Source organism: Pezoporus occidentalis, unplaced genomic scaffold, assembly GCF_034315485.1.
Source record: "Pezoporus occidentalis ecotype Australia unplaced genomic scaffold, CSIRO_AGI_Poc_V1 ctg6, whole genome shotgun sequence".
NCBI classification, from domain to species: domain Eukaryota; kingdom Metazoa; phylum Chordata; class Aves; order Psittaciformes; family Psittacidae; genus Pezoporus; species Pezoporus occidentalis.
In genome coordinates this window covers 1,545,683-1,617,771 of record NW_026915943.1, presented here as the reverse complement: position 1 = coordinate 1,617,771, position 72,089 = coordinate 1,545,683, and the positions used below count along the sequence as shown (strand labels likewise).

At 44.5% G+C, this 72,089-nt stretch overlaps 1 protein-coding gene across 1 annotated transcript; it reads left to right on the top strand.

The window, feature by feature from the left end:
- Positions 1 to 24,076: 24,076 nt before the first annotated feature.
- Positions 24,077 to 69,024, top strand: GUCY2F (guanylate cyclase 2F, retinal). The gene is made up of 18 exons (XM_062639253.1): positions 24,077 to 25,182; positions 27,250 to 27,551; positions 29,076 to 29,430; positions 34,887 to 34,971; positions 38,367 to 38,463; positions 39,236 to 39,370; positions 40,390 to 40,470; positions 41,618 to 41,794; positions 42,717 to 42,873; positions 44,230 to 44,379; positions 46,484 to 46,632; positions 47,834 to 47,997; positions 48,276 to 48,468; positions 48,571 to 48,745; positions 54,319 to 54,417; positions 56,701 to 56,795; positions 57,932 to 58,017; positions 67,398 to 69,024. The coding sequence occupies exons 1-18, from the start codon at positions 24,450 to 24,452 to the stop codon at positions 67,534 to 67,536; spliced, it is 3,372 nt and encodes a 1,123-aa protein (XP_062495237.1). The 5' UTR covers positions 24,077 to 24,449; the 3' UTR covers positions 67,537 to 69,024.
- Positions 69,025 to 72,089: the final 3,065 nt, after the last annotated feature.

The window sequence follows — 72,089 nt, the reverse complement described above, 5'->3', positions numbered from 1 at the left end:
AATGGGCTCTCACCAAGACCACAAAGCAAGAACAGGAGTCAATAGAATCATAGAATCATAGAATAGTTTGGGTTTGAAAAGACCTTAAGATCACCCAGCTCCAAATCCCTGCCATGGGCAGGGACACCAGAGTCAAACCGAAGATTTCATCCTTGTGTTCCCTGCTTGGATCATCCCTATGTTATTCCCGCCTTCTTTACTGCTGTTTTCCATGTGTTGCTGTGGTTTTACAGAAACAAGGAATAAAGGTGTGTTGTGTGGGGTGTTTTAAATTCTGTTATACAAATACACTGTGTTAACTTCGTACTTGCAGACAGGTCCCATTTGTGGCCCTGCCATTTCCAGAGACAGGATATCTATCATTCCTGGAGATCCATGCTAGCTGACATTTCCTGTTAGACCAAACTATTATGAGATTTGCACACACCAAGCACAAGGTTATTGACCATGAAACCAAATAGAATGAACAGGGAAGAAAATCTGGGAGACACACCTATCCAAGGACCAACAGATACAAAACCCTGCATGATAGATGGGCTGACACTATGATATCAGGGTGAGTATCCTGTCTGATTGAACCTACTTCATCAAACATCATCAAGGACAGAATGTCCCCTTTGCCCATAGCTGGATGCAGGATGAGTAAGAAAGAAATATGACTTCTAACACATTGATGAGTTACTCTGTGTCCTCTACATATTGTGGGAAGCCATCACAAAGCACCCCTGTACTCTGGGCACCAAATCAGTTTCCAAGTACTCCAGTTTTAGGGATGCTAATTTGTTAGGTATTGCCTCAAACTGGAAAATGTCAATGTAAGATCTCCTTTCCAGTCTGCTGTTCTGCCTGCCAGAGTATTGAGGTCATGCTAAGTGCTGGGAGTGCTTAGAGTCCCTGCTCTTACACATCCTTGAAGCCACATACTCATCTCTATCTTTGTGTTTTCATGTTTAGTGTTTGTATAGGCAATACACTCGGTTTCCCTGGAAGTCTCAGGTTGGGTCTGTGACCATTGATACTGCACCCTCAGCATGGTCCCACGGGGAGGCTTAGCCTGGGGTAAAGCAGCTCACAGACACATCTCCTGCCAGTGAAAACAAGGAAAAATGACCTCAAATCAGTTCGGATACAGGGAGAGAACATGAGTTATAAAAATCTGTCAGAAACTGACCCAGGACTTTGCTAGAACATGGGGAGCTGTTGGAGCGAGCCCAGAGGAGGCCATGGAGCTGCTGTGAGGGCTGGAGCAGCTCTGCTCTGGAGCCAGGCTGAGAGAGCTGGGCTGGGTCAGCCTGGAGAAGAGAAGGCTCCTGAAGGGGAGACCTGAGAGCAGCTCCAGTGCCTGAAGGGGCTGCAGGAAAGCTGGAGAGGGGCTTGGGACAAGGGCCTGCAGGGCCAGGCCAAGGGGAATGGCTTTAACCTGCCAGAGGGGAGACTGAGATGAGCTCTTGGGCAGAAGCTCTTCCCTGGGAGGGTGCTGAGGCGCTGGCACAGGGTGCCCAGAGAAGCTGTGGCTGCCCCATCCCTGGCAGTGTTCAAGGCCAGGTTGGACACAGGGGCTTGGAGCAAGCTGCTCTAGTGGAAGGGGTCCCTGCCTGTGGTGTAAGGGTTGGAACTGGATGAGCTTTAAGGTCCCTTCCAACCCAAACTGTGCATTGATTCTATGATTTTAACGCTCCTGGGTAGCCAGAAAGAAGGATCTCTTTCTGCCTGCGACTTGGTGACTGACAGAGGCTACATCTGTATTCATTGTGTATTGGACGAGATGAACTGGCAGGTAAATTGGAAGTATTGTTTGAGACAATAATTCAATTTCCCTCATCAGATCAGTTAATGGCTTTCATTTAAAGGGTTCATGGAGGATCATTACTCTCCATTAAGCTGCCATAGGTAGACACAGACAGATGGCAGCCCGGTTTCCTCAAAGGGCTCTACTGAAGCTGCCTACCTGGAGACAAATCCTTGAGCTTGGCTGTCAAAGGAACCTGTCAGGCACATAGATGAGGGCTTGGGATAGTCCCAGGATCTGGCTCCGGTGAGCTCTGATCCTGGTGGGCCTGCGGGAGGTCTGCAGGGTGCATTGGCTGTAGGGGACTGCTCAGGGACTGCACATAAGTGTATGTATGTATGCACTGCAGTGTAAGGGTGGACAGAAATTCAACTGAAGAAGCTCTGCTCTTCTGCTGCAGGGAATTGTGAGCCTGAAAATCCCCTGATGCTGAGTCAGTGTGGCTGCAGGGAGCAGGAGAGCCCTCTCTGTGGGACAATACCATCACCCTTCTATGCCCCAGGAGGTGGTCAAGAGCCTTTTAATGCAGGATGTTCTTCTGGTCCATGTTGTGGGTGTTGAAACAACCTCAGAAAATCAGCTCTATGGACCAGAGTCCATGGAGTTTCTTAGAGCAATGATGTGGAATGGGCAAGAAATGTGGGTTTGAAACACCTGCGTCCCCACTTTCTTTCTGCTATAGGGTGAACACATCTGCTTTGCACGAAGGATGGGTGAAGTACAGCTCACCTCTGCTCCTTTGCTTTGGCGTGCTGGAGATGGCCTGGGGCTAATTACACTGAGTCAGCATGGCATAGAAAAAGGGTCACAGCTTCGGCTTTTGTGACTGGTCCCTTGGCTTCCCTCCTGCAGTTCCCTCACCATAGCCCAGGGCTAATACAGGCTGTGTGGCTGAGGACTCAGGTACCACACGTTAGCATTTTCCTAGAAAGGATGTCTTAGGAGATTGCTTGGGAGATGAGAAAAGTTTTATCCAAGCTCTTCAGAACTGTCAGGAAAGGAAAATTAAAAAGGCTGATGTCAAACCCTCACCCTCACGTTGAACAAGGCTTCCTTGGGGGGCAATGTTGTGTCCTCTTTGATTTTCTATGAGTTGTTTTGCCATATCCTACTTAGTGAAATTGCATCAAGCACTTCATAACAACCCCTCCTTTTCCAGTGTGCAATCGTATCTCCTGGGTGGGACTTGTCCTTGCTGAGTTATCCTGGAAGAGGAACATGTCAAAGGGCTTCAGAAGGCCTTGTGAGCGTGTATTGGGGAGGTTGTATCAACACACCACTTAACGCCTTGTGTGGGCAGGCAAAGCCCAAGACAGAAGTATGCCAGGCCTAATGAAGGAGGATTCAGGCTGGTATTGCAGATGAAAGCACTAGAATGGCTCTCTTCAGATGCCTCACAACTCTTTGGAGCTTACAGCTGGTTGGAGGGGTGTCACAAAAAGATCTTGGATATTCCTAAGGAATGAGAGATGCTGCGAGGACACAAAGAAAGGGCTATGCAAGGAGCTGGACTGGGCTGTGGGGTCACAGAGCAGGCAGTAGCCATGACAAGAGGGTCTCCTATGCACGATGGGTGCTCCAAGAGGGCTTAAAGGACTGCTGTTAGAAAACAACCCTTGGACACCCTTCTGGCCTATGTCCTTATGGATATCCTTCTGCCGCATGATGCACTTCTTCTGTCCATGACCTGATGCATGGGGTAAGGAAAACAGCAACACAATACTCTCAAGAGTAAGATGTAATAGGAAGATCCACCTTTAGAAGTTCACACACTCCCCACAAATGGCTCATTGAGAGTAAAACTCACCACTGTCCCTGAAGGCTGGAGTTAGTCAAGACATCACAGTTAGGTAGACATTAACTTGCTCAATGGAAGTCAACCCAAAGCCTCAAAGTGCATTATAACCAACCTGCTTCTTGCTGGCTAGGGCAGCTCCAAGCTAATATATTCTTTCCCTGTAGTATTCACCTCTTCCCTTTTGCCCAAAGCCTAGGTTGTCAGTTCTCTTTTTCTACCACACTTCTCTCAGGATGGCAGGGTTTGTTCCAACTACCACAACAGTGATAACAAGCAATGGGCAAAGGTCCTCCACACACCTCCAACTCCAGCTTTGGCTGCTGTCTAATGCCTTACACATCAGTATAAAAGAGGCCCTTAACCAAAATGGACAAGTGTGTCTGCAAATGGCTGAGTATTGTATGAAGTGAGTTAACTTAAAAATACCATTTTCCCAGTGGAGACAAATCCCCCTGTACTTCTTTCCCTCATCCACATTCATTGCAGTAGTAGGTCACTCTAACATGTGGGCTCAGAGCAATGGGATTACCCTAACCTGCCTTTCTAAAGGTCCATGTCTTATGGTTGATTCCCTAGTGACTCGTAAGAGTTGAAGTTTTGCTATAGACTTTCCCTCTGGACAACCAGTAAAGGTTTTCTCCATTGACTATGAGTAGAAACCCTTTGGGTATAGAATACCTCCAGGGTCTCCACTTTTCTGCCAAAAGTGATTGAAATTGGGCAGCACGTTCAAAACTCCCTGGGGAAAAAAGAAGACTGAATGGTTGGGCAGGTAAAGACACAGGGAGGCAACAGCAAAGGTAGCATCATTGCACAGTACTCATTTCCCTAGGAAACAAGGGCGAACAACATTTTTATTGCTTTTAATTATAACCTGCTGTGCATTGCCATCTTCAGTCTGCAAACATGAAAGAGCCACCGCTGTAGTAACCACATATGACATCTGATGCTGAACAGGAGGAGATGAAATCCCCAGTAACAGGGGACCTATTTCTACCTAAACTTCCCAGATAATAATGCTAGAGAATTGTCTTATGAAACACACAAAATAATGAGAAGCTGAGATATCATTTCCCAAATATTCATTTTCAATCTCCTCTAACAATTGACATCAAATCTTGACATTTTGCTCTCACTTCAGTTCAAAACAAAATAAGCATTAAATAAGGTCTGTATTATGGTCTGAGTGAATCTCAAAGTGTTTGCATTGGGACTTCTACCTTCACAGGGTGAAACCACAGGATCATGGCCTAAAAAATAAGACTGGGCAGATGAGGTAACCAGCAAATGGTTGATTTCACAACATTGCCTCACATCAGTTCCAGGAATCACTGTGCAACGTGGCAACTTGGCAGCTCACAAGATGCTAAGCAGCGCTGAGCATGCTAAAAGGGATGCCAAGGTGCCAGAAGTGATACAATGGAGAGTCCTTCCTTGGAAAGAAGGTATGTTATAGAGGGATATATTCTGGCTCTGTTACATGCCCGTTTGCTTGTCACAAACATCTGTGCAATAAACTATCTAGTCCTATATCTTCCTTGGCCAGCACCAGGAAACAAATCACTCCTTACCTACAGAACTGAATAAACATTTTCTTTGAGTGCCACATTAACAGGAAGAACCGACTCTCTCAGCCTGTCTGCATAACGGAGGTGCTCCAGCCCCCTGAGCATCTTCGTGGCCTCCTCTGGACATGTTCCAACAGGTCCACATTCTTATGTTGAGGGCCCAGTTTTGACCAGCTTTGAGCTTTGTACATTCAGGTACTTGGGACAGCCTTCTCATAAGAGCAACATGTGTAAGGATCCTTCCTCCGTCAGCTAAGGCACCAGTAGCTGAGATAGATGAGAATGCCTAAAATAGACACCACCCTTGTTGATACACTGAGAACTAAGCCTGGTGTCTTCAGAAAACACAGGATCTGTCACAGAGCAAGCCAAAGCATCACCGACTCACTTATAGGTTAGGGCTGGAGAAGATCCCCTTCAGTAAGACACAGGTTGAGGCAAGTAGCCCACATCCATCATGTGCAAACAAAACCATTTGAGACAGCAGCAAAGCCTTGAAACAAACAGAGCAACTCCCAGCGGTGCCCACAGCAGCAATTCTGGTTTAGAAACATGCTCAGCTTTGGTTAACTGTCTATTGCTGCACATTGATTATCTGGGGCAGCAGTGGGGTAGGTGTCAATAGCCTGGCAAGAGCACCCATGGATGCTCTGGGCTAAAGGGAACACCGTGTTCTAACCATAGCAGCCTTGGGTACCACCAGGCCCTGAATACCCTGTGGCCATTTTACTGCAGAGAATATGATTTATTTCCTGGCTTTGCTGCTGTAAACATATGGCCATCATTAATAATAATCACTGATTATGCCCATTTCTAATTGAACACAAGACACAGTGTGCACAATAGGATAAGAACATGTTGGCAGACAATCTAAAAAGGCAAAAGTAAAGATTATGTGGGTTCATTTGGGGATGTGATGATCTAGAAGAGTGAGCCAGAACCTGGTTTTACTAGCCATTCACACCAAGATGCCATTTCTGATTGCAAGTGAAGACGTGCCTGCTCCCTGTTCCTTTCCCACCATGTCAGCCCTACTCATTTCAAAGTATAAAATGCAGACTCATAAAGGAAGCTAATAATTACCAAAATCATTGCTACATCTGTTAGCTGCAGTTTCATCTTCCCATGTCTTGGCAATTCCCTATCAGGGTCAAATCTTTCCACCCTGTTTCATTTTGGCAGAGTTCTCAGACATAACTGCTGTGACACAGAATGACACATGCCGGCTGGAATGACAGCTCTTAGGACATTGTATTCATCAGACACAAGCTCATATCCCAGAAAAATGGGTTTAAATTCTTACAGTAGTGATGTGGACAAAAAAGATCTGTGATTTAATAAAATTTAAATGCTTAAAGAAGTTTTTTTCTGAGCTAAACAGTGTCTAGTCTCTGATGTATCTGGTTAAGAACCTGTAGAAAAAGGTGTAATGGATGAAGATAAAGAGAATCTTTCCTAACAGACATCCTAAGCTTTTAATAGCAAGAGATTTAGAGACCTGCTGAGCTAGAGCTTGGCTATGGGCTATACTTGAGGAGCAGCTACCATGGACATTTCTTTTTTGGGTGGTATAGAATCATAGAATCACAGAATGGTTTTATTGGAAAGGATCTTCAGATCATCCAGTTCCAACCCCCTGCCATGGGCAGGGACACCTCACATTAGGCCGTGTCACCCGAGGCTCTGTCCAACCTGACCTTTAACACTACCAGGGATGGAGCATTCACCACGTCTCTGGGCACCCTGTGCCAGTGCCTCACCGCTCTCACAGTAAAGAACTTCCTCCTTATATCCAATCTAACCTTCCCCTGTTTCAGTTTGAACCCATCACCCTTTGTCCTATCACTACAGTCCCTGATGGAGAGTCCCTCTGCAACATCCTTGTAGCCCCTTCAGACACTGGAAGCTGCTCTGAGGTCTCCATGCAGCTTCTCTTCTCCATGCACCAAGTCAAAAAGAAACAAATGCAAAAAGAAATGCAATTCCTGTTTGCTTTAAACATGACAGCAGGAACGTCTTCATCACCAAAGAGCAAATAATCCTCCCTTTCCCTCCACTGCTCATGGTTGCACGGATCATGATCTAAAAGCAGCCCAGGTAGGTAAATCCACCTGCATGTTACCTAACTGGGATTTTGTAACTCTCTTCCCCTCCAAATGATTGTTGCTACTTACATTTTGATTGTGGTTTCAAATCAGCTTCATCTGACTTGGCAAAAGCTTCTGCTGTGCTTTGTTTCCAAGGAAATATTTGGGTCAAACATAGCAACTAAAAGCTGCTGCTATTATTTAGCAAATAGCCCGAACCCTTGCTCTCCATCCAAGCAACCCTCAGGCTCCGAAGAGCTGGGAAATCTAATCCCACACTGAAGCTTTGCAAACAACCCCTCTGTTTATAATGGACCAAGCCACAAAGCCAAATCCAATCACGCCGAACCTTTGTGTTGCTCAATACTTGCTGTGAGCTCCATTTGCTGCCCTCTTTCCATCTCTGTTATTCGTTAACTGCTGTTATGCTGTACCTCCTTCTCCCTGTATCTGTAGGAAAATGCATCAGACCAAAACTGATGAAGCATTCTAATAATGCTGATGGTGTTAATGTAGAACTGTGTCCATTAGGTGCCTTATGGCTTATTAGAAGCATCTGGAAAGTTATCCATCAAGGGACAGAACCTCAGGCAATATGGTCTGGTATGAGCCATCCCTGCCCATGGCAGGGGGGTTGGAAATGGATGATCTTAAGGTGCTTTCTAACCCAAACCATTCTATGATTCTATGGTAAGGGTGTTGACAAAGACCTCTGAGATTTCACCTTTTTCCTCTCAAACAAAGCTCTTTCAATTTTCTTTTGGGTAAACAGCTCCAAAGCGCCTCCGCTTCATCTCCAGTCAAAATAGCACACGGGAGGTAAGCATATCCCATTTATAGTCTAAATCTTGCTTTGCTAGCTTGGGTTTGGTTTGGGTTTTTTCCCTCCAGAATTGCACAATCAAAATTTAATGATCCCCTGCATATATTCTAGACATATATGGAGATTACACTGCTTCAAAGGTAAGCATAAGTGTTCACTTCACAGCAAATTGCTGCTGCCTGTAAAGCAGCTCTTGGCATGGAGCAATGATAGCCAGGAGATGGCATTTATGCCTTGCTCTTTAGAGATGTGACCCACTTTAACCAACATTAAATGGAAATCCAGCCATTGATAAAGGCAATGGGATGAGTTAAAAACCATAATCAGTGCCTGGTACCCGCATATATGCATGTCCTTCATTCTTTCTGCCTTCTAGCTATATGGCTTTCTAGTTCTTGTGGCTTTTGGCCATTTCTGCTAAAGGTTTTGAGTTTTCTATAGGTTTCTGGGAAGGTGGTGGTTTTCCATGAACCTCTCTGGACTATGTGGCTTCATCTTTTCTGCTAGTGAATACTCCCTAGCTCTGGGGTCAAATAATGTTGCTCAGACTGTGTCACACAACTTGTATCTCTCATTCCAGAACTGAGTGGTCCCCTTCAGGCTGCTTCATTGGCCTGTGCTGTCCTCCAGACTTCTTGGGCATTGCCTCATCTGTTCACTGGCATGAAAAACAATTCAGATTTAGATTGGACATTAGGCAGAAGCTCTTCCCTGTGAGGGTGCTGAGGCACTGGCACAGGGTGCCCAGAGAGGCTGTGGCTGCCCCATCCCTGGCAGTGTTCAAGGCCAGGTTGGACACAGGGGCTTGGAGCAAGCTGCTCTGGTGGAAGGTGTCCCTGCCTGTGGCAGGAGTTGGAGCTGGATGAGCTTTAAGGTCCCTTCCAACCCAAACCAGGCAACTGCAGAACCGTACTAGAGACCGTACCCTGGCATGGGTTATACTGTTGGGATAGATGCAGACCAAACCTGGTAAGTACACTTAAGTCATAGAGACCAACTGCTAAGGTCAGCTGCTCAAAGTGTATCTGTCAGTTATGTACGACAACAGACTGTCAAAGGAAACAAGACAGCAACGCAGGGCAGCCACCTCTCCCCCTTTTCCAGCTCTGTTTCTGCCTTAGAATCACAGAACCAACCAGGTTGGAAAAGCCCTTTAAGCTCACCCAGTCCAACCATTCCCCAGCATTGCCAAGGCCATCACTGCCCCATGGCACTGAGGCCTCGTCTCCATGGGGTGTGAACCCTTGCAGGGCAGGTGACTGCAGCCCTGCCCTGGGCAGCCTGTTCCAATGCCTGAGCACCCTCTGGGGCAGGAATTGTTCCTCAGCTCCATCTAAACCTGCCCTGGTGCAGCTTGAGGCCGGTTCCTCTTGTCCCATCCCTTGTTCCTTGGCAAAAGAGTCCAACCACCTCCTTTCACCTCACCTTCTTCCTGTATTTCTTGCATCTAGAGTGTGCCATGTTCTTGCCCTTAATCAAACCTCAATTTTCTGGGAATCCTGGACAGCAATCTGTCTTTGTTGCCTTCCAAAACACCCAAAGACCTCAGCCTGATGTGTCTGGCTTCATGCATCACATTCACGTAGCACAGAGTTCTAAACCAACATTACAGAGCTCCAGGCTGCGTGGTTTGTGAAGACATTTATTTTTGTCCATTGCACAGCCAGTCCTCTCTCCCAGTCTCCCTCTGAAGTAAACTAGCAGTGTCGCTTAGCTAAATGAGTTTAAACACACTGCTTTTTGACCCTGTGATGGAACACACTGAAATCTAGCTGGCAATAACTTTATCCTCCTTCACGACTATGCCTTGTCTTTGCTTAGTCACTGCTTGGTGTCAGGGGTTCATTTCCCTCTGAAGTGCTTTCTGCCCTGGAACAGGGCTTCCTTGTGAAGAGATGGATGCTGTGAACAGAGGTGCCCACCCAGCTGGAGGGTTCAGCTCCAAGGGTGAGAGCTTGGATGAGTTCTGCACACAATAGATGCTTTAATGCGGTTCTCTGTCCTACTGCAAACGTTAGCTCACTGCAAAGCATGACCCTTCCTGTATTTCTTGCTGGGAGCATCAGCACAGATGTCCACTCAGGGGAATGATTTGCTTTTCCTTTGTTTACCCGTTTTTCTGCCAGACAATGAAATAATAGGGGTTAGCGTGCCCATCTTTGGATGTTTGTAACAAGCCAGTTCCAACTAAACAAACTCTGGAGGAGATGTGTATATCTTACAAGACCTTAGAAATAAAGAAGCCTGATAAAGGTACATAAAACCCTCGTAGGACACCATGCCCCGTGGTCAGCGAGTGACGACTGCATTTTGTGCTCCATTCCTGGATGAGCGCATGGCAGAAACACCAATGAATAAAGATCTCCATCCACCCATAATTCAATGTTTCCTGTTGCCGTAGCAATGGAGTGCCTCACCATTTCCACGTATTCTGTGAGTTGAGAAGGTATTGTCTACATGTTATGGGGAATGAGGCATCGCAAGAGGTGTTTTCATCCCCCTCTTTCAGCACCTAATCCATGTGGTGGGTTCATTTTGACACCCTGGTCCACAGCAAGGAGCCAGGCACCAGCACCCCAACCCTGATATGTCCCAGTGTCTCCCTGCTCAGGATGATGGGCAATTGCAGATATAACGTGTTTTACCAGTTAAAGGAGCCTTTAAATACAGTGCTAGAGACAGCAAGGCTTGGCCAGAGGATGCTAAGAGGTCTGTGGAAGACCACAAAGTTAAATACTGATCCAAAGCAATCCCTCTGACACCTCCCTGACTGCTCCGATACAGTGGTACCCACATGCCTGTCTACTTGGACCTGGAGGCATCTCAGGGGGGTTTAACTTGTGGTGATATCCCTCCCATTAGCTCCCATCTGCACAAGCTGAGGTGTGGTGGGAACCTCCTTTTAAGCCCCTTCTTTCTGGGCAGCTCTCCCAGCTCAGCCCCATGTCACTGAACACCGACTACCATGATTAAAGTGATAGTGTCTCAGCTTTTCAACGTCAAGATAATGCATTGTATGAGCAAGATATTAAACCAAGTCTCTCAGTGTCCATCCCCATGCCATCCAAAACCCAGTAATCAGCATTTTTCCCATCTTTTTTTTTTTTCCAATGTGGTTTTGGTAAAATCTGAAGATGATTCCCCTGGCATATATCTGGGCTGCTCACAGCTTTAATTTCCAGAAGGAATCTCCCATTTATACCTCAGTTCCTGGGAATTCAGTACTTGCATCGGGATATGAGGACTGTGGCTGATCACTCACCCTGGCAGCGTGGCAGGCTGCATCCCAGTGCAGGGACCCAGGCTTTCTACACCCCATCACAGCACGGGGAGGACCATCCAGAGCTAAGACATCTCTCTCTGGTTTCCCCTTTCAAGACTGTGCTTGTTTGGTCTCTTCTTGCATCTCTGTGCTTGTCCACTGCATCTGACCATACTCTTCCTGGGTGGCTTTCCTCTCTGACCAGTGTCTCTGCCATCCCACCCTTCCCAGTCCCCATCCTCATTGATGCTCTCTGGTCACTGCTGTGCTGCTCGTTTGGAAAGATCAGTGCTCCCTCCCCTATCACCTTCCCCGCCTATCTATGGGGATAATGGGATAAAATGCCTGTTCTCCCCCTCCTTCCCTCACTAATGAAGTGAGAAGCCCATAGCTCGTCTCCACAGTCTGCTCAGCAGTTTCCTGGGGATGCCAATTACAGTGTGAATGATGTGGATGTCTGTCCATCCACCGCTCTGCTCTGCACAGGCTGTCATCTGCAGGTGCTGCTTAATTCACATTGAGCTGAGGTGCCTTTCATCCTTCACTTTGCAGGCACTTCCAGGTTCCCAAGAGATTTAAGCATCGTAGCCATTGGCTTGGATCTTGCCTTTTAATAGGCTGGAAGAGGGGAAGGAGCACATCTGGGTTCAGATGAGCTGCCCATGTACAGTTTGATACCCTGGGGTATCCAAGACATCTGCATGGTGTTGATGACAGGTATGACATAGCCTATGGGAGACCCCTGCCTGTTTTGAAAAGTCAATAAGAGAGCAGATGGGACACCTTGGGGACCTCAGAGGGTGTTAGGGGAAGAGGGAAGGCTGATTTATGTGACCACACATGGGTATTTAGTGGAACAGGAGATGGTTTAGGGCATTGCAGCTCCAGCAGAGCATACAGCTCCTACTTGAGGCTCATCTGGCACCACGCTGATGTGTTAGGCCCAGAGGATATCATATGTGTCACTGTATACCCTGGGGGGAATAATTCCATTGAGCTGCTCCAGTGTTTTAGGGAGAGCTGAGTTACTTTTTTTTCCTGATGGCTCCAATAACATTAACTGGTGCAGGAGCCTGGGTACCCTGTGGACATGGAAACATGTCCTGGCATCAGTCAGAGGGCTCAGACCCACACCAGTGCTGCTGCAGGGGATGTGTCTGCCACCAGGAACAGCTGGGATGTTGTTTCTTACCGCTGAAGGGCTGTGCTGGGAGGAAAGGAAGTTTCAAAGGATGTCAGGAAAGAAGGGACAAACTCAATGGCCAAGGCATCTTTGGAGGTCCCAGCTTCTCAACCCATGTCCATTGCTGTTCAACCAAAGAGACTGCTCCCTGGGACAGTCCCCAGCTCCACTGCTAGGGTGCTGGGCCACTCATCTCTCCCAGTTTTAAAGCAGGGGCTTCACCTTGCCATGGTTTAGTGATGGATTTGGTAGCCCTGGGGTAACAGCTGGACTGGATGATCTTGAAGGTCTTTTCCAGTGTAGTTGATTGTTTGATTCTGTGGTCCACATAGAATGATTCTATGATACCTTGGCCTTACTGCAATGGAGACAGCAGCCTTTTTTCCTCTCTCCTAATGTATCAGGACGATGGATGAATCACAGCCTCCACTGCTATCCAACATAGAGCCATGTGTGAGACACACCATACCAAGCAGACACCACCAGCATCTGCCCTGCCACTGGCTCTGAGCATCACTTTAATCACAGCTGAGGGCATTCCCTGGAGGAAGAAGCTGGGTGTCTTCCAGGCATTAAGCTTCATTAAGTGTTTTTATAGCATTACTTTGCAGCTGCAGGGTGGGGTAAGCAGGGGGCTGCAGCTCTAACATGCTGATTAACACAAGGACTCTTATGCATATGACCCAGTGATCATCTGAGCAGCGAAAAGAGCCTTAGAATAGCATCAAATCAGGAGTGGATGTAAGTGTGGCATTTGGGGAGTCCTCTGAACTGCCTGTCATCCTCAGACACTCACCACGAGGGAAGCTTAATTAAAACGAAGCGCTGACAGAGGCTCACCTCTCTTCTCTCACTGCTTAATGGGAGAAACAAACAGTGCTCAGTGGCTTAGTGGAGTATCTGAGGCTCTTTCGGACAGGCGGTCCCCAGCTATGAAAGCAAAAGCTGAGGGCGGTGAAATGTGTTTTACCAGCACTGATTTCAGCTCGCTTTAAGGGTCAAAATCCTGCTGGTGACAGCTTAGTCTGGATGATGAACTGGAAAATAACATTTGCACTCAGTAAAATGTGTGGCTGGGAGTATAAATCCCTCTTGTTGTGCTCTTCTGTTTCACTTACAAGTGCTTGTGCCCCACAGAAATCCCTTTCCTGTATAAAAACCCCATCCTTTGACCGACCAGATGCTGATGCATCATGTCTGATTCCCAGGGTGGGACTTTAGTGGGATTTGGGTGTGAGTGGAGGCTCAAAGGGCATCCCAATGGATCAAGGAACCCCATCTGAGTTGCTTTCTGGCTTAGCCAGTTGGAAAAGCATGCAGTGTTCCAGCGAGGGAGCGCACTCTCGTGGGCTACGAGCACTCCATGTGTCAGCTAAGTTGGCTCAGAGGTGATTAATAAAGAAAACAAAGGCTGTGGAAGGAAGACATGACATAAGCCAGCGCGGCAGCAAAGTGCAACCAGATGTTGGGCTGTTTTGATCTTGAAGAAGCAAGGAAGAAGGAAGGTAAATAAGCCCCACCGGTATCAGAACCACTTTTAATACCCACTGTGCTGCTTGAGGCCAGCTGAGATGAAAGGGAAGGCCCAAGATGCGATGCCCCTGGTGGGGGGCTAAGAACTGCAGAGGCATGTGGACAGCTCACCACAAGGCATAGACACGCTGGGTTTGCTCTAAGTTACCCCATGTCAGGGCTTTGGCAAAGCAGCCAGCACCTGAGGATGGGAGCAGGACAAGGCAACTGTAGATGGGTGTTCTTCTGCCCATGGTGGTGAGAAGGTGGTGAACACAAGGAGGAATAAGAAATAGAGATGATGAATGGGAAGAAGAGACTGTTAATTGGTACATGATGGTTTGTGCAGGGCTGACTCATGCTTCCCCCTTTAAAGCCTTGAAGCTTTATCTTTGCTGTGTGGGTGAAATGATTTTCCTACGGTCTTACACAAGGCTTGTGACAAGCAGAAACCCCTGAAACCAGTTCTCCCACCTCCTGGAGTACCCTCCACCTCTTTGGACTTGCCTTGGTATACATTGAAGAACATGCACGTATGCATTGCATCTACACAGCCATCCCCACTGCATCTCACGACACAGAAGCTTTCACACAGTAGAACAACCAACACAAAACCCCCAAGAAGACAGACAGAGCCTTTATCAGCCCAGATTCAATTAGACCTGAGCTAATGTGTGAAATATCAATTCTTACAGTTATCCTTATGTACTTAACTGTATTGAGGTTCCTCCTAGCCCAGAAGAACTCCCCCTTGGCCTTTCCACTCAGAAGCTAAAGCTCAGAGGTTGAGATAGGCCCAGAGCCAGACTTTGATGCTGCTGTGCATGAGCATCTTCACTCCATCAGCTGAATACCTGAGGGAATATTTACACTAATCCTTGAGATCCCCCCTGTATGAAATCTTTTGGCAGATCCTCATCTAAGCAGTCAAGTGCTCAGGAAAAGCAACATCAGTTGCCCAGTATGGGGTAAAACATGGCTTGCACGTGTGCCTGTGGTCCTAGGGAAGAAACAGAAGTGACACCTCTTTTGCTGCACTATCTACTCAGTATTTCAGTCTCTCGCAGTGATGCTGATCCAGATTCAGGCTTGGAAGGGTTTGTTCCCTTTAAAACACAGGAGAAGGTAACCCAGGCTCCAGTGTCTTATCGTATAAGATGACATGGTCTGCTTTAGAGACAGCCACAGGAGGTGAAGTGATAGAAGAAGAAAGGCAATGACTGGCTCTCTTTTTTCACAGCATGAAGCTGTCAGTGCTAGTAGGAAAAGGCAAACTGCCTTCCCCATTGGCCTGCCCCTGCTAAATACATCTGAGAAGGAGGCAGTCCTAGAACCTAGGAAGGCGTTTTCTCATCGGGTCTCTCTGTCTGCCCACCTCTGAGCACTGCAAGCCTCACAGAAGTGCTCTGACATCAATCTGAAAGGTCAGATGAGAACTGGCTGCTCCAGGATTGGAGTCTGGGCTCGGATCAGATGTGGGACTTCTTGGTCTCTGATAGGGATCAAAGGCCAATGAAACTGGAAGCGTGGAAAGCGAGAACCAACCCATCAGAGCCAAGGGCAGTTTATGAAGGGACTTTGCTGACCCCCCTCTGATAAATCTCCCTGCAGCTCTCTCTTCAGGTCCCTGCAGCCTGCCCTGGCCATAGGCAGATTCACTGCTTTCCCAGACCTGAATGTTGCTCTTGCCTTTTCCTTCCATGGCTCTAAGCATCCACAATTTCCACTGTGACATGCAGAGCTCTCGGATCTCACCTGCTATCCATCCATAGCAGCGCTGGAGGTAACAGAGCAACACACAGCCTGAGAGGCTTATCATTATCAGCTTAGGAGATGTAGGTCTTCAGGGAATTTTAATTAGCAGAGGCACTTTCACACCCCAAGAGACAAAGATGTTATCAATTCCCTTATATGGGCACCAGAAGAGCTGAGCTGCAGCTCTTGGGACTCCTCTTCTGTTCACATTGCTCCATGAACCACAGTGATGCTGTGCTGATCCCTAACTGCTGATCATCCCGGCTCTTCAGCCTCAGATGCACTTTGATGGCTAAATTTCATCGAAGGATTCCTTTCCCATGAGGAATGTGCTGTTTCTTCTCTCACCAGTCTGGAAAGGACCCTTTGTGATGGCCACCCTAAACATCTGTACCAGAACACAGCAGGCTGCTGCTGTTCTAAAACGCCTGGATATCCCTGCCCATGGCAGGCGGTTGGAACTGGATGCCCTTAAGGTCCTTTCCAACCCAAAACCATTCCACGATCCTTCTGGGTCAGGGCTTGTTTGCACTGGTAGTTTTGGTCTGGTTTTTGTCTCCTCTCCCAGGGCATGCAGCACTTGCCCTGCTGTAGGGTACCACACTGTGCAGCAACAGATAATGGGGACTTAGGGAGGCGTTAGCCTGGATGTGCGTGTTTCAGATGAAGGGATTAATATCTAGAGGCTTGTTTGGGACTCCTGCAGAGTCTGGGTATGAAATACAACAGTGTTTACCCTGGGACTTATCCTTTGAGCAACACCTCCATTGAATTATAATTCCTTTTGAAAAAAACCCACACGGTTGGCATGAAGGTGGATGAGAGCAACTGATTATTTCATCTCTATTTCCCCTTTCTGTGGTTAGTTGCATTGCAGGTATTGCTGGTTATTTTGATGGCTGGGTGGCAATTAGGACTGGTTGTTTCTCTACCCCCAGGAGGCGAAGAAAAAAGGTGTTTTGCTCTGTTATCTTAGCTTCATGGAAGAGTTTTAACCCTTTGTTGTTTAACGTGTTTAACAGATGTGTCTCTCTAGCTGTGTTAAGTGATTTGAGCAGCATGACAAGATAACCATCTGCAACAGTCCGTGTGGCTCAAATGTCCCTTGGAAATAGTCATCTCTATTGTATGACAATCAAAAGGTGCTAAATAAATAGGTGTGCTCTGAAACTTGGTCCATTGACCCTCATTAAGTTTTGTTCAGGCTCTGGAAATGAAGTGAAATCAAAATTATTTAAATACAGTTTAAAAGAAAAGGTCAGCAGAAATTCCTGCAGATCTGCCAGCCTGAAATAAAACCAGTAAATTACCAGTAAATTGAGCACTTGCACAACCCTGTGGGCCCAGAGGGGATTAGTAGTAAGGCTCAGGCAGGCCATGGGCTTTGCAGGGAGTCAGCAGAGGCAGGCTGCAGCCAGGGGGGGACTCTCCAGCCTGCTGCAATGCAAAGCAGCTGCCAGAGCAGCCCAGAAGATATATATACATGCAAATATATACATACACGTGTGTGTATCATATATACATACATACATATATGAAAGTTAATGTATATATGTAACTGAAGCAGGAGAGATTAAGCCATCAGGTTGCTGGAGGCTGCTGCCCACTATACCTTCCACCTATCAAAGGAAATTCATACCTAAATCATGTTCTATATTAATTAATAAGTTTATTTATGTATTATAACTCCTCATTATGATGAAGTGGTGTTAGAAAATGGGGATATAAAAAGTTAATGCATATGCAGCTGGTAAGCTAATAAAGCGTGTTGTGACAGGAATGCTCTTAGGCAATAGGGTGTTGGGGAGCTGAGATGCTGTTAGAGAAATGATTTAGGGTTACAGGCACATGCAGCTGAGAGCCTGGGGTGGTGTCTTTCCCTGCTCCTGTATGATCTTACATGTAACATCTGGCAGATCATGCAGGGACCTTGCTTTAAAAATGCTGGCCTACATGATAGAAGTCTACAGGCACAGCAAAGGCAATATACCTCTTGGGTCTTGTTTCATCCCATACTAAAAAGAACATAAAGTTTTGGGTCTAGTACATGCATTTCTTATGCAGCATAGGTTAGATAGCTAAACTTTGTCTCTCCTCAGCTTCTAAACCTTTAAATGATGCTAATGATGCTGTTCTATCAAATATCAGCTACATGTTTATGTAGCCTGATAACAGGAGACGAAGGTATACGTTGAGATAGGCAAGGTGAGAGCTGGAGGAAGATGTAACACCAGTACTGAATGGCCTGTGCTGTGGTTCAGTATTTGAGCTAAAGTCTCTCCAGCAGGCAGTTGAAAGCTCAGATGTTTAGATAAGGTTGTAAACTGGTTATTTTCTTCAAGCTGTCAAAGATGCCAATGGCTATGAGAGACTTATTGGGACAGAAAATGGTCTGGGATTATTTGCTCTGCAGGGTTTTTAAAGCCGTGGTGTAAAGAAAATGCAACTCAATGTCATGTTCAAGCTTTGTTTTAGGCATAAATGCCATTTATCAGATCTGGCAGGACCTGATGAATGCTTCAGTGAGGTTATGTGGTTGCAGGAAAGTGTGCAACATAGCACAGGGTAAGACATCATCCAGAACGTCAGCCAGCCATTCATGAGTCCTTTGACGCATTTGGAAGTCTTGTTACCATTCACCGTGAACAGGGTGGCCAATACCCATCATTCTTTGTCTGCCAGGAGATTCAGTGTGATATTTTCTTCTCTTACTCCTTTTTTTTCAGCCCTTTTCTTGTTTTCTTCACTGCAATGAAGCGATTGATTTGTTTAATGTCCAAGGAAGTACAAGCTTCCTGAAGTTTACAAGTGCTGGGTGGGTTTGCTGTTCCCCTCAGGTTTTCTGTTAAGACCATCAATGGAATTGTCATTGTCAATGAGCTGCTGTGTCTGGTTTCTAGGCTTTTCCATGCGGGCCAGGCTTGCTAAGCATGTATAAAACACTCATCTGCTTTCAGCTTCCCTGCTTATGAGACAGGCCTACTTGATATCTTTATTCCCAGATAAGACACCTGCAGTTTCTAAGGTCTCCAGACATCAATCCAGACATATCTGAAGTGTTTTTCAATCTGACGTATTTCAAGAAGAACATTTTGAGGCATGTTGGGCAAGTGCTTTTTCAGTTAACGCCACGAGACACTCCATTTCCTTCAGTATCTGGCTTTAACTTGCTTATTTAAAGTGCAGCCTCTCTAACCTGCATGTAGAGGAAATGATGAACAGTAGCCACTTCTTAGGTTGAATCATAGCTGGATTCTAAGAGGTTTGGAAATGTCCCCTGGAAAAGCAGTGTTTCTCTATGTGTTGCTATATAATGAGCTTCTGGAGACAAGGCTGTCAAGCACTCGGGTCTTGATGCCTAAATAAATAAATGTATAAATATCTCATCTAGTGCTATGAGACTGTTTCCTGCCAGCTCTAATATTGACTATCCAAACTACATGCAACGTCATATATTCCACTAACACCAGTGCCAGAGAGTTCACATCTTACAGGCTACAAAATCAGATTCCAAGAAAATCAAATCTGGGCAGTTTGGGAAGGAAGTGGACTCGCTTGAACTTGACTCTGCAGGACTCTTCAGGGCTGACATGCAACTGCTCTGATGCAAAGACATGTAGCTGCTCTGATGAAAACCAGACAATCCGGAGGAAAAGGCATTCCACATGCTGGGCTGCAAGTTGAAAACAGGATAATATGGCACAGCAGGACACTCTTCCACCCCAAAAACAGCCCCTCCAACACCATGAGGCATCAAACTGTGCTGCATGACCAAGAAACTGATGTCAGATTGGGTTAACATCAAGCAAATCAAAGCCACGGGAAGGACAAAATGAGGAGGAACTTGTAAAGAATTAAGGGATGGAGGGGTTAACTAATGCGAGGCAGTGAGGCTGAAGCGATAATGAATCTTGACAGGATGACTTTACATAATTGTTGTGATCGAGTCACAGGTCTGGCATGTAAAGTCAAGTGGTGATGTTGTCTTAAATGCCTACAAGTTGTCATCCGGCTGAAAGGTGATCTTGAGAGAGAAAATCAGTGCTCTGCAGTCAACGTGTCTGCGTCATAAGGAAAATAAAATGTGATTAATGGCTGTTTTGAAATAAAATAGTAGATGAGGAGCCTCCTTTAGTGGTGTTTTCCAGCGGAGCCTCTGGGACCTCATTTTTTCCAGTGCTGTTCAATATCTGTATCACATTACCTGTAAGAAACAGAAAAATCATTATTCTCATGACACGCAGATTGGTCTGGGGCTCTCATTAAATGGACAGATTTGAAAAGGATCCTCTAAACTAAAAGCAGACGGGTTTGTATACAAGTGGGAACAGAGAATTCACGCCATGCTTCCAAGGCAGATGTTTGCAAGAGGGAAAGCAGAGACAGGCTTGAAAACAGGGATGTCGCATCTGTGTTCATCTGAGCTATAGAACTGAAGTGGGGAAAAATCAAATAGGTGATAAAAGATGCCATCACATCAATATTCAGCATTGAAGAGTGAAGCTCGCTGCGGCATTTAATAAAGCAATAGGAAGGGAAATGAAAAATGAATGTCAAAAGAGCAGCGCAAGGATGCGATCCTGACAGCATGCTCTATAGCAAAAGCCTTGTGGAGTTGTTTATTTCTTTTACTCAGAGGATGACTGGGATGTGAGCTAATTATGGTTTGCAAACGTCTACAGGGAGGTGGTATTTATTGTGCTTTCTGGTGCTCTGCTTCTCAGGCAAAGGCGGAGTGAGAGCCCGTTGCAGGAAGCTGAAGCCAGACACACTAGATGTTAAGTGGGTATTTCTCATGCTGAGGGTAATTAACAGATGGAACAATAGATGTGGGAACCTGGTTGATCCCTCCAAGGCTGGAGCTTTTAATTAAGGCTCAGAGGACGCGAAGAAAGGCTAACACAAAGTGTTGCCATGCTGCTCTCCCTTGGTTTTCTCTATTAATCAGTGGAGACATGAGACCGTTCTGCAGGAAGAAGCAGAGCAGGAGCCAAGCCTTTTCCCTGTCTCTCTCTGCTGCCTGCAGAAGGTTTCCAGAGAAATCAGCTTTATTCAGCCGTACCCTCAGGTATAATTCATTGCAAAACACATTTCATTTCCAGGATGCTTGAAGAGCTCGGAGCAGCAACAGCTCTTTGGCCAAGGCTGATGTGGGAGGTCAGACCAAGAGATTAGAGCACCCTCTTCTGCCCTAAAAAATTAAAGCAAAGTGATACAGCTGTGGCTTAACCTGCCCATGGGAAATGTTATGTCTATACAGGCACACGCATCTCTCACTCCAGTGAGTACGGCAGAGCGCTGGGAATTGATCTGATGGTGTGCAGGCAACACAGGATTACAAAGAGATCTTTGCTCTGTGATGCGGCTGTGTCAGGAATGATGAGCTGAAGAGGTGAGAAAAAAGCAAGGTTTGGAGGCATACACAAAGTTTTAAACCTTAATGCTAATTCCAGCCAGATGAATTACCTTAACAACACCTTTTATTCTTTGCCTCAGCTGCTTGATTTACCTTGCTTGCTATTAATAAGGCAAATCAGGCAGTGCCAGGACTCCTTTTGCAAAAGCAAGAATGTTATCCCCAGTCCTGCACAGCCTGAGCATGGGGCAGACATTTGGAGTCATTTGGAATAACCAGCTTTTCCTTTGGAGGGTGGATTCTTGACACTATCATTACCTGATTGCAGGAGGGTCTTTTCTTGCCCTGTCAAACGAGAAGCAGAAGGAAAGGGAGGAAATGGTAAAGGTTTCAACCCACTTGGCTATGGAAAAGTATGAACTGCTAAGGGTCAGAGTAATTACCCTGATAAATAGACCTCCAAGTTGGCTATTTTCTAGTCTTTCATTGCTGGGTGCCTGACCCTCAACAGAGGAGATTTTAATGTTATGGACATAGAATCATAGAATGGTTTTGGTTGGAAAGGACCTTAAGATCATCCAGTCCCAATCCCCTGCCATGGGCAGGAACACCTCACACTCCTATAGAAGTGACTGTTGCAGCTAGTCTAGGAGACCTTGTCGTTGCTGGCTCTGAGTGGAATGAAGCTGTACAGCACCACTGTTGATACCAAGAGAAATGAGGTAGCAGTGAGTATATGATATACAGATAGAAATGTGGGTGTATTTGTATATGGATAAACCAAACTTTTAAGTGCAATTAAGCAAAAACAGACTCCAAAAACTTCACTGAATGCCATGGTTTGATTAAAACCCAGTGTCAAAACCTAATGCACTCATAGCATGCAAAGCAATGCTCTAAGCTTGACGTTAGCGTGCCTTTGAGTCACTTTCCAAATGCGAAGCTATTTGGTAATTCCTGATAGCTATCTTGAGCTGTACCAGTCTTCAATGAATCACGTGTCCAGGAACCATCCTGGATCTGGGCTGTGCAAGGAAATGAATGAATGGGAGGAAATTAATGTGATGAATGACGAGAGCTGCTTTCTCCACTGAATCTGAAAGTCTTTGTGGCTTCCCTCAATCATTAGTCATGAAGAACTGCTCCTGAACATACACACACCAATGAGATGTGTATAATTTATATGATGTATTTGAAGTTAATACTGCTAAAAAGGCTGAATTACAAATGGTTCCCTCTAGGCCACAAGCGTTTCTGTGGCCTCAGCTAAATTATTTCAAGGGGCTTCCTAGCTAAGACAGGCATTGAGACATGCAAGGTCTTTCCACATGAGTTGTATTGCCTGGTCCACTGGGCAAAGAAAGTGTCTGGGAGTATGGAGAGGGTTATTGGGTGACTCAGCCATAGAGAGATATCTAGAAGACCCAGGGAATGAGAAAGAAGTGTGTAAAGCTGTGTGTGTGTCATGGTGAGTACAAGGAAGAAACAGGGAAAAGGGGAATGTAACACATCAGCAGGATGATAAAGCCCAAAATCAAGTATTCTGCTTACCCCAAACCTAAAATAGCTCTTGTCTCTGCTGCTTAGAGGGCTGAAAAGGAGCTATCCCTTCTGTGGTGCAGAGAGACTTAAGGAGCTGTTCTGCAGGGGCAGATCCCAGGAGCTAAATCCCACTAATCCAAGGGCAGAGCTTTAAGATGCCATCCCTACAATTACTTTGTTAGATGTGAGTACATCTCTGCACTGAGACAGTTGAGAGTGAAGCAGCCTGGAGCTCTGCAAGACCTTCATTGAGGAACTAAGGGCTTGGGAGGATGTTCCTGAAGTCATGAAACCCTGAAGGAGAAGGATGGCCCTGGCCAAAAGGGACATAGGAAGCTTTTGACACGGCATGGAGGGTCCCAGAGCACCCACTCAGTTGGAGTGGCCCATGCAAGCAAGAAGTTGAAGGAGGTGGGCACCCAAGAGCACTTGCAGGGGACTCTGACCATGCATCGCCTATCCTTGAGGTGGGACCCACGTCAGAGGACAGCCACTGCCACTGGTGAGAAGCTGCTCCACGGGTGGGTTGCCCCTTCTGGAGGCCTCTCTCCATCAGGATAGAGGACCTGTGTGTATGCATTTACAGCACACATTGCATTGCGGTGCCTGGTGTTGCGTGTCTCGGTGGCTGAGGATCCAGGACAAAATGCTTCTCCAGTGATGGACAGGTAAGCTGGTGTAAAGGGTCTGCTAATCTTGGAGCACAAACCTGCTTTGATCAGCAGCTTTCCTAAGCCACAGGGTGACACTGCAGATGGCAGGAGGCTGTTGTGGGTTTGCAATTGTTTGCCTGGCTGTAAAGGGTGATGTTGTTATTCCCCCAAAACCCTATGGCTCCGAGTCTTTAACCAAGGTTATCTTAACACAAAGCTTTTACTGTAATGGTTATTTAACATTTCTTCATCTAAATGCAAATCATAATCCTCCTTTCCCCTCGTTCTGTGATTGCCTGTTTATTCACCTTTCATTTTGCCAGGTTTAAGAGACTTTGCTAAGAATTGTCCCCAGAAAACCTTTTCAAACAGTTTTAAAATCATATGCATGTACACAGATTTACTCCAAGTATGACGGAATAGGAGGATTCAGGATGGATGAGGCTTTGAGCAATCTGGTCTAGTGGAAGGTGTCCCTGCCTGCAGCAGGGGGTTGGAACTGGATGAGTTTTAAGAACCCTTCCAACCCAAACCATTCTGTGATTCCATGTATCTTTAAGTATATGTATGTATGGGTCTATATGGATGTGTGTATTTATGTCTGTATGGGCTCTGATTCATGTTCTAAAGTCACTGAGGATTTTGGATTGGCAAAAGATGCTGACTTGGAGCATTCCACCTATTTATTTTCTTCTATGCATTCTTTTCCTGTGTGATTTGGGAATTATCCTTCCAAAGAAGGAAAGCCATAGTGCATCCATAGGTTGTGTTTACTGTTGCAATCAAAGCAGATTCACTCTTCACTGCCTGGTTTCAGAATGTATTGCAAAGCACTTTAAGAAGTCTACATAAGTGTGTATTTAAGGGCTATGCTATGTTTAACTGACACTGGATGGACACTTGTCTACGTAGTCCTTGTCCACATGTCTATGGAGGGTTTTGGCACATGGACGTGCACCTTGAGAACTGTTGTGTAATTTGGGCTGACTCAGCTCTCTGTACATGCACTGGACAAATACGTATGCCGGAAGGCAAATGTAATCTACTTTTCTTCCAGCTGCTGGTAATGCACTGCCTGGCTTCCCGAAGAACTCAGTGCAGCTCTACCCACCTGTAAAACAATGTCATTGCTCCCACTGTGTCCTAACAGCTTGCTCTGGTCAAGGCACATTAGATTGCATAAGTTCAACACTGGCAATTCATCCAAGACATTTTCCCAGGCTCTCTGGCAGCTGCTGTTGGGAATAACCCTGCTTTGCTCTCCAGCACGTTGTTCTGTCTTTAAAATTGGACTGCTTGGACCCTGGAGCTGTGACCCCTTCTTTTCCAAAGCCTTGCCCCACGTGGCTGCCAGGTTAGCAGTGGAACGAATAACCAAAAATCCTTCACTAGATCTTGGCCACAGGCTGGATTATGTGGTCCTGGAAGAAGAATGTGAGACATCAAGAGCTCTGGTTAAATTCATTGACTTTGGAAAGCTTTCCTCCGCTTTCGTAGGCCCTCTGAACCCTGGCTTCTGTGAGGTGGCCACACTCTTAGGGGAAAACTGGAATAAAGCCATCTTCTCATGGACGTGCATCAATTATAAACTGGATTCCACCACCCAACACCCCACATTTGCAAGGACCCTGCCCTCTCCAACCCGAGTTTTGTTTACAGTAATGAAACATTTTAGCTGGGCTCATGTTGGCATCATTGCTTCCAACGAGGATATTTGGATGGACACAGCCAACAAGCTAGCGAGTGCACTCAGGAACCAGGGTCTTCCTGTAGGCATTGTCATACCCATGCATAAAGGAGAAAAAGGCATTGAAGACACTTGGAACAAGGTTAAAGAAGTTGGCAACATTAAAAGTAAGTGTTTTGAGTCTCCTTCCTTTCTTCATTTTCTTTTATCCGGGGTAGGACTGCATTGTTATCCAACGGGCAGAACTTAGAGAATGAAGTTTTGAAGTCATTTAAGTCAAGCAAGAACTTTATCTCTGACCTTAACAGAGCCAGGGCTTCAAGTAAAAGAATGCTGGGCATTTTGTGTGTGATGGACATAGGGCTAAGTAGTCTTCTACAACATGAAAGACTGGGTTCAGCTTGGAAAAATAGTTTTTAGTAGATGAGTGTCTGCTCTTGACCCTATTGAGTGTAAAGAGGGATTTAGGGAAAGGTTTTATATTTATGCTTTTTGGATTATGGATTATCAAAAATTTCAATCTTTGATGCTGTGTTCTTGTTATCTGTGTTCAGGGGATGTATCAGAAGTGAAATCCACTGCTATACAGCACAAACTAAAGCAGTGGAAGGGCCCTTGCTGATGTACCTCAAATAGTAAAGAATGATTTTCTGTTGAGAAAATGTAGGGGAGAAAACAAGTTTTTCTGGGTCAGAGCCTTGTTAGGGAGTCTGTGATGGAGCTCTGATCCTGGTTGTGCACCTCTGCAGCACTGTGAATCTAGATGAGGATGCATTTTAGCCAAGACTTTATGAATTTCATGTCAATGACAAACAAGGGTAGCAAGGTGCTATCTAACTCGGAGTTGTATCAGTGCTCAAATCAGTGTTTGAGACCAGATCCATCTTGGGTGGGTTCATCACCATTACATTTTCCATGTGAATTAGAGATGATAAACTCCTTTCATAATCAATGGAGAGAACCAGTCCCTCATCAGACATGATTCATCTGACCATCTTAAGCTCTCTGCTATAGCATGGGGTGAATCACTGTCTAGAAGTACCTGTAATTCAGCAACTTGAAAAACATCCCTGTTTACTTCAGCTTCTGCTTTGCCAAGGATTGTTTTTCTCCTAAGGAGAGACCACAGCTACTCTAGAGATCCTCTCCCTCCTGGTTTAGTAGCAGGCAGGTCTCTTTTGCGACTTTGCTTCCCATCATTGCCCTACTTTGCTCCTTTCACTGACTGAGTTTTGAAATGCTGTCTTGGATGAAAGATCAGGACTGATTCCTTTCATGAAAGGCCAGTGAGCAGGCTGGAAAGCCTGTTAAATAGATAGACCTGTATTTCAGATCACAGAATCATAGAACACCAGGTTGGAAAGGATCTCAAGGATCATCTGGTCCAACACTCTGTCCAGCCCAGTCTTAACAGTGTCCAATGCTGGGGAGTCACCACTTCCATGGGGAGATTATTCCAGGGGCTGATTGTCCTCTTTGGGAAAAATTTCCTCTTGTGCCCAGTGGGAATCTCCCCAGGAGTAACTTGTGCCCATCACCCCTCATCTTTACCATGGGACTCCTTATTAAATGGGAGTCTCCATCTTCTTTGTAGTCACCCGTTGTCTCCTCACCAGACATGGAGACATTGGCTCCATGGCATTTTGGAGGCAAAGGCAGACTCTGGGACAGCCAAGCATGGACCAGATGTTGAAACACAACACAGTGTCCTGTGTTATGTACACGTGGTGACAGGGTGAATGAGTGGAGCTTGTGCACTCACAAGCGTGTGGTGTCTGTCAGCTCAGGGCACACAAAGGGGAAGCTCACATCTCTCAGTCCATGACAACAACGACCACAACTACCCATCATGTGAGGCACCCCTGCCCATGGCACAGGGTAGGAACTAGGTGATTATAAGGTCCTTTCCAACCCAAACCATTCTATGATTCTATGATTCATTCTATGTTAGCCTGTGCCTCACCTTTGTCAAAATCTCTCTTCCTTTCTCCTTATGTATGGCCCCAGGAATGGGTGATGCTCACAGCCTCCCTTGCTAGATACTGCAGTCCTCCAGAGGTTGAACAAAATTGGTGTAGCCCCCAGCTTCCTCATCACATAACACTGGTATAGGACCACTAGAATCTGACCTGATAAGCAATTCAGACATCTCTTCTACTGGGGAGGTATGGAGCTATTTTGCATTGAAAACCCCAAAAGGATTAACAACACTGTCTGTGATCCTTGTGTTTCAGTTATAATCCTGTGCATGCATTCTGTGCTCATTGGAGGGGAGGAACAGGCCACCCTACTCACAAAAGCTCTGGAAATGGGACTAGCAGATGGAAGATACGTCTTTGTTCCATACGACACTTTGCTGTACAGTCTTCCTTACCAAAACAACTCATTCAGTGTCTTTGATAATGACAAGAAGCTCCAGGAAGCATACGATGCTGTGTTGACTATCACACTGGAGTCTGGAGAAAGGACTTTCTATGATGCATTCAGGCAAGCCAAAATCAGCGGTGAAATAAACAGGGATTTGGAAGCCACCCAGGTAAATATTCTTTCTCTCTGTTTTATTCTGGAACCTGACAACAGGAGACATGGGACAAGCAATAGTTATAGAGGAGGTACAGGAGAGAGATAACCCAGTCTCTATGCTTCTATTTTGGGAAGAATATGGTGAAATTTGGATGTGAACTGAGTTCATTTGGAAGAATATTTCTGGATAGCTGGCATTCTGTCACAGCTGGTTCAACTGCAGGACTATGATGGGAACTGAAGAGAAAGGGGTTGTCTCTGCTGCTCTTATATTTGGTTTGCTACATGCTAACTGCTGTAGGCCCAAGTTGAAGAGGTGTCTCCTAAGGTGGATAAAGACCATAGAGTTTGTAAGGAGCCATAATAAGATGTCCACATGCCTGAGAATCTGGGAGGATGCAACAGACAAAAGGAATATTGGATGCTTTTGAGGGAAATGGTTAGGATGGCTGCTGCCTCATTCTTCTTAAAACTATTGTCAAAGTCATTCTTTGTCAGCACAATTATCAAGATGTCACTAGAATCCTATGAAAAAACAAGTCAGTTGCTACCTTATAGGCATTAAAAGAATTGGGAAATCTGGGAAAAGATGGAGGATTCATCTGAGCTTTATCTCATTATGCTCTTTTAAAAATTCCAAGTATTTTTAAGGCATGATTTATGAGATCCGCATGGATGTCTACTTTAGGAGATGAATCATGCCTTGAAAACATTCATTTCTTCTCCTTCACTCTAATGAGAGCCCTGATTAACTATATTGAGTATATGGTTCTTCATTAAAGGTGTCTACATCTGATCAATGAATCCCAACACAGATGTCAAATTCTATGGCTTCCAGCAGCAGTCCTCATTATATCATGAGTATATGGCTGTAATCAATGTTCGTCTGCCAACTGTGAATGACCATGTGACTAGAAAGGAAACCATGAGTGTGTTTTAGGGGAGGGGAAAGTTATAGGTTCCTAAAATCAAATCCAGCATGGAAAGGAGCAATATAAGGAGAAAAGGCTGTGGTACCCCAGAGAATGAGTTTGCCGTGGATCTGCTTTGTGATTTCTACATTTTAGGAATAAACAGTGTGCTGGCAAAGAGGACCAGTCCTTTGAGCATAACACTTTTCCTACCTAGGTAGCGAGGCGAGCCTCTGACTTTGATCTTCTATCTGTAGAAGATGTTTTAACATAGTTCTTTGAGGCAGGTTGTGCTAAAATGCCAGCTGATCATCAGGTTCAGAGTCTTGGTTCTTCCCTTCATAAAGCAATTTTACATGGGTTTAAAAACAGTTTGAAAATCTATTTTGGGAAGCAACCATAAGAAAAGACAGATATTCAAAGTCACACATAGATAGGGTCAACCCCAACAGCTCCCACAAGCCACCTTCAATCTAAGGTTCTTCAAACCCATTACTCCGTGAGCTGTTAATGCTCAGAGGTCTCAGTTCCTGAGTTTGCAGCTTAACCAGTGGGATGTTATTTTGCCACAAGTTTCAAATCAGAGGCTGTCAACATCCTGACCTCAATTTCTCCTGTATTTCCAGGTTTCTCCTCTTTTTGGGACAATCTATGATGGTTTTTACTTCATGGCAATGGCTATTGACAGTGCTCGGAGGAAAGGAGCCAGTGTCTCAGGAGCTAACATAGCTCAGCACACAAAAAACTTGAGTTTCCCTGGATTTAGTCACCAGGTAGAGACAGATCACTGTGGGAAAGGGCTGAGCAACTACGTGATACTGGACACAGATGGTCATGGGAACCAGCTCTTCCCAACCCACTTGCTGGATATGTCTTCAGACTCTGTGATGTCCTTAGGTCGGGACATCCACTTCCCCAGAGAAACTCTACCCAAGCCAGACTCCAGCTGTTGGTTTGATCCAGATGTTCTCTGCACTGGAGGTAAGCTGGACATAAAAGCAGGGTTGAACGGCATTGGGACAATGCAGCTTATTTCTTTCATCTTTTCTCTTATTATCCCTTTAAATTAGAGCCCCCCAAAGAGAAACATCTAAACTCAATAAATGACTATAAAGATGACCAGTCATCATGCTGTTTGTAATGGGAGTTCTATGCAGAGAACCCACTGTTGCTCCACAAGACTCTCGTATTGCTTGTTAGGTCCATATGCTATGATTCTACAAGGTTGTAGCCACTGTTGTGTGCTGGAAAGGGTTTTCCAGGTCTGACAACCAACATCTGGATATGTTGATAGCAATCAATACATGCCAAAGGCTCCACCCAGCACTGCGTCCATGTCCTTCTGAGGGACAGGGCACTAAGAGGATTTGAAGACAGCCTAAGTGCTTCACAGCAGTAGATGCTCTCACCATCTCTCCTGGTTTAACCCCAGCTTCTTTACCCAGTCAGCTCTGCAGCTTTAAGGATCATCAGAGCTCACCTCATCAAGAAAAGATGATGATCATTACTCAAAATAATTAGAGTTACTTGTAGATAGCAGAGGTGGTAATTGAAGACCTAAGGGCAGAGATAACTGCTTCCTCCTATGTTTGCAAGGCTGGGCACTGGTTTTACTTATTGTTTTTAATTTGAGGCAACTATGGTGCAGTTTTAAAATCCACAGGGAGCCCAGCATCTCAGAGTAGGATACTTAGCCTCCACTTGACATATTTACATATAATGCTGAGCATTTACTCCTACTGCTCCAGGATATGACTTAAACAGAGAAAATTAACCTCATCTACACAATATTTAATGCAGCAGCTGTGAAAATCATTCCCCTTGGCTCAGCCATAACTGGTTTAAATCAGCGTTGCTCCATGAAAATTGGAGATACACTGATCTCACAGCAGCTGGCAAGCTATAGGAGAGACAAATATGATGCTATCGTATATCTAATTTTGCACTACAACTAGGACTGGAGTAGCAATTTATCATCCCATTGCTGTCTATGGAAAAATCACTGCTTCTTAGAGATCAGATTTTATGGTCACACTTTTACAGAAGCGTAAAGCTCGAGGCATTTTCAGTGGAGTGGTAATTTATTATTATTACTAATATTTCAGAGACTGAACTTTATGACTAGAATTAAATCCAGGCCTCAGTCTGCCTTTTGTATGGAGCTAAGGTTGGAGACTGGCTGGATGTGAAGCTGCCAGGCTGCTGTGGTTCCTGACCCGTCTATCAGGAGCAGGTTGTTTCCAGTACATGTACACTTACAGACACACACACACAGAGCCAGTCCCCAACAGAGTAACATATACAGGAAAGCAATGTGCTTACAGCCACCACTACCCACAACCAGCATTGTCGAGACATGGACAACACAAATGGCATCATCCTGTTCTTATGCACCACTTAATCAGGCTCCAAGCTTGCTTCCATATCTCACAACCCCAGCTCCTACACACATACAGGTGTAGATGTACATACCATTGGTAGATGGTCCAAACCTGTAATTCCCCCATAGCCAGCTCTCAATCCCTTTGGTCTCTGCAGGAGCTGGTCTCCAGTCTTGTGTTCTCTGATGCGTCATAGGCTTCAGGACTCCTTATCTTACCTGTTGGCTAGGTTGATGTGAAGTCTACAAGCATCACACACAGGCAATAAGCACGCTCACACAGAACAAGAAATAGGCATAGGGGTTAAGAAGAAGGTAGGGCAGACTGCCGTGATCAGATGCATGGTTTGGCTGCAAAAATGCACAATGTATGTGTGACCAGCATCCACATCCTCTCCAGTATTTCATGCTTGAGCATCCCCAACCTACCTATATCCCCCCCTTTCCCCATTTTCATCTTTTCCTCTAAAAGTCCCATATGAATTTTCACATACTTCTTATGGGAGATTTAGAGGAAGTCCCCTTCCTACAGTTCACTTAAAGCATCCCCTCATGAGTTTAACACAATCCTACAAGTGCCCTAAAGTATTCTCTAAACATGCTCTTTCCCATCATAAGCTTCCTTTCCCTTCTGATTAGTTATAAAGTTCTTGTGGAGCTTCCTCAAGGCTTTGCATGGTCTCTGCAATAGCCCATCCACTGACATGAACTCTGTGGTCTTTGGTATTGTCTTCACTCTCTCCTATTCCTTCAGGTTTGCTTATCAGGGTGTTTATTTATTTACTCCTCTTGTCCTTTTATTGTCTCTCATTCATCCCAGTGAATGCTGTGCTCCAACCAGCTCTCAATCTCAGTTTATCAGATGCTGTGTGACTGAATAAAATTGGATGGGCTTTGGACATTTTCCAGCTGTGTTTCCTCATGCCCTGATGTGTAACTGTGCCCCTGCTTCAGCAAAGGACGTGCTCAGAGAGACACCATTTGCTATTCCTTGGGTTTCTGCGCTGCCTTTCAAGTACCACATTGCCTTAGAGTCCTCTGAAGTGTGGCCAGACTCTTGTGGGTTATCATATGCAGTGTGAATAAGCAGAAGAATTTCTCCCAGGTTCTTTGTCAAAGGAGATTTGTTCAGACAGTAGGGTCTCTGGGAGCTACCTGAGGAAGCTCAGGAGACAGGACCAGTAAAAAACCCTGATGGAATACAACAGGGAGCATTAACAAACTCCACATTATTCCTACCACAGATTCTCTATGAAAGTGTTAGAAGGCCATGCAGAGATGTGAGATGGGATTTTCATACCGCTGCACTTCATCACTGGTTTGTCCAGGAGGCATTTACTTCTTGGTCCAGCAAATAAACCAACGTATGCCACTGTGACTGGACTATTCTAAGCTCATTCTCTCTTTAATAACAGATTTCCTAGCAGGAAACAGGCAATCACAGCACCAGGGCACTAGGCTTCCTGCAAATCTCTCCTAAACTGATCCAGTCCCTCCTTGTCCATGGATTTAACACTGTGCAAGACCTTTATGGGTTGTGTTCTGGCTTCATACTCACACCAGTCCTTTTGGAGGGGGGCACATCTTTGGCAGCTCCCTTGCCTCCTAGGGGTGAACATTGGGTTGCTGTCACTTGCTCTTTTGGGGACAGCAACACTTGACTTTCTCCATGCATGAAGAACAAACCATGTCTTCCAGTCCACCTTGGTGTGGTGTTGCTCATTCCTATATTCAAGGTGAAAGCTATTCCTGGAGAGAACTGGCTGTGTCTCCATTGCACTTTGGTGAAGTGAATCCTTGTTCCACACTGTGGTGGTTTAAGCTCAGCCAGCAATCTGGAACCACGCAGCCGCTCGCTCACCCAGCTCCCTTCCTCCCCCTGCTCCTGGAGGGATGGGGAGGAGAATCGAAAGAAGCTCCCACGGGTTGAGATAAGAACAGTGCAGTAACTAAGGTATAACACAAACCACTGCTGCTACCACCAATAATAATGATAAGGGAAATAACAAGGGAAGAGAATACAGCAGCTCACCACCCGCCGACCGATACCCAGCCCGACCGAGCAGTGATCCAGCCCTGCTGGGTAACTGCCCCCAGTTTATGCACTGGTCGTGATGTGCTGTGGTATGGAATACCTCTTTGGCTAGTTTGGGTCAGGTGTCCTGTCTCTGCTTCCTCCCGGCTTCCCCTCCTCCCTGGCAGAGCATGAGACTCACAAAGTCCTTGGTCAGAGTAAACATTACTGAGCAGCAACTGAAAACACCGGTGTTATCAGCGCTGTTCCCAGGCCGAAAGTCAATAACACAGTGCTGCACCAGCTACTAAGAAGGAGAAAAATGCCTGCTAGTGCTGAACCCAGGACACACATCCACATTGCCTGGGAAGCTGAGAAATGGGTATGAAGTATCTACCCTACTATGGCCAGATTTCTTCTCAGAAGGAGGTGTACAGGACTATACAGGCTGGAGTATGAAAGCAGTGACTTCTTATCTTGAATCTTAGTATCATAGAATCCCAGACTGGTCTGTGTTGGAAGGGACCTTAAAGCTCATCCAGTTCCACCCCCTGCCACAGGCAGGGACACCTTCCACTAGAGCAGCTTGCTCCAAGCCCCTGTGTCCAACCTGGCCTTGAGCACTGCCAGGGATGGGGCAGCCACAGCTTCTCTGGGCATCCTGTGCCGGTGTATGTGTGAGAACAGGCAGGGACTGGGGCCCTGGGCTGAAGCTCAAAGTTTGTCCAAAGCAGGCAGAAAAACTTCAGCTAAAATGCTCTCTTTTTTTCCTGAAAAGGACACACACTTTCAAAAATGCTGTTTTTCTGCTGGGGAGCTCTAGGTTTCAGTGCTTGATAAAAGGTGTGTGATTCAGGCACAAGTGTGACACAGAGTTATGAACCTTTTATCAACCCAAATTTCTCCATGCTCACCTGTGTTTAAGGATCTCTGAATACAGACAAAGTAGAAATATACGAAGACAGAAGAGGCAGAGACAGGAAAGAATTCCCACTGGAATTTACTCATCCACTCATGTCGGCATTCCTTAGCTCTCTAACAAATACACTCATGAGCAAACTATTCATCTCCAGTGCTCCCTGTCGGTGGGCCCATTGAGGAAAACATCGACCTTCTCCTCCTCCTTTTCTGCTCTTTCCAGCGTTAGAAAAGTGTGGCAGGGAATGAAAAACCCCAGATGGGCTGGTGACTCACATAATAAAGATTTTTCAGCCTTTCAGTTCCTGGAGAGAAGAAGGTCAAATGTTGAGGAGTTATGAACTTTGCAGAAGCTGTCTCTAAAGCAAAGTACTTCCCTGTGAGTCCAGGCTTTATTTACTTGAAGAAAAAGCTGTTTTCCCACTGATTCAGGGCTCCATGGCTGGTATAGTAAAGAGTGCCTGGAGACACAGAATTACAGTACTTGAAGTCATAGGATCACAGAATGGTTTGGGTGGGAAAGGACCTTAGGATCATCCAGTTCCAACCCCCCTCACATGGGCAGGGACACCTCACACTAAACCATCTCACCCAAGGATCTGTCCAACCTGGCCTTGAACACTGCCAGGGATGGAGCATTCACAACTTCCCTGGGCAACCCATTCCAGTGCCTCAGCACCCTCACAGTAAAGAACTTCTTCCTTATATCCAACCTGAACTTCCCCTGTTTCAGTTTGAACCCATCACCCCTTGTCCTATCACTGCAGTCCCTAATGAAGAGTCCCTCCCCAGCATCCTTGCAGCCCCCTTCAGACACTGGAAGCTGCTCTGAGGTCTCCACACAGCTTCTCTTCTCCAGGCTCAACAGCCCCAACTTCCTCAGCCTGTCTCCATACAGGAGCTGCTCCAGCCCCTGATCATCCTCGTGGCCTCCTCTGGACTTGCTCCAACAGCTCCATGTCCTTCTCACGTGAAGTTTCTCATCAAAACACCTGTTTTCTATCATTCTCCCAGCTGAATATTTGACTTTGTAGTCAAATGGTCTGATACTGATATACGTGTGATATTATTGCCTCAGTGAAAGGGATTTTCTAATTCACTGTTTCTTTTCCCCTTTTTGCACAGGAATTGAGCCTACAGTCATCATTTTGGGAGTAATGGTGATACTTGGCCTGGTGCTTCTTGCTATGGGCCTGGCTTCTCTTATCAGGTGAGAACTGCAGGACCTCTTTGGTTTGGTGTCACTTCTAGTTTCTGCAGGAGGCTTTAGCCAGCAGTTTAGTTTGTGAACACATAGCAGGCTTGGTTGTGGTCATTGGGGAAGTCAGTTTAATTGATTACCAATCAAATCAGATCAGGATAATGAGAAATAAAACCAAATCGTAGAACACCTTCTCCCCACCCTTTGCTCTTTCTAGGCTCAACTTCACTCCTGAACTCTCTACCTCCTCCCCACCAGCGGGACAGGGGGACAGGGTTGTGATCAGCTCATCACACATTGTTTCTGCAGCTACTTCCTCCCCAGGGAAGGATCCTCACACTCTTCCTCTGCTTCAAACACAAACCCAATTCAACTTTATTAAGTGATAGTGGCCTGAGCACTGTGGGAATTGGTTCTGCAGTCTCAGGAGCAGCCACTGTACCCTTAAACCAGCCCAGGTTTGGAAGAGGATTGCAGTCTGTTGCTGGGAGGATTAGCTAGACGATGGCTCTGAAGCATTAAGAAGGTGGCTATCACTTTGGAAGTGCAAAGTACGCCACACAAACCAAAGACAGGAATCTGCTTTGAGAACATTGGGGTAGAAACTGAGTGGGCTGCCATGTTAAATGTCTTCTCCTTACCCAGATCATTCTTGCTTGGATTTCTGTCCCTAATACAATCCTGTTTTCCATGGAACACCTAGGCTGACCCTCTTTACTTTCTCCATGTATTAAAGAGGAAGAGAACATCTCTGGAGAGGGTTTGGAGCAATTAATTAGGATACCTCTTTATTACCAAGCTGATTCACTCCCTGTTATGGTCTGGAATCCAGCTCCCTGGTCATCCACAGTGCATCTATATTATTCTGGGCATGGGATCTGTGGAGCAAATGAAGCTTGGGAAGGGACAGTTTCAAACTATTGCATAGGTCACATCTGTGTCCTGACTCTATACCCAAGGTAGACATAATCCAGCATGACCTAGCTGGTCCAGGAGCTATGGGTTGCTCTTTAGCAAGGCCACTATGGCCATAACCTAAAGTAATCTGCTCCAAAATAGCCTTTGGAGTAATCTGTCTCCCATTATTGATGTCTACGTGGTACACGACTGAAATTAGAGTGAAATTAGACTGAAATTAGAAGGCATATTTACTCAGCAGCACTGAGTTCAGCAGAACAAAGTTCCTGGACTGTCCCATACAGCTTTGCCTCTCAGATCTTCCCAGAATGTGTTTTCCTTCCGCTTCTGAATCATCCTTCCTAACACAGATGATATCAGGCCACCCAGCAAGCAACACCCCAAACAGCTTTCTCCCTTATGACACACAGCTGCTTCTGATATCTTTTAATTGCAGGCACTGAGGAGGTTGCTCCATCCATCTGCACTTTAAAACCCTGCTCTATTCCTTTGGCCACCAGCCTCAACAATTAAGTAAATAGAAGACAATCTTTCTGCCTACTTTACTTGTAAGCTGTTCCACAAGTACCAGACTGTTCTTGGGAAGGCTCAGCAGTGAATAAAGATGTATGGCTGTCTGCAAGGGAAGAAAAGAAGTCTAGCATGACTCAGACAATGATTTATGTGAGGGAAGGGCATGTCTGGAACTAAATTTAAACCACAGCATGGTCTGAGTTCAAATGTGGGAGCTCTGGTCTTAGACCTGCCAGGGATCTGCTGCATGACCTTAAATGAATTGCTCTGCAATCTGTGCTTTGCTTTCGGCAGAGGGATGCTTTCCTCCACGCTTGGGGGAGATGATGTGATTGACCAAGCAAGGTTTTCAGGTGGATAAGTGAAAGGTACATAAGTGATGAGGTTTTTCCATGAAGATAAGATGGGTGGCAAGGTGGTTAGAGAAAGGATAACAAAATCGCCCCAAGTGATGCCTGTGATTATGTGGCCAAGACTCTTGGACTCCAAAAAGCTGTCTGTGCTCTTATAAAATGCCCAGAGTAACACATAGGTTAGAAAAGTGAATTGTGGTGATGTATGGATATTTTACTGGATTCCCTCTAGAGCAGCCAGCAAAAGGCACCCTTTTCATCAGGAAAAATCTTAGGTGTGTGCAGATCAGATGTACTATACTGTAACCAAAGTTCCTTACACAAAAAATGACGTGGAGAGCAATGGAGGAGCTTTCATTTGCCTTCTCTCTGTTCCTGCCTGATGAGTTTCTGACTGTCTAATACATGTAGCGTGCTTTGTGTTCAGTGTTAAACCTTGACATCCACTGAAACAGTGGGTTCAGAATGATGGCGTGTGAATTCTGACTCTTCCATGAGTCCCTAGAATAGCCATGTGTTGGGTGTTAGTGTCAGATGTATTCCAGCTAAAAACTAACAAAGGAACTCTGGAATGTTCAGTAATGATTTGCATGAAGTGGACATCAGTCTGTTTAAACCATGCCATGAATGCAGTCCTTGACAACGCACCATTTCTTGTGGTTTCTTCTGCCTTGCCAATTAAAGAGAAGCTGAGAAAGTAGAAGGATGCAGTCAAGCAACAGGTAGTGTCTTTGCTGGTCTGATAGCTATACTGAACTTCCTTGCCTGTGGCAATTCTGCAGATCTAATAGTCTATCAAGGAATCAGAGAGTCATCCCTTGGAAAATGGGCACAGCATCCTGTGGAGATGCCAGGAGCACATTTGTCCTGTGTTACACAGTGCGTGGTAGCCATCCCATCTGGCTCAGGTCCTGGAAGAAGTAGGTCTGAATCAGCACAGTCTTCTTGATCTAATTACTCCTGACCAAGACAAAGAGCACTGGTTCAGCAATACTGCTTCTAAGACCCCCAGGCTACATTGCACTATACTATGCACAGCAGACTGCTCATCCCCTGTAGCTTTCCCTTTTTATGAGCTGGCAGTCATTACAAGGAGGTATTTTGCTGTGTGCATTACTTTACCATGCTACAATATAGAGATGTAACCAGCGTATTTTGATGGTAACTTGTGTTCAGGCTGCTTTTATAAGTTACCTGTGGTTTGGTTTCAGTTCCTAAGAAAAGCTGGTGTGCCTGAGAGCTGTTTGCCACCAGGCACATTGGCTGCTCTAATAAAACTTCTTATTCTTCCCTAATGGAGAATAATTTGGGTTAGGAAAAGTAAAACTGAGCAAAGCAAAGTAAGCATTACCTACACATCTGATTCATATTTGTAACCAGATTAACTCAAGGCATCTATTTGACCCTTTGAGATTATAGCTTTTGTAGTGTGTGAATTGGATAACCCTTCACTCAGAGGGATTTGGTGCAAGTCAGGGCATCATAATTTGCCTATTGCTTTCGCCCATGCCCATCCCCACTGCCACTTAATACTGAGGGAAGGCAGATGTGGGGGACTTAGAGGTGGTGTAAACTGGTCACTACCTACAGATGTTAACTGTGACTTACCAAACCTTGCAGGCAGAGTATCTTGAACAGCCAGCTATTCAGGGGACCTAACAAGATCATACTGACCTTGGATGACCTCGTCTTCATCAACCCTGAGCTACAGAAGAAGGTAAGTCCTTCAACTCCTGTAAGTAACCTGGTGGGACCCTCAAAACCAGGTTTGCTGTTTGGTATTTTCATACCCAAGAAGCTCTGGTAAAGTTCTTCACTTCTCCATGTCTCATTTTCCCCTGTATATCAGAAGATTTCCTATATGCAGAGTGCTTTTGAGTCTCAGATTAGATGCACATGCAATGTCAAAGCTGTTACGATGATGTAAAATAATTCCCTTGATTGCTTTTATTCTACCAACCAGCCCCTATTCTTTGTTCTTGAGGTTGGATGGTGCAGCATAGCTCATGTCCATACAGCTAAACCACCTTGCCCTCTAAAATAGTGTCTGCATCTGAATTACTTATCTGGAACCCTTCCTGGCCTGTGCTGGCTCCTGCCCAGAGCTGGGCATCTCCTGGGAGGGTGTTACTTGGCACAGAGGAGGACCATGCCAATGATACAGACTTCTGTGGAGCAATCCTTTTGCCTAGGTCACTGCCACAGATTCAGGCTTCTTGCCTATGCCAAAGGAGACACTTCCCTGTGCCTTATTCAGAGTGACACCTGCCTTGTCTGCTATTTCCCCCAGTCCACAGCATTTCCATCACCTGAAGTGCTGCTGTAGTGTTTCAGCCTCATAGGGCTGACCTGTAGAGGTATTGAGAGGGGTGAGATGGGAAGTTCAGGAGGCTGCTAGCATGGGTGAATGTATGGCCAGAGGCAGAGCTGGAGGAGAGGGTTACATCCAGAGGTGGTAACTGTCCTACACCTGCTTTTCTTGCCTTCAGAGGATGACTTTGGACAGTCTGACTGAAGCAAACAGCATAGCAGCAGATGGCAGAAGCCTGAAATCCGTAACCCGCTCCTCCTCCTTGAAGAGTGAAGCTGCCACCTATGAAACCTCCAACGTGGCTCTGTATGAGGTAGGTAAGGACCTCAGGCAGCCTTCTCCCACCACTACTGTCCACTGAGCTGCTCAAGGGAGGGAAGTCTTGGGCTGCAGTACTGTAGGTCCCAGCATGGGAATGCTGCTGATGGACCTTAAGGGTGAAAATGAGTTACCCTCAAGCAGCGTTTAAGGTGACTCTACTTCAACCCTCACCCTCATACCTGGAGGCATGTGGGGTGATGGTATTCAACATCCATCTGTAGCATTTCCAGGTCTGGTCCTTATTAGAGATATCACCACCTAAAGGGGGCGTGAAGCATCTTTCTTACAAAACAAGCTTTAGGTGGTAACATCTCCAGCAAGGACCTTTCTTAGAAGGCAAGGATCCAAACACACAGAATAAAAGGTAGCAAATTCCCCTTTGTGCCAATAAGACTGTAAAGTGTTTAAGCAGAGGCAATGGCCAAGAAAACTCACCCCATCCATCAGTTCTTTCCTAAAAATGCAACTTTTGGAAAAAAGTGGCTTGTCAATTTTTCCTGAAAAAGAGCAAAATAAACTGGATCATTGATGTCAGAGAGAAGCTCTGGAGACAGTTATTTTCCTTTATCACAGGACCACAGGCTGGTTTGGGTTTGAAGGGACCTTAAAGCTCATCCAGTTCCAACTCCCTGCCACATACAGGGACACCTTCCACTGGAGCAGCTTGCTCCAAGCCCCTGTGTCCAACCTGGCCTTGAACACTGCCAGGGATGGGGCAGCTACAGCTTCTCTGGGCAACCTTTTAATCAATTTATCACTGTTTATCAGATACAAATGCACCTTCCAGGTAAGAAGTTCTAATCCAGATGAAGGTCCTGCCTTGCTCCATTTTTTTTGAGGGTTTGCTGTGGATATTCTTATTTGGGTGCAGTATAGAAAGCATCCACTGCCAAGAGCACTGAAAATCCCCAACCACTTTCAAAGTGAAGGATCTGAAATTCACACCCAAGTCCCAGTACTAGCTGCTGCTCAAAGACTTCCTCTATCATTCACCCATTGTATTGTGGACAGGGAGACTGGGTATGGCTGAAAAAGTTCGAGAGGGGAGCAGCTCACCATCTGCGGCAAAGCTCCACCAGCATCTTGAGGAAGGTAGGAACAGGGGATGATGGGGCGTGTGGAGGGAAGGTTGCTTGGGGGACTTCTCATAGAATCATAGAATGGTTTGAGTTAGAAAGGACCTTCAGCTCATCCAGTTCCTACTTCCTGCTATGGGCAGGGACGCCTCACACTAGACCATATCGCCCATGGGTCTGCCCAGCATAACCTTGGACTTGACTTTTGGTGACTGCAGCATGTTGTTGTTCTCTTTATCTCCTGTTTATTCACTGAATCAAACATCATGGCTGTCTGTGAGTCTTGCCCTGTGAAATCTGGTGGAACACACCACGCATGATTGCATTTGACTTACCAATGACCCATGTGTCATAGGCAGCAGCTTGCAGAGCACCCACCCTGGATCTACCCATGTCAAAGCTGGTGCAATGCTGAATGGACAATGAGGCCTTTAAGTGAGCTTGTCTGCAAAAGCAGAGCAGTTTGGAGGGAATCATCCCTGCCTGTGTCAGGGCAGGGTGATGCACTGGTAGCTGTTTTCATGTGCTCTTAGTTGCCCGTGTGGCACGAGCATGGTTGTGCATTTCTCTGGGATTTTTATGTCTCCAGCTAAGATGTTTCTTAGAAGTTTTACTTTTAGTCTTTAATTTTATTATTACAACTAAATGACAAGCAAATATATTTATTTTCCAAATTCAAGGCCATTAGTCGTTGGCAGCTACTGCTAACATGGTAGTGGCATTTTTATGTATATAAATATATTAGATTTAGTAGGGCATGTTTCCAAAGGCAACACTGATGGATGCCTTTGGATCCTCCAGGCGTGGTGTTACTTTCCAGACCATACCAAAGCTGGAGCACGACTCCATGTGCTAAACCCAGTTTACCCCAGTTGAAGCCATTTTGTCCTAGTGGAAGATCCAATCCAGCTTGTCTTAAACAAATTTCTCTTCAGTTTGCTTTTGATGTCTTGCTTTCTTTGTCTTAATGGATAGACTAAGAAAAGGAAAGCTTAGATGTAAGATAGTTGAAAGTAAGTACCAAAGACATTTTCTTCTCCAGTTTGTGCAGAACTGTTTGGTTGTACAATGATAAGGACATCTAATGATATAAAGAACTAGATATTAAGAACAAAAGGCATCTGTCTGACTCGGTCTTGCTGTGATCCCCTGTCTTGTTTCAGATGAAACATCTACGCCATGAAAATGTGAATCTGTTCCTGGGCTTTTTCTCTGACTGTGGCATCTTTGCCATAGTGACAGAGTACTGCTCCCGAGGAAGCCTGGAGGACTTGCTGAGGAATGAAGATATGAAGCTGGATTGGATGTTCAAGTCCTCTCTTGTCATGGATCTAATCAAAGTAAATCCATTGCTACTGCTGAGGCAGGACCTGCATGTGACTTTTACATTGACATAGCTACTTTATCCAGGACTTTGGGATTGTTATAGTAATGCAGGGAAAACCAGTGTGAGTGTAATTGTACTGGTATACAGGGTCTTTAATGGAGACCTCTTGGTCTTCTTTTGTTACCATCTGAGAAAAGCACTATTTGGGATAATAGGGCTATATCCAAGCAGCAGGATAAGAGGTTAAAATTACACATCAGGCTAGAAGTGATCACTTAGAACACAGAAATTGGTGACAAATTCATAAGTACCAAAGGCTCCTTCTTATCATAAATAAAAAATACATCCAGCATAGAATCAAATCATATCCATCCTCTGCAACATTATGGCTGCACATACGGTCACTTCAAAAGAGTGTTCACACACTTTCAAACATCTCCCATGTGTTTTTATCCCCCTAATGGTGAACTCTCAATCTGGGACAGGTGGCCTACAGACAGTAGACTGCCAGCATCGTTCTTACAGCCCATGATGAACCTTCTTATCCTCCTTGAGGGAGCTGGGTAAGGGCATCAGGCTCTTAATGGCTTCCCTTGACCTAGCCATTGAGTACCACTTGTGCCCACCCTCTTAACCTTGTCTCAAAGTACAACTTTCAAGTGCAATGAGTCCTAGGGCTATAGATGGAGATATTTGACTATTCCTGAAGTCCTTTCCAGTATTACTTCAGGTGCAGTGAACCTAATTCTCATTCCTAATCCACTTCTGAACTTTTCCCATAGTTTCTTGCATTGATCAGGACTGCATCTGACAGAGTCAATGCTGTTTCTGATGCTGTATAGGGTGACAATTTGGTCTTCTGTCTCTGAATGCTGATGGACAGATGGATAATGTAATTCTTAAGAAATAGCCTTGATCTTTTCTGTGTTTCATAGGGAATTAGGTATTTGCATCATCGAGATTTTGCCCATGGACGTCTCAAGTCTCGTAACTGTGTTGTGGATGGCCGCTTTGTGTTGAAGATAACTGACTATGGTTATAATGAGCTCTTAGAAGCACAGAAATGCCCATATATTCAGCCACCCCCAGAAGGTAGGTGCCATAATGAAATATTTGGTTTAGATATATTCATCTATTGATTTAACACGTCCTAATGCAATTGCAGGCCAGTCGCCAAATAAGGATTTTATGTGCTCAATCTCACAACATCTAGTTACCTGTATAAAATGCATTGTTACAGGAAAGGACAAGCAAAGCTTTTTTCAGACTTCCTGAAGGTGAAGTGAATAGCAGAGTGTCATGGCAAGGAAAAAGGATTTTATTGCAAGCAGTGACAGAACTTAAGCTTGTTGGATTTGGAAAAGGACTTAAGTGCCCCTGAAATCTGATAAAACCTGAATATCTGTGACTGGTAGAACTGGCTTTACATCCCTAGCCCAAACCCTATATTTGAAGTTTTAGGTTAACCTAAATACGAAGAGATATGTTTTGTAAAATTAAGCTGTCTGAGACACAAGATGATACAGGTCTCTTTGAAATAGGTCCAATGCCAAAGGCTGCTCAATGACATTCCCACCACTTAAGACAGCATTTCATAGCACCAAGTTTGGAGAATTGGACAGGATTTCTTTCACCTGGCCATTGCCTTGGGGTTCCTCTGGTATCCCAGTTCATTCTTGAAACCTGGTTTCAAGTAGTATGTAGTGTTCCAATCCCTCTGTCTCAGGATTTGGTTCCTACACATTTCCAGTGTCTCAGATAGGACAGTTGCCAGAAGACTTTCTCCTCCTCCTTTACACAAGTGATATATATTGTAGTAGCTGAAATGTTTCTTATTCCCATTACTCACAATGCACAGTTACCTGGGTAACAATATCCCAGTCTGAAGGAGATATATTTCTTGATGAAGCTGGGTATGTTTTACAACTGTGCCTTTCACCACTTGAACCATGGGATTATAAAGACTGATTGTGCTTCAGACTGCCACAAACTGCTTTTACAGAAACCACTTCCATCTAAGAAGAACTACAGAAAATATTTTATGAAGTGTTGCTTTGTGGAAGAGCAACAACAGAGGCAAGAAATCCAGGCTTCAGTGCCAAAGTTTTGTCTGAGTGATGTTTTCAAGCAATAAAACATGTTGAAGCTTTTGGCAATGGTGAGAAGATATTTTATGTTGAAGTTCAGGGCTGGTGTTATAGCATATAAATCATTGTATATCAATAGATTTCTAGAACATAGAGTGAAATCTGGAAAATCCAAATGTTTCATCAGGATGGAAGTTTAGGATTTCTAAGACCTCACAAGAAATAGAGGACTTGATCCAGTAAATAATGAAGTATGTTCCAGCCTTTCCTCATATGACTGAAATGAAGTGTTCATTTAAGCACCTAATTTGCCATACTCTGAGCTGGCATGTAAGAAACCTAATGCTCCTGCATCTTTTAGAGTTGCTCTGGACAGCTCCTGAGCTGCTGAGGGATCCAGACATGCGCAGAAAGGGCACGTTCAAAGGGGACATTTACAGCTTTGCCATCATCCTACAAGAAGTGGTTGTTCGGGGTCCACCGTACTGCATGTCAGAACTCTCAGCTGAAGGTAGGCCACCATTTCAGTACATTTATAAAGCTTTACACACAGACTCATAAAAGTGCTGGCCAAGCCCCTTGGGTAAAACATTAGAATGGAAATAATGTCCCAATCTCACAACCTTTCTCAGTGACAAAAGGCTGGTTTTGACAAAATATCCATAATGAACATCAAAATGTGTGGATCTGGTACACTGACTCATCAATGCTATCAATGGGGTTTGGGCTCTGGGTACCCCTAAGATGCTTCAGATCTGGCCAGAAGTGAGGTTATTGCAGCAGTACCAGTTCCCTGTCCAAACTTTGACTTTTCATCACAGTGTGGAGGGAAATCTGATGTCCGAATTTCCTATAGCTTGGAAAATCCTTGTCTTCCCACAGCTTGGAAACTCCTTGACTTCCCATTCTTCAGCCCTTTTCTGTATGTCATAGAGGTTGAGAGTTTTGAGCTGGACCCCTCATTAGCATCCTATTTTATCCATCTGTCCATCCATGTTTCTTTAATTACTTCTCCATTTAAAGAGGTTCTTGATGTATCTTGATGTATCCAAAGTGACACATCACTGACTTCTATATAAGGTGGCTTGTATCAGGAACAGCAAATAGGTGAACTCCTTAAGAACTGCTCACGATGCAATCTCCTTACTTCAAACCATGTTGTGCATACATGGGAAAGGCAAACACACTGTGGTCACAGTCAGATCACAAGTGCTTGAACAGGGAAGGAGTGATAACAATCAAAAATGGGCTGATTTCAGTGAAAGCCTATTCTCAATGTCTTAAACTGGACAGTCAGTAGGTGAGCTATGGCTATCCAGTATCTGCCTGAAAAACTGGGGCCAAGCAGCTGCAGCAATGTGGTGACAATGATGATTATGACTGATGATGAGGATTATTAACCCACTCTGTAACTCAGAGCTGCACCTTTAATGTAGCCTATGATGTAATTAGCAGATGTCCCCCCCACCTATTCTCCCTGAGGAACCTCCAGCCCGTGTTGAACATCATGTTGACCTGATAAAATGATGAATTCCTACTCACTGCACTCTAATCCTCAAGGAGCTCTCACTCATGGCATGAACTTTAAAACTGACTGGGGAAGGCATTTCCTCTTGGCTGCCCCTTGGAAATATCTGGGCCAGGTGCTTTGTTTAGTTCATCTGGTGGAGACTGGTGGGATGAGCCAAAGAGCTTTAAAGTAAACTGTCAACACTGAAAGGCTTTGGGTACTCCCAGTAACAGCTGTGGAAATTCAGGGCTCTTCCCAGAAAGAGGGTGGTTTTCACTCCATTTGACTGCTCTGCACTAGGCAAAATGAAACCTTCAAATACAATCACTTGGAGTTTTTGTTTTAAGCAGGAAGGTGTAGTTCTACCATACAAACCCCACTTTTCCTCCAGGATATTCTTATTAAGAAATACCTAAACTGAAGTCACGCCTGGGTTCAGGCATCACAGTCCTCCATCCTTCAGCTGTCAGTGAAACCTGCAGCTTCACACCTCTGTAATGCTGTTTTATCTGAAAGCTGCAGATTCAAGGACTGACTTCTTAAGGTCTAAAAGCCCAAGCCCAGTTCCTTGTTAGTCTTTATTTTACCTCTGGATAGGGAGCCACTTCTCAGACATTGTTATGAACCCAAACTCTCCCCCTTAAAATACTTTCCACTGTCTCTGTTCCCATCAACCTCCTACATACTTGTTCCCAGTTAACAATGGAGCATCACAGGCTGGTATCCTTCATGTCTGGGTTTAGGCATATCCCTCTGCACTCTCAGAGGACTGCAGATCCTAATAGAGAGAGTCAGAGGCAATTTCATTAAACACAGCCCTGCGGTGTTGTCTGTCACACATTCATCTGTCACACATCCTTTCCCCATCCAGCCACTTCATTGCTCATACCCCATTGTTCTCAGGGGACAAGGTGGCAGATGAATCTCTTGTCTTTTAAATCCTCCAAGACACTCCTGGAAGTGGAAAGCAGAACCAGCCATTGGATGGTGAGGAATAAGAGTGATGAGTGATGGAGCAAGCAAGGGATAGGTGCAAAGATCCATGTCCTTTGCCCCCACCAAGACCCTGCATCTCACAATGTGCTTCCCATTCTCTTTGTCACAGAAATCATCAAGAAAGTGAAGAAGCCCCCTCCCTTGTGCCGCCCAAATGTAGCCCCTGAGTTGGCCCCCATGAGGTGCATCCAGGTAATGAAGGAATGCTGGGGTGAAGCCCCCGAACGACGTCCAACCTTTGAGGAGGTATTTCTTAAGGTCGGTGGAAGGAGCAGCGGGTTCAATCCTTTGTGTGCACTTGGCAGGGAATTGTTTTATTCCTTTAAGTGAGCCCTTAAGTAATGACTGAAGAAGTCCCAGAGCTCTCATTTGGCCTTTGCTAGTGGGCTATTTTACGGTTCATGGTGTCTGGTTTACATCTTGTCCTGAGCGTGGGCTGCCATGGCACCACTATGTGGGCTGCAAAGTAGGCTGAACATGAGATGGTGTCTTCACAATTGCAGTGTACCTTGCACAGATGATCTGATGGAGATGTGAGATCTGTAAATTATGATAGCACTTTCAGATCAATATGGTATATAATAAAGTATTTTAAAGGTGATTAATTTAAAAGGAGAATTCACCAAAGGCTTTTAAACACGAAGATATAGCCATTTGGCATATGAAGTTTCTGAACTGCAGATTGGTGAAGACTGGAAGCCTATCCCACAGAAATATGATTATACCTGAGCTCTGTTTCAACAGCTTTCCCAGACATATGTTACTGGCCAATCTCATGGACTGGCAAAATAAACCCCTTGTCTGATCCAGTGGTACTGTTCCTATGTTCTTATAAGGCCAAAGTAAGTCAACCGATATTAATGGTTTTTACCTTTTTGTTCTAAGAAATTGTGAATAATTTTACACCCATATGACTCCACTGTTGAGTCTATGGCAGCTTCTAAAGCCATAGATGATCTGAATGGTCCAGAGGCTCATCTTCAGGTCAAGAGGAGAGAGCAAATCTCATTGAAGTATTGGAGATGGGAGGTGGCAGTACACGTGCATGCCACAGTGCAAAGATGGATTTAAGACCAGTGACACATAAACAGGTTTTAAGCATTGTTACTGCCCTGCAATTTGCACCTCTGAATGCAAATGGCTGCAAGTTATCCTAAAGGTTGGTAACTGCATAAATCAGGATGCAAATCTGCAGCATGGTAGGACTCCATAACAACTATAGTGTTTCACCTCACCCTCACTGGAAGTTCATGTATGAGCAACATGCTCCTGGGCAGCTTCCATAGCCATTGATGCTAATTTACCCTCTATCCAACCTTTCAACCCTTACTGTTGAACTCTTGCCACTCTTTAGCACTGTCCCTTTAAAATAAGTGTTGACTTTTTGTTCCTTTCCAAACTTACTATGCTACAATGGTGTAATGAGATGGAGAAATAACTCTCCAGTTTGATTTTCCAGTTCAAAACCATCAACAAAGGGAAGAAGACCAATATCATTGACTCAATGCTCAGGATGCTTGAGCAGTATTCAAGCAACCTGGAAGATTTAATCAGGGAGCGGACTGAAGAGCTAGAGATTGAAAAACAGAAGACAGAGAAACTCTTGTCACAAATGCTCCCCCCGTAAGTACTGGTACTTTAGATGGTAAAAATAAGCCAAACCCATAGCTAAACTGGACAGAACTGCTCCCCAAAAGTGAGCAGGATTGCAGAGCTGACCTCCAGTTTTGGCAAGCACCTTCCAATCAAAGTAAGAAACTTCAAGCAATGCTTATTACAGCCATATAGAACCTTCTATTTAGTGGCAAACCTTTTAAGCACTGCGGGGCAGAGTGTCTGAGCTCTTGAGTATGTACTACAAAGGGGTTTGTGCCCTGCCATCTTTGCCTGTGCTATTACAGATCAGTGGCAGAAGCCCTCAAGACTGGTGGCACTGTAGAGCCAGAGTATTTTGACCAGGTGACCATCTACTTCAGTGACATCGTGGGCTTCACAACCATTTCAGCCCTCAGTGAACCCATCGAAGTAGTTGACCTCCTGAATGATCTTTACACGCTGTTTGACGCAGTTCTTGGAAACCACGATGTTTACAAGGTGAGAATCAAACTCTATGGGTCAAATACTTGTAGGTTTATTCTATGTCTCTTTTCCATCTTTTCTCCCCTATTTATTTATTAATCTAACGGCGTTTGCTAGGTGGAGACGATTGGTGATGCCTACATGGTTGCCTCAGGGCTCCCAAAACGGAATGGAAACAAGCACGCGGCTGAGATAGCCAACATGTCCTTGGACATCCTCAGCTCGGTGGGGTCATTCAAAATGAGACACATGCCAGACATTCCCCTCAGGATACGAATTGGGCTGCACACAGGTAAGCACCTGAACATCAAAGAACGCTGCAATTGAATTTCCAGCTGTGAATGCTTTCTCCTTTCCTGACCCAAAGCAAGCACCCTTGGAAGATGCTTTAAAACCTTCCACAGCAACAAGGGCATTAAAATGAAAACACAAACCCCGAGGAGGAAAACGGCTCAATGTCATCTGGGAGAGAAATTGCTCATTCTGTCCCAGTCAGGAGCTACATCAGACACAGAAGTCACAAGGGTTTTGTTGAAAGAGTGGCTCTTTGATGTGCCACAGGATCTTCACTGGTGTGACATGGGGACATCCAAGTGATGCCTTTTAACTCTGTTATGAAATTAAAAAGCACAGAAAAGCAGGCACATAGAATGAAAGAATGAAAGTTTGTGGAGATTTATTGCAGGCAGGACATAACTTGAAGGGTATGCAATGCCGCTATTAAGAAGAAGTTATGTTGTAAAGAAAGTAAATTATCTCTAATGTAGAAGTCGTCATCTATTCAATTAACAGGAAAGTGGCTTGCTTACAAAGAAAAGAGGAAGTTCTTTTCTTTATAGGAAGTGTAATTCAATTCCAAAACAAAACAAAACAAAGACAGGAGGAGTGCATCATGTAAGTGAAAGCACGACTGGGATTTTAATAAAAGGCATCTGCTGCTATGATAGAATCATTATTTTTAGACAAGATCTGAACCTTCATATTTTTATACCATAGTCATTCATTAATACAATTTTCCCAGCTGTACATCACCGGAGTTCTTCTGTCTTCCCCTAAAGCACCAGGTACTTGCCCATAGTGGGAAGCCAAACATGGAGTAAGACTGTCCAGGAGTCTGATTTAGAGTTACAGGAGGGTTTTGTCCTTCTGCCTATCCGATAATGCCCACATTTTTGCAGCTTTGGAATGCAAGCATTTTACAGAAGTCAATATCCCAGTTCCTGTTGTACACATGGGGAAACAAGAGCAGAGAAAAGGAAGTATCTCACCCAGAGCAGAGATAAAATCAGTATTTCATAGAAAACAGGTTGGAAAGGACTTTGAGGATCATCTGGTGCAACTTCTGGTATTTCATACCTCATATCAAAGGTTGATGTTTCATATCCCATGTTAAAGGTTGATATTTCGTATCTCCTAGACAATATATGTTATTCTTTTGGGGTTACCTCTGAAAACTAATCTCCCTACTGTTTTCTTTGCAGTTTAGGGGTCTTAGCTGGCCATTCACAGGAGCCTAAAGTGCTAAGGAATGATTGCAGGAGCGCTATGGGTTTTATACTCTGGCAGAAATTAGATGAGGCTATAGCCCCAGCTTGTCTTGCCCAGAGCAGGAGCACAAGCAGCACATTTTCAACATGGAAAGAGAGGAATTCGGTGCACAATATCTGCTGCTGCCTGTTGACAGCAGTTCTGCAACGTGTCTTCCATGCACCCAGCCAAAAATCTATCCCTAGGTGATGCGTATGGGGGCTAGCTATGTTCTTTCTCGGTTTTATGAACTCTGGGTATCTGGAAAGCAGTGTTGCAACGAGCTGTTGTGTGGTGTGGTGTGTAAGAGGAAGAGGGGAAGGAACTGGAGTTTTCTTTCTAAAGAAGCAGAAGCCAGATCATGTTTTGCACAGATCTGGCAACTTCACACTCTCGTGGGAGCAGTGAGAAATGTATGCTTCAAAACAAACCAGATCTCCAAGCCACTGAGCTGACAGCAGAGTTTGATTAACCCTGGACCCCCTTTCTCCTGAGGAAAGAAGCATGAAGAGGGAATCACCAGCATCATGAAAGCATTGAGGATGTGCTTGGGGAGAGGAGGGCTTTGCTAACACTTTCACTGCCCTGGAAAGGATGGAGAATGGGTGTGAACACCAGTTTTGTTGGCCAGCTGCTCTCTGGAAACTGGTGTCAAGAACAGCTTGTGTTCCCCTCTCTGATAAAGCAATAAATGCCATTTGGGCATAGGCTGCCCATGTCCCTCCATCTCCAATGGAAAGCTGCACCCCTGGGAACTGCTGCTGGTCCGTGCCCATAGCCCACTTGTGGTAATACATCGATGAGGAGAAGAGGACAAAAAGAACAGCGTTTGCTCTGCAGTTTCTGCCCTGCTTTAAACTGACCCTGGAGTCTTGGATCTCCTCTCTGGACTTAACTCCATGTCCAGCAAAACTCAGCTGACTCAGCTGTTTCCATGTGTGTCTCCATCCGTGTGTGGGATGGAGAATAGCAGTCAGGGAGAGCAGTGGTGAGAAAACAAGCTTTTCCAGAGGCTGAAAGGATCTGTTTATCAGCCAGGCTCTGTGGCAGGCAGCCCTACACTTCAACTGAGTGTATGAACCTCCACTGCACCACTGATGGTTGTTGCAGAGTCTTAGCCCAGCACCACTCATTAAGTGACCCTGCAAGCACTGGCAAAGGGCCATTCCAAAACAAACCAGCTAACCTGTATAATTAAACAATGAGGCCATAACGTTCCCATCACAGGGTATCTGGTTTTCCCTGTAACTTGCTGCTGTGAGAGATTTATGGCTGGAAGCTTTTGGATAGCCATTTGCCGGAGCTGTCTAGACAAGGGGGAACACACACAGGCAGGGAAGGCAGCAAGTGGATGAACTCCTGGATGCTTTCACCATGGAGGAGTCCTTTGGGAATGCTTACACTGTAAGGTTGTTTTTGAACTGATAACTTTGTGCAGCAGGATGGGCTTAAAAGCTGTACTCTAGAATGATTGTATCTCACTCAAAAACTCTTGCCATTTAGCCATCAGCTTTGTAGATACGATTTCTGCCTACGGCAGAGGGGTTGGAACTGGATGATCTTAAGGTCCTTTTCAACCCAAACCATTCTGTGATGCTATGATTGGATGATCGCATTGACTAAATAGGAAACCTAAATTCAGGCACCCCATAGAGATGTTTCCAGGAGTGTTAGGGAGCATGCACTCGTTTTGTGGTTGATGGAGATGTGGTGGACATTTAAGTGGACCCTGGAGAGCTCTTCAGATGCAGGAGTGGAAAGGGTCTCATGGCTCAGTTGACTGCATTGACTTGGCTTCCACCAGCTGTTGGCTGGGGCTCCCAAGATAAAAACACAGCCGACTCAGCTGTTTCCACACCATCCACAACCTGCTGGAGCAAGCCCAGAGGAGGCCACGGAGGTGCTGTGAGGGCTGGAGCAAGCTGCTCTAGTGGAAGGTCTCCCTGCCCATGGCAGGGGGCTGGAACTGGATGAGCTGTAATGTCCCTTCCAATACAAACCATTCCATAATTCTATGAGTACGTAGGAGCTCAGCTCATATTTGTGCTTCTTAACTGAACTGAAATTCTCCTCAGTGAGGACTGTTTTTTGAACCACTTTCTTGTGTCTTTACAACACCTATTGCAGAAGGAGCTTTGATCATTACTGAGATACCCGAGTGCCGCTGTCATGTCGTCACCACAAGATGAAGGGAGGTGATGTTGTGTGAGTCAGTGTTTACTCAGGGAAAGCTTTTGTGGAAGCATGAATTAAATAATCTCCAACAAGACTCTTTTTTAGTCAGTGTGAACACATTAAGGACCAGTTAGGTCAGCACTAGGCCCTTGACCCACTAGTATCAACAGTTGCGCTATGGAAGTGCCTATAGACTAGACCCTGAAAAGACTTCCTCTAGTGGGTATAACACCTCTCCTGAAGAACTTAAACCAAATTAGGGATTACTGATAATAATGGGAATTACACTAGAAGAGATTCTGAGGGGCAATGTCTTATCCAAGGTTGCATGGTACATTGGCAGCATAAAACATTAAATCATATTCTCCTGACCTCCAGCAGTCCCTGCATGCTGTGCTTGATCCAGACACGCTGTTGAAGTCCTTGTAACATTTTTGGTATGAAGCATTCTTCTTCTCTCTTTTTTATTCTTTAATCAAGTTTTGCTTCACCAGGGGGAGGTAAAATCTGCCTCACTTCTGATTGCATCCTCTGTAAATTACATTACAATCCTGTTATTTTGATTCTGCAACAACAACTTTTCAGAGGTGACAATAAGAGGGGCTCTTGCAAAGTTTCCCATAGCTTTCAGCTATGGAGTTTCATTGTCTTTAAAATGTGTTGGAAAACTATATGAAGAATCAGTTTTTGTAACTAAGAAGGCTAAAATCACTGTATAAAATTACACTGTCCTAAGACAAGTAACTGATCATCAGGACTCTCTTTGTCAGGGAGAGTAGTGACAGGACAAGGGGTGATGGGTTCAAACTGAAACAGGGGAAGTTTAGATTGGATGTAAGGAAGAAGTTCTTTACTGTAAGGGTGCTGAGGCACTGGAATGGGTTGCCCAAGGAAGCTGTGAATGCTCCATCCCTGGCAGTGTTCAAGGCCAGGTTGGACAGAGCCTTGGGTGCCATGGTTTAGTGTGGCCATGCCAGGGGGTTGGAACTGAATGATCTTAAGGTCCTTTCCAACTCAGACCACTCTATGATTCCATGATCACTTCTAAATTAAGCTATTGTTAGTATTATTGTTATGATCAATATTATTATTATATTTTAAAACTAACGTTTTGACCTACAACTTTTTTAATTTAAAAACCTTATCTATACCATCATTTCAGATGTTGTACTATGTTCACATCTCTTGTAAGCTTGCATGGGAAAAGTTTTCCTTGTTGTCAGTTTTGCCAGATCTTAATCCAGAAGGATTATGACATTGAAAGAGCACCCAGAGCCTGAAAAGACATCTGACATAAATGCATCCAATGGAAGGCACAGTCTTTTCTCTGCAGACAGCCCCAAGCCTCCTTTATATTGCTGAGAACACTCACTCTTTTTTCTTTACCTTTTTTCTCTCTTGCATTCCTTTTGCAATCCTGGTATCTCTAATTGTGGGTGATGAAATTTGGCATCTCATCCTCATCTCATCCACAGTCCAAACATCAGCTAAGACCAGTGCCCCACATGACAATTGGCTGTGCTGTTTGGCTGTCACGTATTATCTCCATGTAGGTTCATGTTCATGTAAATCCTGCACACATACCTCTCCCCAAGAACTTGGCACAGGTTCTCTGGGAGCTGCTTTGGAAGGGAGTGGATCTTGTCTATGGAATAAGAAATAGGGAAAATCAACAGTTTTTGGCTAGACAGACAAGCTAATATGTCTTCTTTCCAAGGAGGGGTCACAGGGTGGTCCAGCATGCTGCCAGCATCTCTGGACTTCCAAGGCTGATTGGCAATCCTGTTTCACTGGGATGCAGGGCATGTCACAAGATCTGAACTTTAGTTTTCTTAGATGGAAAATGAGGTCTTTTTAAAATGAGATTGTGGCAGTTCTTGGGCTTCTATGAATTCTGAGCAAATTTCTCCTAGATGATGGTGAACTGAGGTCCTATCACACAAGACCTTTCTCAAGCATAAAACACCATTGTGCAATACATAGAAATGCTAAATTTCTATTCATCTCTAGCAAGCACCAAGGCCAACGAGATCTTTAAAAATCCTTCTCCTATATTCCTAAGTGGGTTTTGAATACCACAGGGGAGTATGAGGTTTGTTTGTTGGTGCATCCCTTGATTCATGCAGTACCACCTGGGTTATAGAGATGACACATGTCTTTCAGGGCCTTGTGTGGCAGGCGTGGTGGGGCTCACCATGCCACGGTACTGCCTCTTTGGAGACACAGTGAACACGGCATCACGAATGGAGTCCACAGGCCTGCGTGAGTATTTGGGACAGCCCCTGGGGTGGGTGGTTAAAGGAACTTCTCAAGAGGGATGAAGAGATGTTATATAGAGCATTATTTAGTTATAAGCATCGCAACTGAATCAGCTGTGGAGGAAGGGGTAAGTCAAACAACAAAATTCAAAGCAGCCTGCGAGGAAGGCATCATCTTTCACATTATGGGTCTGCATTTAAGACCCTGCCTTCCAGCTACAGTCCTCTGATTTGGATCCCACCAACCAAAATCAACATGAATGTTGCCCTAGATTTCTCCTACATGGGTTGGATCTTGCTTTCAGTGCTGAGAACCCTTAATTCAGAGCTGATCTTGCGCAGTAAAATAAGGCACTTGCAAGGGTTGAAGCACATGTGGGCACTGCTTCCACTCTGCTGGAGGAGGAGAAAAGCAGGCCACATGCAACCAGGTCCTGTAACATGAAAGGCATCCTTTGTGATGGCTTTCACAATCAGTGATAATTCCATGAATAAGTGTCGGAAGATCCTAACAAAATCCTTAAGCTTTCCTTCCTCCTTGTTTTTTCTTGATGTCTTTCTTGATGGGTTGATGTTCAGACTATTTTTCCCTTAAGGTCTTACCTTTGTTTTTCTGAGGCTTCCAGCTGTAAAAGCAACAGCCTACATGCACAGAGCCAATAGTTGCAGCAAATAAGACTCATCTCTCAGCCAGTTCTTTTTGTCCCATGGCTGGAGATTTCTAGATATATAAAAAGAGCTGTTGGGCGAGAAACATTTACCTGCTTTTCAGTCATACGTGTACACGGATCTGCTGTTTGTTGCTTTGCTGTCTTTGGCTAATGGATATGCAAACCACAGTGGTTGAACTGTGAATGGCACAGTGGACAGCTAGTGACAGCTGTGTCAGAGCCCTCGATGTGTTCTGAATTTCACTTTGATGTTCAAGCTGTTGGTACAAGTTGGCTTCCAAAGGCAATGTCTCATACATTTTCATCCTTGATCTCTGGTCTCCCTTTTGGTATTTTCAACAGCTCTAAGAAATTACCCATTGTGCCTGGTTTTCAAGCTACACAAAGCCTCAGATACTCAGTATTATCTTGAGGTCTTGCCAGGTTAGAAACACATTGCAGTATATGTGCCACACTGGAACTTTTCCACTCTTCCATACAATCCCCACATTTCTGGCTCCAGTGATTTTGATTAGACTAATAAAGACTAACAGTCAGGCTAATCATTAATTAAGGAAAATTGCCTTTTTTTTTGTGATCATGGCTGGCTCATTTTAAGAAGCATGCACTTCATTTGGAAGGCAATGGAAAAGAGGAAATACTTTGATAGCAGATTTCAAATGGCAAGACACATACTTGAAGAATCCTGAGGTTTAGACCCTTGAAGTCCCACCGAGACTGGAGACAGCAGGAGCACTGCAGATGCAAAAGCACCTTTATACATTAATAGAAGTGCATATAGATAAGCATGTACATAGATATGCAGTAATAGAAAGACTGTAGGTTGGTGTCCCAGAAATGTAACTCAGAGCTGTCTGGTCTTCCTCTGCATAAATTTGTTCACCCCCCACCCTTCAAGGGGGAAGGGAATGTGATTGATGCATTTGAAAAAGAAGTTAAATGAAAACAACAATAAAGGAAACTATTTTGTAGCAAAATGTTTAGCAACATTCCTTGGCTTGTCCACATCAGCAGAAAACCAACAAATTCCAGTGAGTTCCAGCAATGGTTGTGAAGCAAACTGGGGGAGATGGGAATTTTACTCTTTTTGTTCATAGGCTGTTAGTGGCAGCTTATGGGTGGAATCAATTATTGGAAAAACCAAGATGGCTTTAGATGAACAGCCACATTTTTGTTATGTGCACTTGCAAACTCCATCTCTTCAAATCACTTTCAAATGATGTTGGGTGCCTGGAGCAGGACAGCTGGTTATCCTTCTTTTCTTTCTTGCTCCCTAGTTACTCTATGGCAATAGATAAAACCAGCATTCTTGATTCCAGCTGATAATGTTGCTGAAAAAACACTTGCCATCTTTATTGAGAGCTGGACTTCTACACTTTGCATGTTTAGTATCCCTCTCCAAGAAGACCCCAGTGTAGATCTCCTCTTGCCCTGTTATAGCCCTACCTGGAAAGATCCATCTATCAGCGTCAAACTCTACATAGAAGAGCACCACGCAGCTCCAATAGCTTCACACCTGCGTGCTTTGGAGTGTTTTTCCTTGCCAGTATGAAGCAGGGGTAATTTGCAGCATGTGTGCGGTATAGTGATCCAGCTGTTTTGCTTTCCATTCCCAGCTTACAGAATTCATGTCAGCCAAAGTACAGTGGATACGCTTCGGAGTCTAAATGAAGGCTATGAAATTGTACCTAGGGGAAAAACAGAGCTCAAGGTAAGAAGGCCAGGGCTGTATGAAATACTTCACACATGGGAATCTTCTTGCTTGAGGAATTTGCCTAATAAGCTCTTGTTTGACCTTCAATCCACCTTTGGATCCTTCCCAAGTTGTCCACATCCATTGATTCAATACATGAGGTAATTATTGAAAGACTGTGGGATCAAGGAATCAGCTGGATCTATTTATTTAGGACTCTATTTAACTCACCTTTGATAGAAGCTGCTATTTTCAGTGTCCAAACAAGACAAATAATTCAAAATATCACTTCTCCCCTTACACAGCCAATAGACAGCGGTAGGATCTTTGTCTGCCTTAAACACCTGCAGTAAGAGGTCTGAATATGATCTCAGGTTCCACAACAATCTTTCACAATGAGTGGAATCATCTCAACTTATTCCATGGCAGCAAGTGGAGATAAAAGGCAATTATTCCAGGTTTAGTCAATGGAAGGAGATGAATTGGCACTTTAGGAAATTATTAACCTGACTTTCAGGGTTCAGTTTATGTGAATCATAAATCATAGAATCATAGAATAGTTAGGGTTGGAAAGGACCTTAAGATCATCCAGTTCCAAACCCCCTGCCATGGGCAGGGACACCTCACACTAAACCATGGCACACAAGGCTTCATCCAGCCTGGCCTTGAACACTGCCAGGGATGGAGCATTCACAACCTCCCTTGGGCAACCCATTCCAGTGCCTCACCAGCCTTACATTAAAGAACTTCTGCCTTATATCCAATCTAAATCCATTTTCCCCTTCTTGAAAATGAGGGTTATATTTCCCTTTTTCAAGTCATGAAGATGAACGTCACTCAGGAAGTGTCTGTTTTCCTCCACTTCTCCCTTCAAGGGTCATTGATATCAGAGTTTGCAGTTCATCAGATGCCTTCCACCCATAACCATCTTATTTGGTAGAGCAAGCATCATTAATTGAGAGATTTTATGATAGTTTGAGCCTCCTCTTTTAGGACAGTGAAATTCAAATCATCTCAGCCATTATGAGAGAGAGCCCAAGATTTCCAGACATGTTCTGTCTCTGGATATATATGAAGCCCAATGAGGTGGTTATGTATGGAGCAGAAGGTGGTCAGAAAGCTGCTCTTTATCTGGATTTTTGTTTTCATTTTAGGGCAAAGGAGTAGAAGACACATATTGGCTAGTCGGGAAAAAAGGCTTTCTGAAGCCCCTACCTAAGCCTCCTGAAATAAAGCCAGGGTAAGTGTGACTTCCTCACTGTTCAATACATTCATTAAAAGGTCCTTGTTGGAGTTCACAGGCTGAATATCTGTCTTTCGAAGTTATCTGTTTGCAAAGTCTACATCATTTTCCTTAGATGACTTACATTTTCAGGCATAGTACTGCGACTCAGAAGTGTGTTTTCTTCAGTTCCTTAATCACAGTTCCCAAGAAGTAGCAAGCAAACTTGCTGCTTCCCCCCATATGGTCCTGAATCCCCTTCCTGCTCTGCGTGAGTATGGGAGATGTACAAGCAGGGACACTTCCAGGTCTCTGGTGTCATCTGTATGTAGGTGACACTCAGATTTTTCTCTCTTTCCATCTAAAGGTGTTTTCTCCTGCAGAAAACTCCAACCTCATTCACTATATAAACACGTTTCTTCCCTGTAAGGCTGTTCATTTGAACAGAACAATAAGGACACTTTGTGTTGTAAAAATATGTCACCCTTAGGCAACTAAAGACTTCATGATGTTGCTTCCATACAAGTGGTGGTAAGCAAAGATTGAGCATTTGAAATCCATTAAGCCATTCGGTAGCCTTGCAATGCTTGGTTTTGCAAGCAGAATACTCCCTGTTCAGCTGTCACATTCTGTATGCCTGGAAAGGATGTTGTGGTCAGGCCATAAAAACCAGGAGTGAGATTTGTTTGACAAGAACAGTGTGGTCACCCATATTAAAACTACTCAACCTTGACTCCCTTTGTAGTCAACAAAGAGAAATACATGCGCAGGGGTCTGATTTGACTTGCCTGTTTAGACATCTGCATCCTAAGATGAATTGCCCTCACAAGATGCTGGTTTTGTTGACTATAAAGACTAGCTCAGAGACAGATGTCTGACAGCAAACAAGGTCTGTTTTCACTTTGACTTTCCCTGAACAATCTTGTTCTAAGCTTTGCCTCATTTCTTCTTAGTAAAATGAAAATGGTTTTAATCTTCCTTTGCAGATAATGGTTAACTACTTGGGCAGTTGCATACAGGGCAGTCCATGTGCTCAGAGCCCTCCCAGAGCTTACCTGGAGTAGAATGGAATTAACAGTATTTGGGGCCATAACTTTGAAGTTATTTGGGTGTCAATCAGAGTGGAAGATAGAAGGTTACTGCAAGATAATTTTGAGGCACAGTATTTCTTAGGCTTGGAGGCCTTGATGAAAATGAGCTATTGGGTAATGTGTGTTGATACCAAAGATGCCTTATTCATGGAAAATATGAAACTGGGAAGAGTTTTGCCAGATTAGCAAGGTGGGTTGCCTTACCATGCAGCCAAGGAAGCACCCGGACTTCTACCCTGAGAGTAGGTTCTTCTCATGCTGGTTTTACCATCTAAAAGTCATGTATTAGGCCTCTGTTGACTGCTGAGGTTCTTTCAATAATCCTCAAAGATCCTGTCCTCTGGTCATTTGTGCCAAAATCAGACCTATGCGGGCCTGAGCTGTTTCTAAGGATGGATTGTAAATGACAGAAAATACATCAGGTCCACAGGGACAATGAGAGGAGGCAAAGAATTTTCCTATGTACCCAGGATCAGGGAATCTTAAGCATCCTTGTGTAACCTCAAAAGAACCCACCAGTAGCGCTGCAGAGAGGGAGGTGTCTGCTTTTATCCCAAGGCCCTGATCTTCACTGTTCTTTTGCAGTGTTTCTGTCCCCATAGCTCATCATACAGCAGTTGAACGGAATGTAAGAGTAATCAGGGGGAAAAACAAAGTTATATGAAACTGAGACCTAATGAAGGGTCAAAATGAAAGCTATACTGCATGGAAGCCAAATGTCAATGGGCAGAAAGAAGTAACTGGATGTTCAAGCAAGGCAAATATTTGGAGAATTGCCTCATGCATATGCTGTGCTATTATCGGGTAGATATCAGACATTATGTTCTGTTTTTCCAGCCTTATCTTGATAGTTCAGTTTTGTGCCAGATTATGAGAGGTTGAAGGTTGTTTCTCTTATATGAGTCAGTGTGGTAGATTCAAGTCACTGCCTCATACTTGTACAGGAGTTTCCACATCTATAAGCTCTTGAGCTGAAGAAGGAGGTACTGAATAAATTCCTCTCCTACTTATCTTTTCACCCTGTCCTGAAGCAACCCATCTTCTATTTAGGTCTTTCCTTTCCATGAGGTCCATGAGCATTTGCTTTTATGTTATGCTTTATTTTGTGACTTGAGTGGCCTAAACATCTACAGATGGGCAGTTGTGGTGGTCTTGCTGAGAGGTGATACTTAATAAGAGAAGGCTAATAAATTGTGTTTGGCCTCCTGCCTGTACTGGAGAAACACAAACCTGTTGGCCATGTATTTAAGGGTCAGATACTAGGGGTGGATATTCTGTGTGGAGAAAGGGGTCGAAGATGCCCTAAGGAAAAATTGAATCTAATAAGGGCTTAATAAAAATATCTGTATCTGTGTCTGACCCCATGAGTTATCTCATATGGACAACTTGATGAGCTTAGTTTCACTAAAGGTCTGTTAATGATTCATACTGCCATGACCAGTCATAGCCCTTGAAATATGAAGTTTTTCAGGCCTTCATCACAGTGTTTTATGTCAAAGGGAGCAGGTAACATTAGAAAACAGTGCTAGCTTCTTATTATTTCCCATGGCCTAAAACCCATCAGCCAATCAAAGCTGCAAACGCAGCCCTTAGCAGGAGGTTTTCCTGGCATGTGAAGTAAATTTCCCAGCTCTGATAGGCAGTCATGAGCAGATCTATGATTAAGTAGCTCATAGAGCTGTTCATAGAAGGATAAATCAAGCTTCATTATCCTATTGTGCTTGCCGTAGTCTTAGCACCCTAGGCACTGGGAGCTGTCCTTGACCTTACAAAGGTGAGTTTATATGCAGAAGGCAAACTTCAGCAAATTTGAAAATATGAAGTGTTTCGTTATGTGATTGGGTTAATACTCAACCTCAAACCACCATCAGGTCAAAACCTGCTGCACTATTGTGCGAAAATAGGCAGCAATCTCCTCCACTCCCCTTTGGATGAAGTCCTGCTGGGTGCACTCAAAGAACAAGACTTACATGCTTACCCATTTGTGGCTGAATTTTGCTGCTGCTTGCATAAAGAGGAATGAGACAAAGCATTCCTCTTCCTTCTCCAACTCTTATGATTTAATCTCATTAAAAGGTAGCATAGACACTTCCATATGAGCTGGTCATTTACACGTCGTAGAGTCAGTACAGAGAAGCAGGCACATCTAGGCGCAGTTCTTCTGCCCCACAGAGGACATTTACATTGGGATAGACCCCATCTACAGCCCAGCAGTGCCTGCTTCCTTCCACTGGCTCAGAAGAGAGCCCAAGGAATTTGGCTCAGATGGAGACATCTCAGCTGCAGGTAGCTAAATTCCAGGGAGATGAACCCCACCTGAGCTGTAGATTCCCAGAAGAAGCTATTCCTTCTTCAGCCCATCAGGATTATAGCCTCCCGGCTTCCCTGTCCTTAGGACCTACCCCTAAAGGCTCCAGCACTCACAGGAAGGTTTATAAACAGGGATCAATGTTTCTATAAAAAGGAAAGGTATTTCCAGAGCTGAGGATTTAGGTAAGGTGTGGAAGGACAGCTTGGTGAGGTGTTACCATACGTAGGACAGAGTTGACAAAAGAGCTGAAACTTGATTCTGATCTCCCTTGGGAAAGGCTGTTAAATTTGCACTAAGCTTTCAGGTAAAACTGGCTGTCTCTAGGGACAGTTAAATAGGATTTCCATTTGGAAATGTGCCCACAGCTCAGAGAGCTGAGAGCTTCTGAAAGCAGCACCCTTGGAAGACCAAGAGGCACAGAGGTGGGAGCTGAACTAACTGAAGGCAAGATCTTCACAGCAGTTTTGTTCTGCTCTTCCCTTTGATGAATGAGGAGGAGGATCAGAGGAATAACGGAATAATTCTCCCAGGATTCATCTTGTCTAATGTATTCTGGACACATCCATGATAGATATGTAGTTTGTGCTCCTCAATCAACAAAGTCATCCATCTTATCCTGGGAGAAGTGTCTAAGATGAGCCCTCTGGATGCGCCTGGCTATACAGATTACAAAAGATGCTTGTCTCAGAGCAGGCACTTCAGTTTGGGACAATTGAAATTAAATTAGCTAACCTCACCCTTTGCTGTAAGTCAAGATGAAGTGATACGAGAGGGGAATAAACAAAAATCAGAAGCAGACCCAATACTTGTTTTCCTTTTTCACACCAGAAGACACTTCCTTTTCAATCAGTCTCCGTTACGGTCTGTTCTTTATTGCAGATGAAACTGAACTGGTTCTTTCTCTAATGGCCTACATGTTCACTGCAGGTCTAAAGCCCATGGCTTACCCTTGGAAGAAATTGCAGAGTTCAAAAGGAGGAAAGCTGCAAAACTCATTGGCAAAAAGTCCTAGATCTGAGGTAGTAGCTGTAGGACAGTCCCAACGTAGCGCTGCTATTTAGTGCCTGCTTATGTGTTGTTCGTCTGCACTTTGCTGGTTTTAGTGTCATGCTTTATTTTTATTTGGCCAAAAATATGTATTATTCTTTTAAAGTGTCTCATTGGAAAGATGCTCAGAACAGCAGCAAAGCTGCCTAAAGATAGTAGTAACCTTGTTGGGTGATCTCCTATCAAATTTATGACCTCTTACCACATTCATTCCTGAAAGACATACTATCTTACTGTGTTTACCTGCAGTGTATTATCAATCCACTGGGTGTCTATGTGCATTGTGCCAGGATGAGCCTAGTCCATGGTAAACACAGAGATAAAGCCTGAAAGAATTCAAATTGCCTGTTGTTGCTTTCTTGCAATGTCTATCTCCTGCCTAGTGTAATTCCATATCTCATGGCGTGAAACAAGATGCATCTCTGTTATTCATCACTCTGGTTCCTGTGGTACAAGAAATAATGTGGATTTAGGATGATTTGGTTGGAATTCAGAAGTTACATGGAGTATAACAGCGTGAGCAAGGGTGCCTGATCACATAGGTGCTACCAGAACAAGGCTGGCATATGAGCAAGCAGACGCACACATGCATAGAGAGGGTCTGATGTCCCTTTAAAGTGCTCTATGTTTGGGCGGTTTTACATAATATTTCTGAAAGCAGCAATAATGTTTCTGCTCAATGTCTTTGAACCAACTTTTACTCGATTTCCACTTTCTTAGATGTAGGCAGAGGTGGATGAAAGCCCAGAGTGCCGAGATACAGGCTGGTTACATACCCCTAAGGTACACCATATCCAGCTGATATGGTGTATATGGAGCTCTAAAGCTCCATCCTGTTTTCTCACAAGGATAAAACCCAGCAGAGAACGTTTGGCTGTGTTCCTCTTTCCCAACCACAACTATTAAAGATTCAGGGGGTGTTATTAGGCTGTTTTATCTCCCTTAAGAGATTCTTAAATATTTGTATGAGGCTCTCCCTGTTCTAGAAACAGGGCAGAAATTCCTCATTTTTTATAAAAAGATTTAAATATGGGACACACTGTGCAGAGACCTGCATAAGCACTACCATATGTGAGCACTCGCTGTTAAACATAAGCTCCAAGGCACAGAAGAACACCCTGCAGATCTATACCTAAGAGCTCCCTCAAGGAGCTCCTCCAAGGCCAGAGACAAAGAGGATCTCTCAATTGGGTTAGCCCTGCTTGACAAACAATGCACATATAGAAAATATTTAGGATGTATATCACCCCCACACATAGACTTTTGCACTGAAGCAAAGCTGGTTAGCAGTACCTCATGGAGAGCAGAAGGTCCTCATTAGACCACTTGGCTCAATTCATGGGGAAATAGCAGAAAAATCAATAAGGCATTTTATACCTGGAGCTTTTCAACACTCCTTGTTCAATTCTTCTTGTGTGCATGAAGCTTTCAATGGAGGCAATTATGTCCTCAACAGCCACTTATTCCCACATGCCTGCTTGGTGGTTTAGTGGTGTTTCCAGCTAATCTATCTTAGACATTTTATAATAAAAGGGAATATGCCATCAATAACCTTGTTTTTCCTTGGTAGCAATAAAAAAAAACACTATACAAGGAACTCAGGTGTAGTGATCTATAGTCCATTCACCCAGTTTACAGTCCCATTACTCTGAGATGGTGAACTGTTAACAGTCTCACAGGGTCCTTGCTGTCTGTAGTAAGATAGGGATACCCATCTCTGAGTATTTATATGTTTTGGAGTATTCACCTGGCCTGGACTCTAGAGGAAGGCCTGCTTCTCATACTTAGGAAATGAATCCTTTAACCTTCAGTGAGTGACTATGGACTCTGCTGTCCTTGGTGGACACATTTTTGAACAGAAATGATGGTTCTGAATGGATCTGGATAAAAACATGCAGCAAAGCATGAAGATCACCAAAGTGCACCTCCACTTACTCCTGGCTATACCACTAGTGAGCCTTATACTTTGTCCTGCAGTAGGATCTGTGGCTGTAACATGGACCTGCTAAACCATTCATCCAAGTGGGATTCAGCCTGAAGCACCAGAAACACTTGTGCAAGGCTGGCAGATGCAGATCACATAGGATAAATCATAGCATCTCAAACACTGGTAGACAGCATCCTCAGGCACCCAAATCTCATCCCCAGCATCTTACAGTGCTTCTGACCTGGAGAAAGTGCTTCTTTCCTTCAAGGCCCAACAAAGAACTATCCCATAGAGATATTAATGATCCCTTGTGATCTCACTTTGGAGATGAGGCATAGATCCCATGTAGTCAGTCAGAGTTCATTGTGGAGTTCAAAGGGATGAGATTACACCCCAATTGTTATTGGTAGCTGCTGTGTCTATGGAGGGATCCAGGATGTATAAATCTTAGCATCACCTGTATTGCTCTTTGCTGACTTTACATGTATCAGCATACAGGTTGTGTGTCCTCCAAGGACAAAGGACCCGTCTGGGATCACCTAAAAGTCCTGAGGCTCAAATTTTTAAGTTATCTTCTGTTCTTTTACTTTTCTCCTCAAGACTTTGCCTCTCCCTTTATTCTGGCTTCCTATACCATGAACTCAGCTTAGTGAAAAGAGATCCCTCCAGGTTCTTTCTTCTTCATTGCATCTTGCTGGACAAGCCATAGACTAGCAAGGTGTGACTGACCAGCAGTCATTTAGGACAGGGTTTTTGGTTAAGATTCTCTCTGCCCTTAAAGGTGAAACCCCCACAGAAACTCCACCCCCACTGCAAGATTGATCTCAGATGATTTTGTCTGCATGATCTATTCAAAAATTAAAACCACAACTGCAGAGACCAAACATTCATTTCTGCTAGTTTTTTCTCCCCATTATATCTTTCTTTTCTTCCTCATTTCTTCCACTCTGTATCAGCTACTTCTTCTCTTTTGGCATGCAGGGACATCTCCCAGCAACACACCAGAAGAGACATCTTCTTTGTCCAACACCAGAAAGGCCTAAAAAAACAACTAACCAAACAATACCCCCAAACCAAAACCAAATTATGTATTTATTTTCCTTGTTTCCTTATGGTCTATTTTAGATAATTATTGACAAGGGCATTAGTTCTTTCTTATAAAGTTCAATGAAAGAATGTTCAGGGTGGATCCTCCATTGAATCCTAAATCACATTGGATTGATACATTTAGGTGATTTCTTAAGATTCAGCAATTTGCCTTTAGATCCCTTTCCTGCTTTTTTCCTTGCCTGTTCCAATGCCTGAGCACCCTCTGGGGCAGGAATTGTTCCTCAGCTCCATCTAAACCTGCCCTGGTGCAGCTTGAGGCCGTTTCCTCTTGTCCCATCCCTTGTTCCTTGGGAGCAGAGCCCAGCCCCTCCTGGCTCCATCCTCCTCTCAGGCACTTGTAGGGAGCGATCAGGTCCCCCCTGAGCCTCCTCTTCTCCACACTGAACCCCCCAGCTCCCTCAGCCCTTCCCCATCACACTTGGGCTCCAGGCCCTCCACCAGCTCCACTGCCCTTCTCTGGCCCCACTCCAGCCCCTCAATGTCTCTCTTGTAGTGAGGGGCCCAGAGCTGAACACAGGATTTGAGGTGCAGTCCCACCAGTGCCCAGTGCAGGGGCACAATCCCTGCACCCCCAGGTCCTTTTCCATGAGCAGTTTCCAGCCACAATTCCCCAAGCCTGGAGCTTTGCACGGGGTTGTTGTGACCCAAGTGCAAGACCCACCATTGAGCTCTGTTGAACGTCATACAATTGGCTTGTCCCATTGATCCGGCCTATCCAGATCCCTCTGAAGAGCCTTGCACCCTTAAGCAGACCAACACTCCAACTTGGTGTCATCTACAGATTTACTCTGTTCTATAGTAATTGCTTGTTCATGTGCACACCAATGGTGTTTCCAGTTTAAAACCATATATATGTATGCACAATTTCTCAACTACTTGTTTTTAATATAGCTATAATGGTGTTAGTGGTATGGGTTAGCATTTGGGTCTTTATTTTGGTTTACAACAGCAGTAATATGTTCTTCTATTATACACAAGGAGTTTGATTTCATATGATGCTTTGTAGGACAGGACAGCTGCAGAGTTGAGACCTCCCTAAAGCTCTGCCATTCACTCAGCTTCTGGCTTCCTACAGGTCCTTGATGTTTGTTTTGTATCTGAAACCCCATTCTGTCATAATAAATCTATGCCCACTGACAGATGGTAGAACCTGGGCATCATGGACACTTGAAGCACCAAAGCAAATGGTAGCCTTCAGCTCCATCACATCAGTTTACTAGCCTGGATAGAGATAGTCTCTGAATTAGCCCAGCTCTTAAGTCCTGGTTCTCAGCAGAGCTCATTCTGTCAGGAGCAGTGGCAGCAAAACCACACCTGGATCTGAGATGAATGTCAGCTCTTTCTGGTTCTCTCCCCATCCTGTCTTGGGCTTGGTGAGATCATGGGGTTGTCTGAGCGGCTGGACCCTCATATGTCTCATTGGTGGCAGTGAGTGGCCTCAAACCCAGAAAAGCCCAGCTGATTGAATAAATAATAATAAATAATAATAGGTAATAATAAATAATAAATGACTATAATAAAAAATAATAAATAATTATTATTAATGAAAAGGAATCTCTTTTATTACCAGCTAGGGACTTTATGAGACTTCTGATGCAGTTAGGAATGTTTTTCAGGAGCAGCTGAAGCCCTCTGGTTGTTTTTATGCAAATAGAATTAGCATTGCTAAAGTGGATGTCCTTGGATGAAACCTCTATGTATCCCATTAACCCATGCAACAGCTCCAGCAGTTGTATGGTCTTTTGGGACCACATCCCTGCAGCTCTTTACCACCACCCCTGCTTGCCCGATGCCTCTTGATGGCTTTGAGAACATTTAATGGTTTTGCTTTGTCAGACACAAAATGTTGCAGGACGAAAGGTGATTCCTTAGTGAGCAGGGTTGGTAACTCCTCCTCCTCTCTCTTTTACAGTCGCAAGTGGCCAGATGTACTGGCCAGGAAACTCAAAACTGTCCTGAGGGTCACAAAGAGGACACTGGCAAAAGCAACCCTTACAGAGATGGGGAGCATAAAGGAGGACAAAATGAGTAGTGAAGAAGAAGACATCTGAGAAGATCACAGCAAAGAACTAATGAGGTCAGAACGGACACCTTGAAGCCAACCCAGCAGAGGAGCTCACACCCTCCATTTAATTCCCTTCCAGCCAAAAGCAGTATAATCGATGAAGCCTCTTAGCTCTTGTAGAGGTTGAACCTCCGCAGGTAGATGAATCCTGACCATCATCTCTTGTGAAACTGGGCACCAGCTCAGAGCTGCATGTGTGCATTTTCAGCAGGGGTCCACTGGGGAGGAAAGCAATGGTGATGGTAGTGCCAGCTCTTCATCAGCATCTGACACAAGGATGAGCTTAAAGGATACTTTAGCTAGGTCTGCATGGCAGCACAAACACATCCAGCTGCGTTTAGGCCTGGTTTCAAACAATAATGCCAAGTGCTAAAGTGGTTTAACTGTTTTGCATTCAATAGATTGTTGCTGCTATTGTAGGAAGCTGGTTTCATGAAATTCAATGCCATTTGGGAGAAAAGGGTTTTGACAGCAGCAAAAAAAACTTTTTACTCTGCCATAAGGGGAAATTTTGAATCAAAATGTTTTGTTCCTGTATGTCAATTTAAGCTGAAACATTTTCTTTTCAATTGACATTTCAGCTGCAAATGTCATTTTAACGCCATTTTCAAGCTGAAATGACAGTTTGGAAATGAGGCAGCTTGGTATGAATCAATATTTGTTTCCAAATGCCAAAATGATTCTGCTCAAAATGTCAAAATATGTCATCTTTGCAATTCCAGATCAAAACTGGAAGAACATTTTGTTTTGCTTTACATACACATGTAGCACATCTAAAACATTTCATGCTTTTCATCCCGAAGCAGGATGAAAATGGAATGCCAGGATATTGGAAAACTGAGATGCAGAGAATGACATTCTGCAGTTCCTTTAGCTGAGTAATACTAATAAGAGATGAATCTTCTTTCCTGCAGAACTGGGGCTCAGGGAACAGAAAGTACATCAGTTAGGCAGTGCAAAGCCTGAAACACATCACTCTTCTTCCTTCCCTATCTCCAAATGGTCTAAAGGCACTTGTCTTCAAAGTAAGCCTCCCAGTGGGTAGAAATACCCTTCTGCAAAGGGACAGCACTTGGCTTCACACAGCACACTTCACCAGGGTTGAATCCTTTTGTTGTTGGCCACTTCTTCTTCCAGGTTTCTTACTCCTGTTTATCATCTGGCTTCTAACAGGCTTCTGGGAATTGCTGTTCTCTCTTCTGCAAGGCTGCAGGGAAGAGCAGATATGGTAATTTTAGTCAATATTACCACCAGAATGTGCTCACTGAAAACACGGAGACCTTTCCCAAGCTCAGTTTGAACTCTTCTCATCAGAGTGAGCACAGTGGATTTTTATCACTCAGATGATGACTAAGAGCCAAAAAGCACTTGCCAAGCCTGCTTGGGTTGTTGCAAATGTCTTCATGAAATGAGGCAAGCCAGAATCCAGATACTATTTTCACACTAATTCACCATAGCAAGTACAAAACATGTGCGCTGTTTGGAGTTTAAACCTCTGAAAAGCAGAGATAGAAGGGAAATTCATCTATGGTCTTTAATAATGAGATCTGACTCCGGTGCACCTGGTTTTGTGAAAGAAACTTGTCTATTTAGTGATGAGAGTTGATATGCCAGGTGGGAGAAGTTATCTGTCCTACAACACTTGGGCTGTCAGACAGGACTTAGGAAAGCTTTCACCTTCTGCACTGTGCTCACCGTCCACTTGCAAATCCATCCAGGAATGATGTCCTGTGGAAGAGACCTGGGCCAGGCAATTCTGTTACCGATATACCTCAATATAGTTTCAGGGAGGGATGGTATCTGGATTGGTCTGTGAAAAAGTGAGTTTAAAATCAAACTATTCCTGCATAATTCATGTATTTTCTATTATTTTCCATGTTAAAAACATGGATCAGTGCTGCTCTGTTATGAAGTGGTGTGGGTTCAATTCCCTGAACTTCTGTCTTGGCTGAAGAGAACTGGAAGATGTGGCAGGCAGAAAGAAGAGACCTTAAGACTCATCCAGCTCCAACCCCTGCCACAGGCAGGGACCCCTTCCACTAGAGCAGCTTGCTCCAAGCCCCTGTGTCCAACCTGGCCTTGAACACTGCCAGGGATGGGGCAGCCACAGCTTCTCTGGGCACCCTGTGCCAGCGCCTCAGCACCCTCATAATGAAGAATTTCTTAGGCTCTTCCATGTGGATACCTCTGTGCCTGCTGGGTTTCTCAGCTCCCACCACAGTTCATGGAGATCAAGTTGAAAAGTCCAAGGAGCCTCATGACCCAGCTAAGCCCATAATGGGTACCTACATGTGGCTAGCACAGTCTTCGTTAAAGCAATGGGAACCTGATGCATGCAGAGATACCCAAACAGAGATATCTGCGATAGAATTCAGCTGCTGAAATACCGGTTCTTAATGCCATTCATTAGGAGATGCACCAGAGTACCTACAACATCCAACAAAGCCAAGACACAGGACTGCCTATAGGGATGCTGGGGAGGGACTCTTCATTAGGAACTGTAGTGACAGGACAAGGGATAACAGGTTAAAACTGAAACAGGGGAAATTTAGATTGGATATAAAGAGGAAATTCTTTACTGTTAGGGTGGTGAGGCACTGGAATGGGTTGCCCAGGGAGGTTGTGAATGCTCCATCCCTGGCAGTGTTCAAGGCCAGGTTGGACAGAGCCTTGGGTGCCACGGTTTAGAGTGAGGTGTCCCTGCCCATGGCAGGGGGTTGGAACTGGATGAACTTAAGGTCCTTTCCAACCTGAACTATTCTATGATTCTATGATTCTATGACTGGATCCTTTTGCAATGGAGTTGGAGACGAGATAGCAGACCATAAGATCTGAAATAATACTGGACAGGTATGTTTAATGAGATACGCTTTTTGGGTGCCTTAACCCAAAACTGAATCCATTCCTGGATATCTGCATGCAGATGGATGAACCATACCATGAAAGTGTTTGCTATCAACTCTAACAGGAGCTGTGCTGATCAGCTCAGACAAAGAAACATCATGAATGGATAAAGTCAAGTTGGATGAACCTCACTCCCACATAGTTATCATCAAAGGTTCCAGAGGAGGTGCTGGACCCCCTGACCTTTTCCCTGGGCCTGGAAACTGCCACATGGATTCTCTACATGGGTAAACCCTCTCAGAAACACTTTTTTCCCAGCACACAAGTAAAATGGATGCAAAGGAAGATACATACAAGCAGAAAACAAAATCTGTGATGCAATTTGACCCCTGGAAAAGCTTCCCATTGATCCATATAGCTGGCAATATGACAGTGAGCAGGAGGGACAGCAACCTTCTGTTTCTGATATATATATCATATTAAATACTTCTAACAACAAAACCAAAACCAACACACCTCTTGAGTGTACTACTATACGTATATTCTCCTTTTCAAGATCTACACATATGTACATATATATTTCAGTTTTGGGGTACCTTGTTTTTTATTTCATACATAACCACCAAGAAATAATGTTTTGAGTATGAGTTTTTGTTAGTCCAAAACAAGACCATGTTAAGAAAATGCTGGGTAGCCAAAACCTAAATTTTCCAGCTGAAGATGATTTAAACAAGAGGATTTCAATCCGCCCTTCTGTCCACAGTTTTGGGATTCTTTCTTCAGCCTGTAGTCTTCTAAAATAAACAACATTCCTTGAATTTATTTAGAAAAGAAATAAAATAGTAAATCTGTGGGAAAGGGTAGGAGAGAGGCAAAGTTCTAATCACTGACGACTTCAGTAATCCCCAGATAATTCTTCATTCTCTTTGAAGCCAGTGGTATTTTTTCCCTCTTAATTTCAACAGGAAGAGGCCAAGGACTCATCCCTGAGTGTGATAACCTCTGCTGTTAGAAAGCCATAAAATACATTCCTGTTTCCCTGACATTGTTCTGTTTAGACAGGTTTAGGTTTACTAATGAGATACCTCCCCATGCTAACTGTGATTACAGCATCAGGCTCTTTTCTTCTTATTTCACTCCTAAAACTAGCGTTTGGATGTTGTGATGAAGAAGATAGGGGCTGGAAGCAGCAAACGTAAGTGTTGTAGCTCCACAGCAGACTTCTCAGGTGATTGTGGGCAAGTCACTTGGTGGATTTCTTGGGTAGTGAGGCACACACTCTAGAAACCACTATTAGCAAGAACCTACCATGTGAATGCTGGAGGTTTTACCACTAACTTTATAGGGTGGATTTTAATAGAATCATGCAAACCCGCTGAGAGCTGTAGAAGATGTATATATGCACAATATACACTGTCTGAATAGAGTTCATATTTCATACAGCGTTTTTAACAGTGAATTAAAACCAAATGCCAATAAAGATCCTTGGAGACCTATCCCTCCACCTGAAAGTCTTGTTCTTGGTTGGATATTTGCTTTCAGTTGACTTCTCAGCTTACTTTTCAGTTCCCTCTGTGCAGAACAGAGACCCCTGTTCACATATTCTGCCCAATAATGTAGAATCAGGGCTCAAAATCCACAAGCCAGCAGCAGGAAAGTCAGGCAGAGGAGGTACGAGGAAGTGCAGAAGAACCC

Coding starts and splice junctions, on each gene's coding strand:
- GUCY2F (XM_062639253.1), top strand. CDS start 24,450: ATGTCATTGCTCCCACTGTGTCCTAACAGCTTGCTCTGGTCAAGGCAC. Junction 42,874..44,229: donor TATTCAGCCACCCCCAGAAG/GTAGGTGCCATA, acceptor TGCATCTTTTAG/AGTTGCTCTGGACAGCTCCT. Junction 48,469..48,570: donor GAAACCACGATGTTTACAAG/GTGAGAATCAAA, acceptor GGCGTTTGCTAG/GTGGAGACGATTGGTGATGC.